This window comes from Mustela nivalis, assembly GCF_964662115.1.
Source record: "Mustela nivalis genome assembly, chromosome: X".
In the NCBI taxonomy this organism is placed as follows: domain Eukaryota; kingdom Metazoa; phylum Chordata; class Mammalia; order Carnivora; family Mustelidae; genus Mustela; species Mustela nivalis.
The window spans coordinates 83576579-83648667 of NC_139040.1; the positions used below are offsets into that span (position 1 = coordinate 83576579).

The window sequence follows — 72089 nt, forward strand, 5'->3', positions numbered from 1 at the left end:
TGGTATTGAAACCGCACTCCTTGGTAAGTGAACTTGGTCTTGGGTGGATTTCTTGTTGATCTTCTGGGGGTGGGGCCTGTTGTAGTGATTCTCAAGTGTCTTTGCCCCAGGTGGAATTGCACAGCCCTTAACAGGGGCTGGGCTGAGTAATCCGCTTGGGTATACTTTCAGAAGCTTTTGTTCCCTGAGCGCTTTCTGTAGAGTTGTGGAGGAAGGGAGTACAAATGGGGGCCTCCTGGTCTCCAGCCCGGAGGAGCTGAGAGCCTGGGGCCCCACTCCTCAGTGCGCCCTCAGAGAACAGCGCCCAGTTACTCCCATCTGCCTGACCTCTGGCAGCACTCCGAGCTCACCAAGCCTGCGACCGGTTCAAGGTAAGCCCGAGCTGTGAACTTACTGTCAGCTCTGTCTCTGTAGCTAGTTTTCCGGTTCCAATACCCACAAGCTCTGCGACACTCAGACACCCCCGATCCTTCTCTGACCCTGCGGGACCTGAGGCCACGCTGACCCCACGTGGGCTTCACCCTGGTTTAGCCTCTGGACTGATGTCCCTCAGCGGAACAGACTTTTAAAAGTCCTGATTTTGTGCTCCATTTTCCGCCGCTTGCCGGGAGCCAGCCCCCCCCCCTCCGGGGTCTATCTTCCCGTCGCTTTGGATTCACTTCTCCGCCGGTCCTACCTTTCAGAAAGTGGTTGTTTTTCTGTTTCCAGAATTGCTGTTCTTCTTCTCTTCGATCTGTGGATGGATTTGCAGGTGTTTGCAATCTTTAGATAAGCTATCTAGCTGATCTCCTTTTAGCTGATGTAGTCTCAGCCTGCTACTTCTCCACAATCTTGACTCCTCCCTCTGCTGCTGGAATTATTAAAGGACCAAAATCTACCGTCCCTACCTCCGGGTAGGGCAAAGGGACTGGCTCAAGACATCGTTTCCTCCTGCGAAGCCTGCACAGTGACAAACTTGCAATGAGCAGACGGCTCCCCCAAAACCAGGAACCAGGAAAACTGGCCTGGAATCTTCTGGGAAGTAGAGTTCACCAAGGTAACACCAGCAACATATGGAAATAAGTATCTGCTAGTCTTTATAGACACTTTTTCAGGATGGGTCGAGGCCTTCCCCACTAAAATGGAGACGGCCATGGTCGTGGCCAAGAAGATCCTAGAAGAGATCTTTCCCCGATTTGGGCTGCCTAAGGTAATAGGATCTGATAATGGACCTGCATTTGTGGCCCAGGTAAGTCAGGGATTGGCCAGGGTCTTGGGCTTTAATTGGAAACTGCATTGTGCTTGTAGACCCCAGTGTTCAGAGCAGGTAGAAAGAATGAATAGAACTATAATAGACCTTAACCAAATTAGCTATAGAGACTGGCTTGAAAGATTGGATGGTGCTCCTTCCTTATGCCCTCTTCTGTGCGTGTAATACCCCTTCCCCCTCTAGGAGGAGCCTGACCCCATTTGAAATCCTCTATGGGGGACTCCCTCCTTTAAAACACATGACTGAACATGGACATGGGACATCTGTTACTTCCTCTGCCATGCTGATACCCAGACTTAAGGCTCTGGAGACCATCCAGAAATATATCTGGAAGGGCCTATCAGAGGCCTACCAACCAGGTACTGTTACTCCCCACTCTTATTCTGTAGGTGATTGAGTCTACGTCCGCTGACACCAGGTATGCAACCTTGAGCCTCAATGGAAGGGACCCTACTTGATCCTGCTGACCACGCAAACTGTTGTCAAGGTCAATGGCATTGCGGCCTGGATCCATGCTAGTGAGTCCCTTACTTATTCTCCTCCTGCTTTTGATTATAGGACCCTGTATTTTAAATAAGTTGATAGCCTTTGTGCAAGATAGAATAGGACAGATCAAGTTAATGGTAATAAGGCAACAGTATGAAGCATTACACTCGGATGATCTTCACAATCTCTAAGGTTAGAGATACCCACAAGAAGAACTGGGGAATGAAGAGATCCAGAGCTGAAAAAGTTAAATTGTGTGGAGCTTCTGCTAACTTGCTTTTCTGTAACTGCTCTGCTGTGTCCTTGAATTATGCTTATGGTTAATAAAGAAGAGAACTGTTTTGTCCTAGTTTCACAGCCGCCTGACCCCAGCAGCACCCAGACGAAACGATATGGCTAACTGAAAAATGTAAACTGTGCAGGGCATACCAGGAACTGTAACTGTGTAAAGAGGTCACTGTGATTGTGGCTTTGTGACAAGCCTTTGTCTAAAAAATGCATAAAAACCATATGCTCCCCTTGATCAGGGCTCTCAGCCTCTGCCTGATCTTCGGGTATGTTGCAGAGCCCCAGCATGCCGGAACAATAGGCCCGTGCTGTTGCAGAAAGAGCTGCCTTGGTGTCGTTCCTCTGCGCCTCCCTAGGTTGGGGTCTTCTCGACCCTAACAGAGGGTACAGGGAACTTCTATAAGCTGGCTCCTAGAAAGTGATGTAACATTGAAGCACAAAATTGGAGCCCTTAGAAAACTGCTTAAGAGAAATCCCTTTCAGAAATGAACTCAGGGGATGAAAAGGGCAGAATTATAGGTGAATCACTCTGGTCTAATGTCACAGGAGACAGAAAGAACAGGGTTGACTGATCTGATAGAATGCCCAAGCAGTGGAGTGGTGAAACAGGTGATGATCATCCAGGCCACAAGGGACTCTCAGCTTGGGTCACCCTAAAGTGCAATCAGGATGGTTGGGTGGTGACTATGCCTGAGCACACTGAAAAGGACTGGAATATGTGCACCATTTACCATCCCCTTGAAGTGGCAAAATGACTGCACCGAAGACCAGGTAACAACTCTCAGGAAAGGACAGTAGAGTGGCACCCAGCCATGAACAGGGAGCTGTGGAGCAGGGTGAATGCACGACCCTACAACCATCTGCAGTTGAAAGGACACAAAAGGCAATGACACTTGCAGGTCCCTAGGACTGGCCCCAGGAGGACTGCAGTGGGCTCACACCCCAAAAGTCAGCTGAGTTTGGAACACAGTTCAAATAGTTAAATAGTTAAAAACTGTTTCAAACAGTTGAAAGCAGTTTGTCCCAGAGGTTTTATTGAAGAGGGGGGCCTCAATCTCTCAGATCTGGGCCAAAGATCCAGGCTTGGCAATTTTTCTCTGATTCTCTGAGGAGGCATACAAAACATCCAGGGAACAAACGCCACACAAAGTGCCAGTTTCCACTGAGCCCATCCTTTTGACAAGGGAGGGACAACCCCACCCAGGAAAATACACCTGAGAAGCAGCACATCAGGCCCCTCTCCCAGAAGAGAGACTAGAAAAACAGGTGGACCACAAGCTTATGGATTCCACAAGACTGTGAAACTCCAGCACCTGGTGTAAATAGTATATTGAGCTCCAGGTATTTTCTCATGACTCAAAATCTTTCAGTCTAAAATTTGCCATTCCTTTATTTTTACTTTTTTTTCCATTTCAACAAGATTATTATTTTACCAATTTATGTGTTTAAGTCACCTTCTAACTTTTATATTTTATGTCTACCTTTTACAGAGATATAAGCTTCATTTTACTCCTTTTGTCACTCTATCCAATTATATACAATTCATTATATATATATGTTTTGCTTTTTTTTCAAATTTAAGATACATTGTCTTCTCATACAGAGATCAAAATTCAATCAGTAATGAAAGGATCACAATCCTTTGTCACCCCCACAACATTATAGTCTCTCTTCTCCCCTTTTATTTTTTATTTCTTTGTTTCATTTTGGTTTTGTTTCTTTTTCTATGGTGGCTTCCAATCACTTTGGATTTTTCTGGGGTATATTTCGCTTCAGTCATGATTGATATTGTGGACTCTGCTCATTCACTCACCCATCCTTATCTGGGTAAAATGATTAGAAAGAGGAATTCACAGCAGGAGAAAAACAGAGGCAATATTCTCTGCCACAGAGATAATTGATATGGATATAAGTAAGGTATCAGAGGTGGAATTCAGGATAGCAATTATAAAGTTAATACCTAGGCTTGAAATAAGCATAAATGACAATACAGAATCTCTAAGGTGGGAAATGAGATCTAATCAGGCTGAACTTAAAAATAATATGAATGAGATGCAGCCTAAATTGGATACTCTAAAAGCTAGGGTCAATGAGGCAGAAGAGAAAAAAAAAGTGGTTTAGAGGACAGGCTGATGGAAAGGAAGGAAGTTGAGGAAAAGAGAGAAAGACAACAGCCCATGAAGAAAGGATTCCAGCAATTAATGGTACCATAAAATAAAACAATGTCAGAATTATTAGTGTTCTTGAGGGAGTGGAGAAAGAGATCAAGTGCCAGAAGGTATACTTGAGAAAATCATAATTGAGAACTTCCCTAATCTGGGGAATGAAACAAGCATTCATGTCCAAGAGGCAGGGAGGACCTCTCCAAAAATCAATAAAAAGTAGATCAACATTCCAACATTTAATAGTGAAACTTGAAAACCTTACAGCCAAAGCAGCTATCCTGAGAGCAGCTAGAGAGAGGAGGTTCCCCACATATGGAAGAAGGAATATCAGAATAACATCAGACCTAATCACAGAAACCTGACAAGCCAGAAAGGGCCAGCAAGACATATTTGGGGTATTAAATGAGTAAAACATGCAGCCAAGAATACTTCATTCATCAAGGCTGTCATTCAGAATGGAAGAAGAGTTAAAGAGCTTCCAGGACAGACTGAAACTGAAAGAATATGTGACTACCAAGGCAGCTCTGAAAGAAATAATAAGGGGGATATTGAAAGTGAAGAGAAACCCCAAAAGTAACATAGTCTAGAAAGAAATGGAGAAAATCAACAGAAACAAAGACATTAAGGCAATACAATGGAACTAAATTTGTATCTTTCCATAGTTATTCTGAATGTAAATGGGAAAAATGCACCACCCAAAAGACACAGGGAATCAGATTGGAAAAAAAAAAAAGCAATACCCAAGGAGGAGAAAAGATGGAGGAGAAGTAGAAGGAGCTGTTTCAACCAGTCCCATAAAGTGAGCTGATTACCTACCAAAGAACTCTGATTACCCATGAAATCAGCCAGAGATTAGAATTATACACTTCTGGATTTCTATGGGAGAAGAAGACTCCAGTGGGCAGGTAAAGTGGAGTGGGAACATCAGACTGATATCAGAAGATAAACAAAAGGGGGAGGGAGCCACCAGAAATAACCCATTGGAAAGTAATATCCCAATCCAAGAGTGTCCTATGATCGGGGACCAGCATTAACTTGGAGTCTGGTTGAAAGCACTCAAAAAGAGCAAAAGATCTTAGGGGGAAATTGGTGTAATTGGCCTGTTAGGAACAGAGACTTAAGCCCATGGACCCGGGATGGCCAAAGCTGGTGCGGAACCAGAGAGTGCAGCGAAGAAACCAGGTCTTGGTCCTTGAGCCACCAGCGTGCCTGAGAGCATCAGCATGGTGACGCCCATGAGGGAATCTGGTGTGGACAACAGCCAGCGCTCTCTAGAACCACAGCCTTTTGTGGTTGCACCTGCACCTGCAAAGCATTACCAGGGTCTGAGTCATGCTCGACAACCTCCCCTGAGAAAGTCCATGCAGGCGCTAGCTGGTGCTCTCTAGGACTGGGAGATTCTGACCACCCTTGGCCTCTCCCAGAAAGCCAGCCAAACAAAACAAAACAAAACAAAACAAAACCACCACTACTTCATAGATACATTTTTATTTTTAACTCATTTGGACTATTCTTATTCTTTTCAGTTTTAATAGAACTTTTTAACCAGTTTACGATAACAATGAGATGTTCAGTACACCAAATTCCAAATTAACTTTAACCAGGATTTTTTGATACATATACCTCTGTTTTTGTTTTGTTTTTCTATTTTTTTAACTTTTTAATTTAATTTAATTTTTTTTAATATTCATATAGAGATAAGCTTCAAAGTAATCCCTTTCCCAAATCATTGTTACCCCTATATGTAAGCCAGGCTTTTTGTTTTGTTTTGTTTTCTTTTTTTTTCATGTCTTTTATTAATTTGTTTTCAGTGTAACAGAATTGTTTATATACCACACCCAGTGCTCCATGCAATACGTGCCCTCCATAATACCCACAATCAGACTCCTCCAATGCCCCACCCCTGACACCTTCAAAACCCTCATATTGTTTTTCAGAGTCCATAGTCTTTCATGGTTCATCTCACCTTCCAATTTCCCCCAACTCCCTTCTCCTCTCCATCTCCCCATGCCCTCCGTGTTATTTGTTATGCTCCACAAATAAGTGAAACAATATGATAATTGACTCTCTCTGCTTTACTTATTTCACTCAGCATAATCTCTTCCAGTCCCGTCCATGTTGCTACAAAAGTTGGGTATTCGTCCTTTCTGATGGAGGCATAATACTCCATAGTACATATGGACCACATCTTCCTTATCCATTCATCCGTTGAAGGGCATCTTGGTTCTTTCCACAGTTTGGCGACCGTGGCCATTGCTGCTATAAACATTGGGATACAGATGGCCCTTCTTTTCACGACATCTGTATCTTTGGGAGTGCAATTGCAGGAGTCAATTGCAGGGTCATAGGGAAGTTCTATTTTTAATTTCTTGAGGAATCTCCACACTGCTCTCCAAAGAGGCTGCACCAACTTGCATTCCCACCAACAGTGTAAGAGGGTTCCCCTTTCTCTACATCCTCTCCAACACACGTTGTTTCCTGTTTTGTTAATTTTTGCCATTCTAACTGGTGTTAGGTAATATCTCAATGTGGTTTTAATTTGAATCTCCCTGAGGGCTAATGATGATGAACATTTTTTCATGTGTTTGATAGCCATTTGTATGTCTTGATTGGAGAAGTGTCTGTTCATATCTTCTTCCCATTTTTTTTTTTTTATGTTTGCCTGTTTCGTGTGTGTTGAGTTTGAGGAGTTCATTATAGATCCTGGATATCAACCTTTTGTCTGTACTGTCATTTGCAAATATTTTCTCCCATCCCATGGGTTGCCTCTTTGTTCTTTTGACTGTTTACTTTGCTGTGCAGAAGATTTTGATTTTGATGAAGTCCCAAAAGTTTATTTTCGCTTTTGTTTCCTTTGCCTTTGGAGACATATCTTGAAAGAAGTTGCTGTGGCTGATATCGAAGAGATTACTGCCTGTGTTCTCTTCTAGGATTCTGATGGATTCCTGTCTCACGTTGAGGTCTTTTATCCATTTTTTGTTTATCTTTGGTGTATGGTGTAAGAGAATGGTCGAGTTTCATTCTTCCACATATAGCTGTCCAGTTTTCCCAGCACCAGTTATTGAAGAGACTGTCTTTTTTCCACTGTATATTTTTTCCTGCTTTGTCGAAGATTAATTGACCGTAGAGTTGAGGATCCATATCTGGGCTCTCTACTCTGTTCCACTGGTCTATGTGTCTGTTTTTATGCCAGTACCATGTTGTCTTAGTGATCACAGCTTTGTAATAAAGCTTGAAATCAGGTAACGTGATGTCCCCAGCTTTATTTTTGTTTTTCAACATTTCATTAGCGATTTGGGGTCTCTTCTGATTCCATACAATTTTTTGGATTACTTGCTCCAGCTCTTTGAAGAATACCGGTGGAATTTTGATCGGAATGGCATTAAAAGTATAGATTGCTCTAGGCAGTATAGACCTTTTAACAATGTTTATTCTTCCGATCCAAGAGCATGGAATGGTCTTCCAACTTTTTGTGTCTTCTTCTATTTCTTTGATGAGTGTTCTGTAGTTCCTCGAGTACAGATCCTTTACCTCTTTGGTTAGGTTTATTCCCAGGTATCTTATGGTTCTTGGTGCTATAGTAAATGGAATCGATTCTCTAATTTCCCTTTCTGTATTTTCATTATTATTTTATAAGAAATCCACTGATTTCTGCACATTGACTTTTTATCCTGCCACGTTGCTGAATTGCTGTATGAGTTCTAGTAGTTTGGGCGTGGAGTCTTTTGGGTTTTCCATATAAAGAATCATGTCATCTGTGGAGAGAGAGATTGACTTCTTCATTACCAATTTGGATACCTTTTATTTCTCTTTGTTGTCTGATTGCTTTTGCTAGGACTTCTAATACTATGTTGAACAAGAGTGGTGAAAGTGGGCATCCTTATCTTGTTCCTGATCTCAACGGGAAGGATGCAAACTTTTTCCCATTGACGATGATATTTGTTGTGGGTCTTTCATAGATAGATTTGATGAGGTTCAGGAATGTTCCCTCTATCCCTATACTTTGAAGCATTTTAAGCAGGAGCGGATGCTGGATTTTGTCAAATGCTTTTTCTGCATCAATTGAGAGGACCCTGTGGTTCTTCTCTCTTCTCATATTAATTTGTTGTATCACATTGATTGATTTGCGAATGTTGAACCATCCTTGTAGCCCAGGGATGAATCCCACCTGATCATGGTGGATAATCTTTTTAATGTGCTGTTGGATCCTGTTGGCTAGGATCTTGTTGACAATCTTAGCATCCATATTCATCAGTGATATTGGTCTAAAATTCTCCTTTTTGGTAGGGTCTTTGCCTGGTTTGGGGATCAGGGTAATGCTGGCTTCATAGAAAGAGTCTGGAAGTTTTCCTTCTGCTTCAATTTTTTGAAACAGCTTCAGGAGAATAGGTGTTATTTCTTCTTTGAATATTTGGTAGAATTACCCAGGGAATCCGTCAGGTCCTGGGCTCTTGTTTTTTGGGAGGTTTTTGATCACTGTTTCAATCTCGTTATTAGATATCGGCCTATTCAGGTTGTCAATTTCTTCCTGGTTCAATTTTGGTAGTTTATATTTTTCCAGGAATGCATCCATTTCATCTAGGTTGCTAAGCTTATTGGCATATAACTGTTGATAATAACTTCTGATGATTGTTTCTACTTCCTTGGTGTTACTTGTGATCTCTCCCTTTTCATTCATAATTTTATGAATTTGGGCTTTCTCTCTTTTCTTTTGGATTAGTGTGGCCAATGGTTTATCAATCTTATTGATTCTTTCAAAAAACCAGCTTCTAGTTTCATTGATACGTTCTACTGGATCTCTGGCTTCTACCTATTGATCTCAGCTCTAATCTTGATGATTTCCCTTCTTATGTATGGACTTGGTTTGATTTGTTGTTGATTCTCCAGTTCTTTAAGGTGTAGAGACAGCTGGTGTATTCTGGATTTTTCAATTTTTTTGAGGGAGGCTTGGATGGCTATGTATTTCCCCCTTAGGACAGCCTTTGCTGTATCCCATAAGTTTTGGACCGAAGTGTCTTCATTCTCATTGGTTTCCATGAATTGTTTCAGTTCTTCTTTGATTTCCTGGTTGAGCCAAGCATTCTTAATCAAGGTGGTCTTTAGCTTCCAGGTGTTTGAGTTCCTTCTGAACTTTTCCTTGTGATTGAGCTCCAGTTTCAAAGCATTGTGATCTGAGAATATGCAGGGAATAATCTCAGTCTTTTGGTATCAGTTGAGTCCTGATTTGTGACCCAGTGTGTGGTCTATTCTGGAGAAGGTTCCGTGTGCACTTGAGAAGAATGAGTATTCTGTTGTTTTATGGTGGAATGTTCTGTATATATCTATGAGGTCCATCTGGTCCAATGTGGCATTCAATGCTCTTGTTTCTTTATTGATTTTCTGCTTTGATGATCTGTCTATTTCTGAGAGAGGTGTGTTAAGATCTCCTACGATTAGTGTATTCATATCAATATGACTCTTTATCTCTATTAACAGTTTTCTTATGTAATTGGTTGCTCCCATATTGGGAGCATAGATATTTACAATTTTTAGATCATCTTGATGGATAGTCCCTTTAAGGATTATGTAGTGTCCTTCTGTATCTCTGACTACAGTCTTTAGTTTGAAGTCTAATTTATCTGATATGAGAATTGCTACCCCAGCCTTCTTTTGAGGCCCATTGGCATGAAAGATGCTTCTCCATCCCTCACTTTCAGTCTGGGTGTATCTTTAGGTTCAAAATGGGTCTCGTGTAGACAACATATGGATGGGTCCTGTCGTTTTATCCAATCTGCAACCCTGTGCCATTTTATGGGTGCATTTAGGCCAGTCACATTGAGAGTGATTATTGATAGATAGGTTTTTATTGACATTGAGTTACCTTTGAAGTCTTTCTTTCTATAGACTGTCTCTGTATTTCTGTTCAATGCTATTCTTGGGATTTTTCCTCTTTTATAGAACCCCCCTTAATATTTCCTGCAGTGTCGGCTTGGTGGTTGCATAGTCTTTTAAGCCTTCCCAATCTTGAAAACTTTATCTCTCCATCCATTTTGACTGTCAGTCTTGCTGGATAAAGTATTCTTGGCTGCATGTTCTTCCCATTTAGTGCCATGAATATATCTTGCCAGCCTCTTCTGGCTTGCCAGGTCTCTGTAGACAGGTCTGACGTTATTCTGATGGGCCTCCCTCTGTAAATAAGGAGCCTCTTTGCCCTGGTGGCTTTCAAGAGATTATACCTACAATTATAATTCCTCAATTTGACTATTGGTGTCGTGATGTTTTTTTGGAATGTATAATCTTGGGTGGAGACCGTTCAGCCGCTAGTACATGAACGCTGGTTCCATTCGTGAGATTGGGAAAATTTTCATGAAAGACTTGCTCCACTATATCTTCTAGACTTCTTTCTTTCTCCTCCCCTTCAGGGATTCCAATAATTCTGACGTTGGAACGCTTCATGGCATCATTTATTTCCCTGATTCTGTTTTCATGGTTTTTTTTTTTTTTTTTTTAAAGATTTTATTTATTTATTTGACAGAGAGAAATCACAAGTAGATGGAGAGGCAGGCAGAGAGAGAGAGGGAAGCAGGCTCTCCGCTGAGCAGAGAGCCCGATGCGGGACTCGATCCCAGGACTCTGAGATCATGACCTGAGCCAAAGGCAGCGGCTTAACCCACTGAGCCACCCAGGCGCCCCAATAATGTTTTCATGGTTTTAAGCTGTTTGTTCCAGGCTTCCTCCTGATCCTTCCTCTCTCTGTTTGTCTTCCAGATCACTAATTCTATCTTCTGTCTCAGTTACCCTAGCTTTGAGAGAGTTTAGATTAGACTGGAACTCAATGAGAGCATTGTGAACCTCCTCCCTGGTAGCTTTAAGCTCCGCCCTAACATTGTGAACATCCTGTCTGGTCACTTTCAATTCATCCCTAATCAATTCTGTTTGGCCATCCATGGCTTTCTCCAACCTAGCTATTGCCTGGTTAATTGTTAGCCTGAATTCTCTTTCCGACATATTGTCTATGTTGATAGCTGTTAGCTCTGTTGCAGAAGTTCCATCCTCTGTATTTTTCTTCTGTTGGCCACTCCTCCTCCTAGTCATTTTTGTGGGAGATGACTGAACAGATGTAGCTGGATGTATCAACTGTGGTGCAGTCAAGGTGCACCCTGGAACACTTCTGAGCAATCAGGATTCCCCACCCAAACGAGAGACAAAGAAAAGAAGAAGAAGAAAAAAAGAGAGAGAGAGACAGGAAAGAAAGAGAATATGAAAAAGAAGGTTCAGCCCAGATGAGCCCCAAGGTAAGATTTATAAAGTAGACAAACAAAAAGAGATAAAAAGACTGATACAAGTATATGACAAGAGAAAAAAATATATATATATATGCAAATAAAGAAAGAACCTCGTCTAAAAGAACCCCAAGTGTAAAATTTATATGCTATCAGGACAAACACAAAAAACACAGAAACACTCTTGGAAGAAGATGGGAGAGTTCTTATAAATTCTCAGTGTATGCGAGGAACGTTGTTTTGATTCTTCCTGGATGTATCTTGATATCTTTGTTAAAGGACTCAACTTTCCTAAGATAAAGGGGATTAAAAATTGGTTTACCTATAGGGGTAGTATTGATTGGAGAAAGGGGATTACTTTGAAGTTTAACTCTATATAAATATTAGAGGATAAAAATAAAAATGAATAAACTAAACCAAAATTTTAAAAAAGGAATTCAAAAAATAAAAATGCAAAAGAAAAACATAGGTGTATGTATCAAAAAGTTCAGGTTAGTAAGGTATTATGGAATTTGATGTACTGTACAGCTCGCTGTGATGGTAAATAGGTTAAAAAAAATTACCTACATGTAAAAAAAAAAAAGAACTGGAATATTGGGAACGTGTGAACAATACAAGTTTTCCTATGAAGTAGTGGTTGTTCTCTTGTAGTCCTTTTTCTCTCTCTCTTTCTCTCTCTCTCTCTCTTTTTTTTTTTCTTTCTTGGTTTGTTTTCTGGGGGAGGGGCCTGCCACGTGGGTTGTCAGTCAATGATGTTTCCCGGAGTTAAGTCCTCCCGCCCCCCTCAAGGGGGTGGGCTCTGAGGAAACTGGTTTTATTCAGGCTTTTGTTCTCTGGCAGTTTTTATGCTTGTTCACTTTTTTTTTTTTCTCTCACCTTGACCACCTTTGATGGTTTTTGTAGTTTTAGAGGAAAACAAACCGCACCCTGATCTCCCTCTCAGAGAGAAGCCTCAGTCTGGGTGCAGAGCCTAAATAAGTTCCCCCTTGGCCGCTGGCAGAGCAGGTTCCAAGTTGCAGACCCTGGGGGCGCAGGATCTTTTGCTTCAAGGCAGTGTCAGCTGTCTGGGAGCTCCCAACCGACAGAGAGGTTCCAAGCAGCGATCGCACACTGAGATTTTGCCACTGGCCCGGGCTGGGAGTGCCCAGCTTGCGCGCACCTCTTTCAGAGGCGGCTATGGGTCACGCACCTCTGTCAGGGGAGAGTTTGGGGCGTGCAGTTTAGGCTTTGAAACAACGGAGCGGTCAAAGAGCGCCTTTGTAACTCAGCGGAGCATGAGGGACGTGGGCGCGTATCTCAGGCTTTGTAGCAGGGCTCGTGCATTCTGCCCATAGGTGTGGCTTCCATCCCCTCACAGGAGCTAGAAGCCATGCATTCTCGGGTGCGCTGGCAGCTTAGGGACCAAGAGCTGGTTTCTCCGCTGCACTCTCTCTGCCTCAGCATCGGGGAGGCTGTCCTGGCAGCGGGGACTTAAGCCCCTGTCCCTAGCCACCCCGATTCCCACAATTTCCCCTGAAATCTTTTGCTCTTTTGGAGTGCTTTCAACCAGTCTCCAAGTTAATGCTGGTCCCCAGATGCAGGGCACTCTCGCTCGTATTGGGGTATTACTTTCCAACCGGTCGCCTCTGGTGGCTCCCTCCCCCTTTTGTTTATCTTCCGATATCAGTCCGCCTTCCCACTCCGCTTTACCTGCCCACTGGTGTCTTCTGCCCCTGTAGAGATCCAGACATGTATAATTCTGATCTCAGGCTGATTTCATGGGTGATCGGAGTTCTTTGGTAGGTAATCAGCTCACTTTGGGGTACCGGCTGAAAAGGTGCCTCCTCCTACTCCCCCACCATCTTTTCCCCCCCTTATGAATATTTTTTTAAATAATAAACTAAACTAAAACAATATTTAAAAAATTTAAAAAATAGCAAAGCAAAAGGAAAACACAGGTATATGTATCAAAAAATTCAGGTTATAAGGGTATTACAGAATTTGATGTAGTGGACATCTCACTGTGATGGTAAATAGGTTAAAAAGTTATATATATATATAAATGAACAAGAATTGTGGGGAAGAATTAAAAATTAATGTATCTATGAAGTAGTAGTGGTTGTCCTCTTGTCTTTTTTTTTTTTTTTTTTTTGGTTGGCTTTCTGGGGGAGGGGCCTGCTGCATGAGTTTTTCAGGCAATGTCTCTAGAGTTATGTCCTCCTGCCCCCATCAAGGGGGTGGGCTCTGAGGAAACCGGTTTTTTAAGCTTTTGATCTCTGGAGTATTTTTGTTTGTTTGTTCATATGTTTTCTCTCCCCTTGGCAGCTTTTGATGGCTTTTGGAGGTTAGAGGAAAGCAAACTTCATCCAGACCTCCCTCTCAGAGAGAAGTCTCAGTCTGTTGCCCTCTGAGTGCTCCAGAGCACATAAATTCCCCCTCGGCCACTGGCAGAGCACATTCCCAGTCATGGTCTCTGGGGTCACAGGAACTCCTGCTTGTACCCAAAACCACGCTGCAGCTTTCTGGGCAGCTCCAGACCGCCAGAGAGGTCCCAAGCAGCTATAGCGCACTGAGTTTTTCCCACTGGCCCAGGCTTGGAGTGCTCAGATTCTCCAGGTCCGAGAGAGCTGTGGCTGCCGCCTGCACACACCTGTCAGGGAGGCGTGTAGGCTGTGACTCAGACTCTGATAACGCGGTGCGCATGGAAAGTGCAAAAGGCTGTGGTTCTGCCTGCTGGCACCTGCAAGCACCTCTCTCGGGGGAGGGTGTGGGGCGCGACTTGGACGCTACTCACTGGGCTTGCACTTGGAGAATGCAAAGGTTGTTGTTCTGCCTGGCGAGGCTCTCTCACCCTCAAGGGAGCCGCCACCTAGAGGCTCTCAGGAGCACTGGCAGCTCAGGGATGAAGACCTGGCTTCTTTGCGGCACTCCCTCTGGCTCAGAGCCAGGGGTGGCTACCCTGGATCTGGGGACTTAAGCCTCTGTCCTTAACCTCCCCAATTCCCACAAATTCCCTCCAAAATCCTTTGCTCTTTTTGAGTGCTTTCAACCAGACTCCAAGTCAATGCTGGTCCCCAGTCACAGGGCAGTCTTGTATTAGGATATTACTTTCCAATGGGTCACTTCTGTTGGCTCCCTCCCCCTTTTGTTTATCTTCCAATATCAGTCTGATGTTCTTACTCTGCTTTACCTGCCCACTGGCATCTTCTGCCCTCGTGGAGATCCAGAAGTGTACAATTCTAATCTTGGACTGATTTCATGGGTGACCAGAGTTCTTTTGTAGGTGATCAGCTCATTTAGGGGACAGGTTAAAATGGTGCCTCCTCCTACTTCCCCACCATCTTGTCCCTCCTCCTTCTTTTTTATTTTAGTTATTATTTATTTATTTGACAGAGAGATCACAAGTAGGCAGAGAGGCAGGCAGAGAGAGAGAGGAGGAGGAGGAGGATGCAGGCTCCACTGAGCACAGAGCCAAATGCAGGGCTCAATCCCAGGACCCTGGGATCATGACCTGAGCCAAAGGCAGAGGCTTTAACCCACTGAGCCACCCAGGCGTCCCTATAAACCAGTTTTAATCCCCCTTTATCTCAGGAAAGTTGAGTCCTTTAACAAAGATATCAAGATACATCCAGGAAGAATCAAAATAACCTTCCTCGCACACACTAAGAATTTATAACCACCCTCCCAACTTTTTCTTCTCTCAGTGTTTCTGTGTATTTGTTTTGGTTCTGGTAGTATATAAATCTTACTTGGGGTTCATTTTGGCTGGGTTATTTTTATTATTTATTTATTTATTTATTTATTTACTTTTTCTTGTCATCTCCTTTTGTCGGTCTTTTTGATTGTCTGTTTTTGTTTCTAGACTTTATAAATTTTACCTTTGGGGCCCATTTGGGATGGGCCTTCTCTTTTATTTTCTCTTTATTTTTTTTCCTGTCTCTCTCTCTCTTTCTTTTTTTATTTCTTTTTGGTGGGGACTGTCGATTGCTCAGAAACTTTCCAGAGTGCACCTTATCTGCACCACGGTTGATACAGTCACCTACACATTCGTTCAGCCATCTCTCAGCAAAATGACTGGGAAGAGGAATACCTAACAGAGGAAAAATTCAGACACTGGGCTGTCTACAACAGAGCTAATGGGTATGGACATAGACAATATGTTAGAAAGGGAATTCAGGCTAACAATTATCCAGGCAATATCTAGGTTGGAGAAAGCCTTTGATGACAAAATGGAATTGATTAGGGCAGAAGGGAAAGCCACCAGGGATGATGTTCACAATGTTCTCAATGAGTTCCAATCTAATCTAAATTCTCTAAAGGCTAGAGTAACTGAGACAGAAGATAGAATTATTGATCAGGAGAACAAACCGATAGAGAAAAAGGATCAGGAGAAAGCCTGAAACAAACAGCTTAGAAGCCATGAAAACAGAATTAGGAAAATAAATGATGCCATGAAACATTACAATGTCGGAATTATTAGAATCCCTGAGAGGGAGGAGAATGAAAGAAGACTAGAAGATATAGTTGAACAAATTCTCCATGATTAATTTCACAGTCTGTTGAATGGAACCAGTGTTCGTGTACTAGAGGCATAATGGTCTCCCCCCAAGATCACAGAATCTGGAAAGACGTCCAGACACCTGATTTTGAAAATGATGAGTCATAATTTTAGACAGGAGCTCTTGAAAGTCGCTAGGGAGAAGAGATTCCTTACTTACAGAGGAAAGCCCATCAGAAAAATGTCAGACCTGTTCACAGAAACCTGGCAAGCCAGAAAGGGCTGGCAACATGTATTTAGGGCACTAAATGAGAAAAACGTGCAGTCAAGAATATGTTATCCAGCAAGACTGACATTCAAATGGATGGAGAGATAAAGATCCTCCAAGACCAGTAAGGTTTAAAAGAGTATGTGACCACCAAGTGGGCACTGCAGGAAATATTAATGGGGATTCCATAAAACTGGAAAAAACCCAAGAATATCATTGAACAGAAATATATGGAGACAATGTATAGAAATAAAGACTTCAGAGGTAACATGATTTCAATTAAAAATGAATCTCTCAATAATCACTCTCAACATGAATGGGCTAAACGTGCCCATAAAATGGCACATGGTTACAGATTGGATATAACGACAGGACCCATCCATATGTTGTCTACAAGAGACCCATTTTAAACCAAAGGTTACATCCAGACTGAAAGGGAAGGGATGTTCTCCATGTTTTCATGCCAATGGGCCTCAAAAGAAGGTGGAGGTAGTGATTCTCATATCAGCTAAATTAGATTTTAAACTAAAGGCTGTAGTCAGAGATACAGAAGGACACTACATAATTCTGAAAGGGACTATCCACCAAGAAGATCTAACAATTGTAAATCTTTATGCCCCCAATATGAGAGAAGCCAATTACATAAGAAAACTGTTAATCAAGATAAATCAAGATAAAACTGTTAATCAAGATAAATCATTTCATATTGCTATGAATACATTAATAATAATATGAATACATTAATACTGCCACTCTCAGTAATAGATCATCCAAGCAGAAAACCAATAAATAAACAGGAGCATTGAATGACACATTGTACCACATGGTCCTCATAGATATATATAGAACATTCCACCCTAAAACAACAGAATACTCATTCTTCTCGGGTGCACATGGAACCTTCTCCAGAATAGACTACATACTGGGTCACAAATCATGAATCAACCAATACAAAAAGATTGAGATTATTCCCTGCATATTCTCAGATCACAAAGCTTTGAAACTGGAGCTCAACCTGAAGGAAAAGTTTGGAAGAAATTCAAACACCTGGAAGCTAAAGACCACCTTGTTTAAGAATGTTTGGATCAAACAGGAGATCAAAGAACTTAAACAATTCATGGAAACCAATGAGAATGAAGACACTTTGGTCCAAAACCTATGGGATACAGCAAAGGCAGTCCTAAGGGAGATATACATAGCCATCCAAGCCTCCCCCGCCATCAAAATTGAAAAATCCAGAATACACCAGCTGTCTCTACACTTTAAAGAATTGCAGAATCTACAGCAAATTAAGCCAACTCTACACACAAGAAGGGAAATAATCAAGATTAGAGCAGAGATCTATGAGATAGAAACTAGAGATACAGTAGAACCATCAGTGAAGCTAGAAGCTGGTTTTTTGAAGGGATCAATACAATCAATAAAGCATTGACCAAACTAATCCAAAAGAAAAGACAGAAGGCTCAAATTAAAGATATGAATGAAATGGGGGAGGTGACAACTAACACCAAGGAAATAGAAAAAATCCTCAGAAATTATTATAAACAGGTATATGCCAATAAGTTAAGCAACCTAGATGAAATGGATGCATTCCTGGAAAACTATAAACTTCCAAAGTTGCAGTGGGAAGAAATGGACAACCTGAATACACCAATAACTAGTAATGAGATTGAAGCAGTGATCAAAAACCTCCCCCAAAACAAGAGCCCAGGACATAACAGATTCCTCGAGGAATTCTACTAAACTTTTAAAGAAGAAATAACATTGTCAAAAAATGGGCAGAAGGGTTCCCCTTTCTCCACATCCTCTCCAACACACATTGTTTCCTGTCTTGATAATTTTGGCCATTCTAACTGGTGTCAGGTGGTATCTCAATGTGGTTTTAATTTGAATCTCCCTAATGGCTAGTAATGATGGACATTTTTTCATATGTCTAATAGCCCTTTGTGTGTCTTCATTGGAGAATTGTCTGTTCACATCTTCTGCCCATTTTTTGTATTTTCTTCTGTTGGGCATTCCTCCTCCTAGTCATTTGGGTGAGAGATGGCTGAACGGGTGCAGCTGGATGTATTGACTGTGGTGCAGTTAAGGTGCACCCTGGAACGCTTCTGAACAATCAGGGTTCCCCACTCAAATGAGATGAAAAAGAAAAGGAAAAGAAAAAAAGAGAGAGGGAGAGAGACAGGAACGAATGGTGAGATAAAAGAGAAGGTTCAGCCCAAATGGGTCCCAAGGTAAGATTTATGAAGTATACAAACAAACACAGACAAACAAAAAGACTGATAAAAGTATATGACAAGAGAGAAAAATAATATATATTTGCATAATATATATATATAGAGAGAGAACCTGGTCAAAAAGAACCCCGAGTGTAAGATTTATATACTATCAGGACAAACACAAAAACACATAAATACTGGTGGAAGAAAAAGATGGGAGAGTGGTTGTAAATTCTCAGTATGGGTGAGGAAGGTTGTTTTGATTCTTCCTGGGTGTATCTTGATATCTTTGTTAAAGGACTCAACTTTCCTAAGATAATGGGGGATTAGGAATTGGTTTACCTATAGGGGTGGCATTGATTGGGGAAAGGGGATTACCTTGAAGTTTAACTCTATATGAATATTAAAAAATAAAAATTTTAAAAAAGGAATAAACTAAAATTTAAAAAAAAGAAATTTAAAAAATAGAAATGCAAAAGGAAAGCACAGGTGTATGTATCAAAAAGTTCAGGTTAGAAGGTTATTATGGAATTTGATGTACTGGACATCTCACTATGACAGTAAATAGGTTAAAAAATTATCTATATAATAATAAAAAATTATCTATATTTAAAAAATGTGCCAGAATAGTGGGATTGAATTAATAATAAAAATTGTCCTATGAAGTAGTGGTGGCTGTTCTCTTGTCATCTTTTTTTTTTTTTTTTTCCTTTCCTGGTTGGTTTTCTGGGGGAGGGGCCTGCCACGGGGATTTTCAGTCAATGATGTTCTCTGAGTTAAGTCCTCCCGTCCCCCTCAAGAGGGTGGGCTCTGAGGAAACTGTTTTTTTCAGGCTTTTGTTCTCTGGAGGTTTTTATATTGGTTCACTTTTGTTTTTCTCTCTCGCCTTGACCGCTTTTGATGGTTTTTGTAGGTTTAGAGGAAAGCAAACTGCACCCTGACCTCCCTCTCAGAGAGAAGCCTCAATCTGGCTGCAGAGCCCAAATAAATCCCCCCTTGGCCGCTGGCAGAGCAGGTTCCCAGTCATGGTCCCTGGGGACTCGGCATTTTTTGCTTGTACCCAAAACCAAGGCAGCAAAGGCTGTCTGGGCAGCTCCAGACTGCCAGAGAAGTTCCAAGCAGCAATCGTACACTGAGATTTTCCCACTGGCCCGGGCTGAGGGATATATATAGTCAAAGCATGGTGATCCACTTGTTCCTTAGTGTATTTTGGTCTGTGTGTAAGAAGACACTAAAGAATACCAATCAAAATCAATATATATATATATACATACATATATATATTTATATATGCCTGGTCTTTCCGGTCCGAGAGCACCCAGCTGGTGCCTGTGTGCACCTCTCTCAGGGGAGGGCGCAGGGCACGACTCGGACTCTGATGGCATGGTAGGGCACTTGCGTGGGGACTGCAAAAAGGCTGTGCTTCTGTCGGCTGGCAAGGCTCCCAGCCCCTCACGGGAGCCGGGCGCCACACACTCTCAGGTGCACTGGCTGTTCAGGGACCAAGACCTGGTTTCTCTGCTGCACTCTCTCTGGCTCTGTGCCAGGGGTGGCTGTCCTGGGTCTGGGGACTTAAGCCCCTGACCCTAACACCCAGATTCCCGCAATTTGCCCTCGGTGATCCTTTGCTCTTTTTGAGTTCTTACTACCAGACTCCCGAGTTAATGCTGGTCCCCAGGCCCAGGGCACTCTCGTATTGGGATATTACTTTCCAATGGGTCACCTCTGGTGGCTCCCTCCCCCTTTTGTTTATCTTCCGATATCAGTCCCACGTTCCCACTCCGCTTTACCTGCCCACTGGCGTCTTCTGCTCTGGTAGAGATCCAGATGTGTATAATTCTGATCTCAGGCTGATTTTGTGAGTGATCAGAGTTCTTTGAAAGGTAATCAGCTCACTTTAGGGTACAGGTTGAAAGGGCGCCTCCTCCTACTTCCCCACCATCTTGTCTCCCCCTGTCCATTTTTTGATATTATTATCTGTTTTGTGTGTCTTGAGTTTGAGAAGTTCTTTATCAATTCTGTATATCAACCTTTTGTCTGTACTGTCATTTGCAAGTATCTTCTCCCATTCCGTGGGTTGCCTGTTTGTTTTGTTGAGTGTTTCCTTTGCTATGCAGAAGGTTTTGATCTTGATGAGGTCCCAAAAGTTCATTTTTGCTTTGTTTCTGTTGGTGGGAATGCAAGTTGGTGCAGCCACTTTGGAGAACAGTGTGGAGTTTCCTCAAGAAATTAAAAATAGAGCTTCCCTATGACCCTGTAATTGCACTACTGGGTATTTACCCCAACGATACAGATGTAGTGAAAAGAAAGGCCATCTGTACCCCAGTGTTCATAGCAGCAATGGCCCCAATTGCCAAACTGTGGAAAGAACCAAGATGCCCTTCAACAGACAAATGGATAAGGAAGATGTGGTCCATGTACACTATGGAGTATTATGCCTTCATCAGAAAGGATGAATACCCAACTTTTGTAGCAACATGGATGGGACTGGAAGAAATTATGCTGAGTGAATTAAGTCAACTAGAGAGAGTCAATTATCATATGGTTTCACTTATTTGTGGAGCATAACAAATAGCATGGTGGACATGAGGAGTTAGGAGAAGGGAGTTGGGGGAAATTGGAAGGGGAAATGAACCAGGAGAGACTATGGACTCTGAAAAACAATCTGAGGGGTTTTAAGTGGTGGGGGGGGGGTGGGAGGTTGGGGGAACCTCCATCAGAAAGGATGAATACCCAACTTTTGTAGCAACATGGACGGGACTGGAAGAGATTATGCTGAGTGAAATAAGTCAACCAGAGAGAGTCAATTATCATATGGTTTCACTTATTTGTGGAGCATAAGAAATAACATGGAGGACATGGTGAATTAGAGAGGAGAAGGGAGTTGGGGGAAATTGGAAGGTGAGATGAACCATGAGAGACTATGGACTCTGAAAAACAATCTGAGCAGTTTGAACTAGCGGGGGGGGGGTGTGTGGAAGGTTGGGGTACAAGGTGGTGGGTACTATAGAGGGCATGGATTGCAAGGAACACTGGTGTGGTGCAAAAATAATGAATACTGTTATGCTGAAAATAAAAAATAAAATAAATTAAAAAAGAAATAAAAAATAGAGCTTCCCTATGACCCTGCAATTGCACTATTGGGTATTTACACCAAAGATACAGGTGTAGTGAAATGATGGGTCATCTGCACCCCAATGTTCATAGCAGCAATGGCCACGGTTGCCAAACTGTGGAAAGAACCAAGATGCCCTTCAACAGATGAATGGATAAGGAAGATATGGTCCATATACACTATGGAGTATTGCACCTCCACCAGAAAGGATGAATACCCAACTTTTGTAGCAGCATGGACGGACTGGAAGAGATTATGTTGAGTGAAATAAGTCAAGCAGAGAGAGCCAATTATCATATGGTTTCACTTATTTGTGGAGCATAAGAAATAACATGGAGGACATGGGGAAATGGAGAGAAGAAGGGAGCTGGGGGAAACTGGAGAGGAAGATGAACCATGAGAGAGTATGGACTCTGAAAAACACCCTGAAGATTTTGAAGGGGCAGGGGGTGAAAGGTTGGGGAAGTCTGGTGGTGGGTATTGTGAAGGGTATGTATTGCATGGAACACTGGGTGTTGTAGATTTAAACAATGAATTCTGGTACACTGAAAAAAAATTTTCTAAAAAGGCAAGACCTATCTATACACTGTGTATAAGAGACTTATTATAAAGACACTTCCAGACTGAAAGAGGGGAGTGGAGAACAATTTATCACCCCTATATACCTCAAAAGAAAGCTGGGGTTGGAATCCTCATATCAGACTAGTCAGATTTTAAGGCAAAGACTGTAGTAAGAGATGTGGACAGACACTCCATCATCTTCAAAGGGTCTATTCAACAAGAAAATCTAACAATGGTAAATATCTATGCCACCAACATGGGAGCAACAATTTACATAAATCAACTAATAAGCAAAATAAAGAATCCTACAGAACACTTATGGAAGAAATTCAGGAAGACACAAAGAGGTAGAAAAACCGTCCATGTCTGGTTTTGGGATCAAGGTGATGTTGGCTTCATAAAAAGAGTTTGGAAGTTTTCCTTCCATTTCTATTTTTTGGAACAGTTTCAGAGAATAGGTAACTCTAAAAATAGAGTTACCCTACAGCCCAAAAATTGCACTACTAGGTATTTACCCCAAGGTACAGATGTGGACTGAAGGGGCACATGCACTCCAATTTTCATAGCAGCAATGTCCACAATAGCCAAACTGTGGAAGGAGCCAAGACGCCCTTCAACAGATAAATGGATAAAGAAGATGTGGTCCATATATACAATGGAATATTATTCAGCCATCAGGAAGGACAAAGACCCACCATTCACACTGACATGGGTGGAAAGGATTATGCTAAGTGAAATAAGTCAGTGAGAGAAAGACAATTATCATATGATTTCACTCATATGTGAAATATCAGGAATAGTGCTAAGGATCATAGGGAATAAGGAGGAAAAACTTCAAAGAAATCATAGAGGGAGAAAATCCATGAGACACTCTTGACTCTGGGAAACAAACTGAGGGTTGTGGAAAGGGATGTACGTGAGTGGAAGGAATAAGTGTGTGATGGGCATTAAGGAAGGTATGTGTTGTTATGAGCAGTGGGTGTTATAAGCAACTACTAAATCATAGTACATTACATGAAACACTAATGATGTATTACATGTTGGCTAATTGAATTTAAAGAAAAAATGAAAAAAGTAAGAGGTTGTGTATATATACAATGCAATATTATTCAATAATCAAAAAAAAAAAGAAATATTGCCACTTGCAACAATGTGCATGGAGCTAGAGAGTTTTATGCTACTTGAAATAAGTCCATCAGAGCAAGTCAAATGCCATATTAGTTCATTATCTGTGGAATTTAAGAAACAAAGCAGATGAGCACAGCAGGGAAAAGAGAGAGGTAAACCATCAAACAGACTCTTAACAATAGAGAACCAACTGAGAGTTACTGGAGGGGAGGTACAAGAGGGAATGGGTTAAATAGGTGATGTACATTAAGAAGTACAGTTTTTATGATGAGCATTGAGTGTATGTATGTAGGCAAGTGATGAATCACTAAATTTATACCTGAAACTAATATTACACTGTAAATTAACTAACTGGAATTTATTTTTATTAACTAACAGGAATTTAAATAAAACTTGAAAAAAACAATTAATTGACAAATAATGTAATGATGTTTCTAGACTCTCAATTGTGCCCCATTCACTTATATGTATATTCTTAAGCCAGTGCCACACAGTCTTGATTAGTGTAACTTTGCAGTAAGATTTGAACATGGGAATATATTTTCTCCAAATTTGTCATTATCTTTCAATATCATCTTGGCTATTCTGAGTCCCTTACATTTTTTAAAATGAATTTTAAGATTACCTTTCAATTTCTTAAAGAATCCAGCTGAGATTTTAATAGAGACTGTATTCAACTTTTAAGTCATCTGAGGAAGTCTGTTTTTTTCCTATATTAGTATACTGACTTCATCTCTCTTTATTATGTGCATGATATATATTTTTCCACCTTTTAACTTAACTAAGTTATGTATTTGAATCTAAATTTTGTCTCTTACACACAACATATGCATCACATTGTGTTTATCAAGTCTGTCAGTATTACTTTTAATTGCAAAGAGTTTAATCCATTTACTTTTAATATAATTATGGAAAAGGTAGACTATCTGCCTGTCTTTCCCTATTTTGTACCATATGTCTCATGTCTTTGTTCTTCCATTGCTGTGTTTTTTTAGTTAAATGATATTTTCTTGTGTACCATTTTAACTTCCTTGTAAATTCTTTTCCTACAAGTTTTATTTTTATTTTCTTAGAGTGTTCCCCAATGATTAGAAATATCATCTTAATATGTAACAATCAAAATATTGTAAATACCAATTGTATTTTAATAGCATATTAGAGTTTTGCTTCTATATCTTCATCTTCCCTCCAAAATTACATTTTTATACATTATGGGACCATCAACATAGGTTTATTCTTATTGTTTTATGCAGTCATATTTTAAATGCAATAGGAATAAACATGAGTTACAAACAAAAATAAATTTATACTGTCTTTAATATTTACCCATGTGAATATAAAACTCCAGAATTTCTATTAGTTTCTTTTTAAAATTTTTATCTGTATTTCTTTAATTTAGGTCTTCAGATAGTTTTCTTTAGCTCTTTGAACATATTTAAAATAATGGATTTACAGTATTTGATGAGTACTGAGTGTTATACGCAAATAACGAATCACTAAACATTATATAAAAATAATGGTGTATGGGGCACCTGCGTGTCTCAGTGGGTTAGGCCCCTACCTTCAGCTCAGGTAATGATATCAGGGTCCTGGGATCGAGCCCCGCATTGGGCTCTCTGCTCAATGGGGAGCCTGCTTCGTCCTCTCTCTCTCTGCCTGCCTCTTGGCCTACTTGTGATCTCTGTCTGCCAAATAAATGAATAACATCTTTTTAAAAAAAGACAGCTGTTAACCTTGTGATTTGCTTGTATATGATCAAATATTTTTCTTTTGCTTTTTTCAAGAGTCTTTGTCTTTATTTTTGGAGGTTTGATTACAATATGTTTAGCCTTTTTGAAAACTTATTATACATGAGTTTCATTGATCCCTTGGATGTACAGATTAATGTTTTTATCAAAACTGGGACAATTTCAGCTATTATTTTTTTTAAAATAGTCTTTCATTTAAAAAAAAATTTCTTTCCTTTCCTTTCTTTTTGCTTCTGAGACTCCAATTATGTGTACCCTTGATGGTGTCGCACAGACCTCTTTATTCTTCATTCTTTTTTCTTCCTGTTCCTCAGATTGGACAACCCCGATGATCTGTCTCCAAGTTTATTCTCTCTTATGCCAGTTCAAATCTTCCATTGAGCACCACTAATAAATTTTTCATTTCAGTTATGTAACTTTTCAACTCCAGGATTTTTATTTGGTTCTTTATTAAACTTTCATTTTCTTTATCAATACTCTATTTAGTGAAACATTGTTCTAATACATTTTTTTGATTCCTTGAACATACTTAAAATAGCTTATTTTGACTCTGCCTAATAAACCCAAAGTTCTTCCTCATGGACAATTTCTATTGAACACTTTTTTTCTGCATATAGATCATACTTGGGTTTTTTTTGTTTTTTTTTTTTGTTCTATTTTTCAATTTTTTTGCATGTATAATAATAATTTTTTTGTCCAAAAAGAATGGCCTTTTAACTAATATAATGTGGCAACTCTGGAAATGAGATTTTCCTTCTTTCCCCGGGTTTGTTGTTGTTGTTTTTAACTGACTTTCCTCAACGAACTTCTTTGACATACCTGGCCATTGAAGACTCTGCATGGCTTGCTTAATGGTCAGCTAATTATTGGATAGAAAGTTCCTTAAATGCCTGATACTATTTTGTTTTCCAGCTGTTGCCAAGGATCTCAGTGTATATGGAGGGGGCCATCAACACTAGGCAGGCAGTTTTCAATTCTTCCTTATTTTAATGTTCTTGTGAAAAGCCTTAAAGTCAGCCAAAAGTGAGAGATTAAGGCATTTTAATGTCTTTCCACTCAAATAAAGAATATAGCATAAATAAATGAAACATAAAACAAACAAAATAAAGGAAATCAACAGAACAAAAAGGTTGTTCCTTGAAAAGTTCAAGAAAATTAGCAAAACTTTACCTTAAGTGACTAAGAAAAAGAAAAAGAGAAAACTCAAATTACTAAAATTAAGAATAAAAGAAAGGATATGAATGCCAATTTTATAGAAATAAAAAAAAGAATTATAAGGCAATACTATGTACAATTATAAGCCAAAAAATTAGATGACCTAAATGAAATGGACAAATTTCCATGAAGACACACAGTACTGAAAGTTACTCAAGAAAAAATATCCAGTGGAAAAAAGACAGTCTCTTCAATAAATGGTGCTGGGAAAATTGGAGAACTATGTATAGAAGACTGAAACTTTACCATTCTCTTACACCATACATAAAGATAAGCTCGAAATGGATAAAAGACCTCAATGTGAGGCAGGAATCTATCAAAACCCTAAAGGAGACATAGGCCGTAACCTCTTTGACATTGGCCACAGCAACTTCTTTCAAGACATGTCTCCAAAGGCAAAGGAAACAAAAGCAAAAATGAACTTTTGGGACTTCATCAAGATCAAAAGCTTCTGCACAGCAAAGGAAATAGTCAATAAAACAAAGAGGCAACCCACAGAATGGAAGAAGATATTTCCAGTGACACTACAGACAAAGGGTTGATATTCAAGATCTATAAAGAACTCCTCAAACTCAAACATGGAGGACATTAGGAGAAGGAAAGGAAAAGCGAATTGGGGGAAATTGGAGGGGAGACGAACCATGAGAGACTGTGAACTCTGAGAAACAAACTGAGGGTTTTGGAGGGGAGGGTGCATAGGTTTAGGTGAGCCTGATGGAGAGTTCTAAGGAGGGCACATATAGCATGGAGCATTGGGAGTGTTGCATAAACAATGAATCTTGGAACACTGAAAAAGTAAAATAAAACTTAAAAAATAGAAAATCTTAATAGACATTTAAAGAAATTGAATTAATAACCTAAAATCTTATAACAAAGAAAACCTAGAATGATACAACTTTCTTAGTGAGTTCTACCAAAAGTTTGAAGAAGGATTAACATCAGTCCTTCAAAAACTCTTCCAATATTACTAGGATATAAAACTTAGATAAAGATATCTCAAGAAAATACAAATACAGATGAATTTCTCTTATGAAAATAAACACAAAAATCCTCATCAAAATACTAGCAAGCAAAATCTAGCAGCCCATGAAAAGGTTTAGACATCATGACAAAAGTGGGATTTATTCTAGAAATGAGGTTAGTCTAACATACAAAAATCAGTTGATGCAATACACTATATAATGAAGGACAAAAGCTATCAAATGATCATCTCAATAGACACAGAAAATATTGACAACATCATATTCAATGGCCTGCCAAGGAAACAGAGAACTGGGACTAAGAAAAGGTTGGAGCCATAAGACAGAAGGCTTTGAATGCCAGCCTGAGAAAGTTAGTCTTGATTTTGTAGACAATAGTGACTTCACAAGATGCATAGCCTGAGCAGTTGGGTGATTTTAAAAGACCATTCTGGTGGCTTCAGCAGAGAATGGAGGTGTAGAGCTCAGTGGAGTTTAGGGATGAAGTCCTGATGAAGACCATGACAGCTGAGATGTATAGGAAGGAATGGATTCAAGAGACAATAAAGAGATAGAATCAAAAGAATTTGGTAACTGATTAAATGTAGATTCTGAGCAAGAGTAAATAATCAATGACAACTCCATTTAGGAGCCTGGCTGGCTGGTAATGCCATTAGCTAAAAGGCTGATTTTTTCTGGCTTCAGGAAATGGAAAAAGGCAGTATAGAATCCTCTGCATATCAAACTTTTGAGACAGGAATGCTATTATTCTTTTGACAGGCAAATTTATTTTCTCAAGGCAAAATTCCTTCTACCTTTCCTCATTGATTTTATTTCCAACTGTTATAATCATTTTCTTTTGCTCTTTTCTGGATATGCTCTAATTTCTCCCACCTTCAGAATGCAATTCCTGAGGCAGCAAACAAAAAGGTTACCCCAGAAAACTTTGTAGGAAAAAGGAGATGGCATGGGGACCAGACACTCTAGTGTCAAAAAGTCCAAGTTCTGCACCCATTTTCATTGTGAATGTTATCAATACATCAAGGGAATAAGAAAAACAAAAAGGAGTGTGAAGTTTTAATAATCAGGACAGTAGCATAAGGAGTATACACGCGTGCATGCGCGCGCGCACACACACACACACACACACACACACACACACCCAACCTCACTGTTAGATTGGGAACTCCTTTATACCTGCTACACACTGGCTGCTCCCAGTACAGGCCTGCCCCAAGCCATTTTTTCAACTTCCAGGTGAGCAGAGTCCCTCTTTAGCCTAACCTACAACTAAGCCCAGCCCCAGAGATGCTGTTTAAAAAATATCCCAAAAATGCTTGGCTTTAAAGCTCGGCTACCCTGAAAGCATCCCTGAAAATGGGGGCCCCTGAGAAAAGAATTTGATGCGTCCTCTTTTTATACCTTGTATGCAGATAAATCTCACTTACAAACACAAAATGCTGCTGGAAACTCATAAAAGCCCACCCAGGCACCAAGAACCAGCCACTCTTATCTCCTTTCCACTCATTTGTTTGAACCCACTGTTCCTTGCTTTCCTTCTCACTTTGCACTTGAGCGTCTCATAGCACTTTAAGGCTCCTTACATGGATAATGTATGTATGTATTTATTTATTTATTTATTTATTTATTTATTTATTTATTTTCAGCGTAACAGTATTCATTGTTTTTGCGCCACACCCAGTGTTCCATGCAATAGGTGCCCTCCTTAATACCCACCACCTGGCTCCCCCAACCTCCCACCCCCCTCCCCTTCAAAACCCTCAGGGTATTTTTCAGAGTCCATAGTCTCTCATGGTTCACCTCCTCTTCCAATTTCCCTCAACTCCCTTCTCCTCTCCATCTCCCCATGTCCTCCATGGTATTTGTTATGCTCCACAAACAAGTGAAACCATATGAAAATTGACTCTCTCTGCTTGACTTATTTCACTCAACATAATCTCTTCCAGTCCCGTCCATGTTGCTACAAAAGTTGGGTATTCATCCTTTCTGATGGATAATGGTTTTTCTTCTGATTATGCATCTCAGACCTTAACCTGCTTGTCCAGGTACAGGCTACTACAAGTATCCTGTTTCCAGGTGTTTCCAATTTCTGATAAAAGAAATACCCATTCTCTTAGAAGTTTCCATTCCCACCTCTTCTTGGGGTGAAACATTTGACCACAATCCTGGTTGCTGACAGCTTTGGCTCTTCTGGAATCCTTGTATGCAGTCACTAACAGGCAGTCACATAGCTCAATAGGAAAAGCATGATGGGGCCATATTCTTACTTCCCCAGTTGCTGAGGTGTCTATACAGGGAGACCAAGTTGACTGGATTCTCTCCACTTCAGGGTCTACACCTACTAAGAATACAAAGTGAGATTGCCTATGTACTAGGGATACAAGGCACAATGACAGCTAAGATTGTCCATCATGTGCATGGGCCAGACACTTGACAGAGAGGCTTTATACATATAATTGCTAATTCTTAAAAGGTACAAATTATTTTTCCCCATTTTACAGGAGAAGATACTGAGGCTTAGAGACCATCTCACTTATCCAAGGTCACAAGCTGGTAGGTCAGGAGCCAAGAATCGAGCCCAGATCTGTTTGACTTCAAAATTCATTATACTACTCAGCCTCTAACAGATTTCCAAGAGTACTGACAAAAGTCCTGTTAACTTGTCCAAAGTGTTCACATATGACAAGTTAAAATGAATGGAATTACCTGTTCTATGGTGATTTTTTAATCTCTGTTAAAGATTTTATTCCTAAAATATTGTCAGTGTTAAGAAGATATTAGAGGACATCAAGGAAGGCAATTAGCTCCTCGCCCCTCTGCCTAGGTTAGGCCAGCCACCCTTGAGAGACTGTGTCTTGTCTGGGACCCAAACTTGAAAAGGGCCACAAACACTGGTGGGTATCCAGGAGGGAGTGAGAAGGCTTGGGAGGGGGCTGAGATCCAGAACACATGAGGAAAGTTGGAAGGACCTGGAATTGTTTAGCCTGGAATGAGTGGACTCCAGGTGACATAAGACAGGTCATGTCATTATCTGCTTCCATATAATTCAGGACAAGAGCCAAAGTCTTTATAGTAGTCCACAAGGCCCTTTCCCATCTCCCCAACTCCAGCATTACCTCTGTGACCTCATCTTCCATGATGCTCTCGTCACTAATTCCATTTTATACACACTGGACTCCTGGTTTTTCCTGGTATACGTTATCTGCTCTTGCCTCAGGACTTAATTTACTCCTCTCTCAAATGTGACCTTCTCAGTGCATCCTCTCTTGACCACTGTTTTAAATTATAACCTCCTGTCTCTCCCCCTCTATTTCTTACCACTGTACCTGTCACCATCTGACATACTATATGTTTTGTTTATTTATTTGGTTTTTTGTCTGCCCACCCTCATGAAAAATGAGTATGTCCCATGAGGACTGGGGTTTTTATCTTTCTTGTTCACTGCTGCACACTCAACACCTAGAATAGAACCTATAATACAATAGATACTCAATGTTTGTTGAACCAAAAGCACCATCTTTGCCGTCAGATCTGGAATGGTTGTTAAAGAACAAAGAGTGAACAGCAGAAAGGATCCACGTGGTTCCAAGGTACTAAGCAGATCAATAGCAGCTTAAGGAACACCTTAGTGGATGGCTACAAACTGGACCACTTTCTAACACCATACATAAAAATAAACTCAAAATGGATTAAAAACCTAAACACTTAAACATGAGACCTGAAAACACAAAAATCTTAGATGAGAATATAAGCAGTAATTTCTCTAACATTGACCATAACAACCTTTCTCTAGATACATCTCTTAAGGCAAAGGAAACAAAAGCAAAACTGAACTATTGGGACTATGTCAAAATAAAAAAAAATCTTTTGCACAGAGAAGGAAATCATCAACAAGACAAAAGGCAATCTACTGAATGGGACAGGATATTTACAAATGATATATCCAAAAAGGGGTTAATACTCTGAAAATATAAAGAACTTTAACAACTCAAAACCCAAAAAAAATCCAATTAAAAAATGGGCAGAGGACATGAGTAGATTTTTTTTTCCAAAGACACATGATGGCTAACAGAAACATGAAAAGATGCTCAACATCACTCATTATCAGGGAACTGCAAACAAAACCACAATTAGATATCGCCTCAACTGTCATAATGGCTTAAACCAACAACACAAGAAATAAGTGTTGGTGAGGATATGGAGATAAAGGAACTCTCGTGCACTGTTGGTGGGAATATAAATTGGTACAGCTGCTGTTGAAACAGTATAGATGTTCCTCAAATTTTAAAAATAGAAAAACCATATGATCCAGTAATTGCATTACTAGATAGTTACTAAAAGAAAATGAAAACACTAATTTGAAAAGTTTCATGCACCTCCATATTTATTGCAGTATTATTTACAATAGCCAAGATAAGGAAGTAACCTATGTGTCACTGGAAGATAAATGGATAAAGATGCAGTATATATATACAATGGGATATTATGCAACCTTAAAAAAAGGTGATGAGTTCTTGCCATTTGTGACAACATGGATGGACCTAGAGGGTATTAGGTTAAGTGAAATAAGTCAGACTAAGACAAATACCATATGACTTTACTTACATGTGGAATCTAAAAAATAAATAAATAAACAAACCAAAAAAACCCCAAATTAGTTTAAAAATACAAAAACAGAATCAGACCTGTAAATATAGAGAACAATGATGATGTTCCAACAATGATGGTTGCAAGAGGGAAAAGGGGTAAGAGAATGAATGGGTGAAACGGGTGAAGAGTGGGAGATAAGGCTTCCAGTTTGGAATAAATGAGGTATGGGAATAAAAGTTTCAGCATAGGGAATATAGTCAGTGATATTGGGATAGTGTTGTCTGGCAACACTTGTGAACATAGCATAACATACAAAGATGTTGAATTGCTATGTGTGCATGTGAAACTAATATAACATTGTGGGTCAACTATAATCAAATAAAGAAAAAATTGTTTAAAAAAGAAGGCATTTCTTGGGCATTAAAAATGCCCCAGGAATCTATGCTAGTGAAGGTGAGCGGGAAAAGGATAGATGGTATAGGAAGAATTTAAGCATCAAAATGGGAAGGGTAAGAAAAGGACTATAGCTTAAGATTCTATGTTCTCCAGCCTCCTCATTTACAATAAACTGAGGCTCTGAGAAATCACCATCAGAAATTTCCATCAGTTGCCGACAGAGCAGGGACTAATATCAAAGTGTCCTGAATTTTAGAACAGTGAAATTTTTTTTTTTTTCAATAAAGCTGTATTTTTGTGGCAGGGTGTTTTCTAGAAATATTCACATTTGTTTGTGTCTGTTGTGCTTCTATGTCCTTCCCTATTCCCCTGCACCTTGGAGGTAACCAGGCCCTTGACAGATCTCTTGCAAAAGGATTTCACAGTGCAGAAAGCAGAACCAACCTGAAGTGACCAAATCTATCATTCTCTTACAAAAGCCTGAAAATCCCATTGATTACATACTGTCATAAAGGAAAAGGAAGGGGAACCAGAAAACCCAAAGAGAAAGAAATATGATAGATCCCTATCTCTCTCAGCCTCACCTAAAAAGGAGGAGTACCTGGGCCTGGAGTAGTAGGAACTTAAGCACTGCTTGAGTGCAGATCCTTAAGGATGGGGAGGAGATGGTTCTAAGGTACCTAGAGGGAGGTAGAATTTAAGTCTCTAGGGCTCTCAGCTTTCCCTTTCCCACTGATAGCATGGAAAATGAGGGTGTTAGTGGTGATTGAAATAGGTTAGAGATTAGTTTCCCTTGGCCTAATTTCTGTGTGCCACAAGTGTCCCCTGAATTCCAGTGCCACCCTTGAAGGGGTGACTGACATGAAATTTTTTGCTTCCCCATTAGGATGGGGGAGTTTGAAGTCATAATTAAGTCACAAAACAAAGGACTATTTATTACCTACCCACATCTGAGTTTGTGGACAGAAATAGATGCCCATTCCATTTTTGTTTTCTTGAAGAACATAACATTAATTTTAATCCAGCATTTGTGGCCAGGCAGAGCATCCACTTCCTGTTAGCAATTGGTGCTGCACAGGAGCCCTTGGGAAACCTCATCAGATGTTCCCTGTTCTGGGAGAACAAATGTGCTCAAGCATCCAGAAAGAGAAAGTAGAAAAGCAGGAAAGAAACTGAAAAAGCAGAGGACAGCAGCCTTCAAGAGTCCATCAGACAGCAGTTATTCTCCCAGAGAATGAGACTATTTCCCACTGCGGCTACTAAGTGATTTACAATTAAGTACCTCTTCATGAGGCAGTGGTCCAGTTGATGGTCTGAGTGGTGGGAGGCTCTTTCTCCAGGCATTTAAGTGCTCATGTTTATTGACTCACTCTGCTATTCATCATAATTCCCAGGCCACTTATTAGCAGGATTAAGTGGGCCTACCTGGCTGGGAAAAATTCCCAGAGATCCAAGGCTGGGGGTGGGAGTGGGGAGAGTCCCTCCCAGGACTAAGGGCCTCTGATCTGGGCTTGGGGTGGGAGAGTGGGCTGGGCCCAGTGGAAGAAGGAGGCATCCAGAGTTTCCTTTTAGCTTTAGGATACTCTCCCACTTTGCACAGGCTGCTGGATTCACCCTTAGCACCTCTAATGTGCAACTAACCAGAAGCTTGATTACACGTATGATAGAAAAATGCAGGAGATTTGGAGTCCACTTATCTGTCTGTGTGAACTTTGGTAAGGGTCTTAACCCTTCTGAGGTTCAGTTTTCTCATCTTAAAATGTACATAAAATGTACATAAGGTAAGGATTACACAAGATAATGCGGCTAAAGTGTCTAGTGCCTTCATATACCAAGGATATTATTCATTCAGGCCTTGAGGATTATTAGCAGTAATCCTTCTCTTCCACCACATCTTTCACCCCTACCTGACCATTCTCTTTCTCACTTTGACTTACAATGTTCTGTATGACCATGAGAAAGTCATTTCACTTTTCCATTACTCCTTTTCCACCTCTGTAAAGTGGAAATGAGATCATCTGCTCTACCCACCTGCTTCAGGAACATTGAAAAAATTAAATTAAATTAAATTAAATTTTTTAAATACATGGAAAAAAGAAAAAAAAAGATAATGGGGATGAAAAGAAGTTGCAGACTAGAAAGTGTTACCCTCAGGTCACTTGATTTTATTGGCCAGGTCTGGATTTCAGAAGCCATGCAGCCCAGCTAAAGTGTAAGAATTACCTAGAGAAAGATCATGGCCAGTAAGGCCCATAGCCCAGTAAGGTTGGGGGCAGTGGGGAGCTAGCAGTTTACCCACAACATCCTCCAAAAGATTTGTACAAAGGTATCTTATCTGTCATGTTTACTTCTGCTCTAAACAGATCCTGGGAACAAAGAGAGCCTGTTTACCATGCACACCCCAGTCCTTAAGCAGATCAGAGAACAGGATTGGAGCTGACCAAGATGGTTTCCCTGGTGATCTAAGGAAGGTCTTAGGAGGTTCCCTCCACTAACATCCCCTTTCAGTATTGCAGTGGGTCACAATGAAGGCAGCCATCAGTCACAGCAGAACAGGAGGAGCTCTTACCACTTATCTTGTCCAGCAGGTACAAAGCACCAGTCATATGGGATCCACATCGCAGAAAAGATCTTCAACCCAGGCCATCTGAGTCAGAAAAGGGTGGGGAGTGCTGGATTTAGGCAGTTGAAAAAGTTCCCTGGTTTACGCTGCAGTAGACCAGTCTTCTACTTGCATATGGAAACTAGTCTTATGCCCATGCCACCCATACGTTATTGATGGGGAAAGTGAAACTCAGAAGAACAGATTTTCCCAAGCCCAATTGGTTAATGAGGGCTGCAAACTGAGGCAGATATTTAGGCATCCCATACCATACAACCCCTTGAATTCCCAATGGATGTAACGACCTTCCTAGAAGGTCTTGCTACAAACACTCTCTGAACAATCTTGACCCTCTTCCTTCCAGGAGCAGTCCCTGGTGGACAATTCAATATGTATGAATTATTAACTCCCCTCCCAGGATCTTCTCTCTTTTCTCTCATTAAATTGCTTTTATTTTGGCTTTGCTTGATTCATGAGGTGCTGGGGTTACCAAACTGCTAATCTCGGAAGGAACCCAGAGTGTTTTCCTATATGTCTGTGGCAGTACTCTCTACAGCCTATAGCAGTTTCAAGCAGCTACTATTTCAGGCTTTCCGGATTGGCCATTGCAATTGGGAAGAACTCAAGGGAGCCCACTGGCAGGTGTTAAGTCCTGGCTTATCAAGAGCCAAGGGTAAAATACATGTTTCCTACTCAACCCCACAGATGAATAGGTGGAGCAGACAGCTACCCAGGAAGCGTCTCCAGCATAAACCTGGGTGAAGAACACCATTCCTGCAGCTTGCCTGAAGAGTACATTAGTACTTTCCTTTAGATGGAGCTGTCTGTAGGAGATCCACACCTCTCCCTCCTGGCTGGTGGGGATGCCAGCACACTTGCATGAACTGAGGCTAATTTTAGAAGTGCTAACCAGCCCCTGGAAGTTCTCAAAATGCGAAAAGTGTGTTGGAGAGTTTACCAACACAGCATCAGACAGATGTAGGGCATGACTTGGATGAAGAACTGAAGTTTCCTCTACTTTACTTTCAGCTCTGGGTTCTGTTTCCCCAGTGAGTGACCCCCAGCCCCTGCCAACCTCCTTGCTTTCTCCCTTTCGCTTCAAGGGCAAACCCAACAACCATGGGTCACAGGCATGCTGCTGTGGAACAAGCCACAAGAATGCACTTTTGTGACGATGGAGGAGTCCTAGAACCCAGTTTATTAGCATTCAGCAAAAGAAATATACGTTGTAACAAATAGGCAATGCATCAAGATATCCAGGTGTCAATGAGAGCTAGGATTTGAGAGATCATAATCCAGACAATTATGTAATGTCTCAGGGAGCAGGAAGGAGAAGCTAGGGCACATCCAGGACCATGCTCCCCATTTTACACTGGGAGAGAAAAACTCTTACACCTGGGGTGACTATATACTGCAGTTACCAATTTCTTCTGTCTTCCAGCCATTGTATTTAATATGAGCTAAATATGCATTCCTGGTTTCATCTCCACCCCACCCCCATATATAGCAGGGAAAATAAGCACCAATAATAAGAATAATAATTAAAGCCCCGTCTCTCAGCAGGCCCAAGCCTCACACATATACATGCCATGTGGATTTTCTTCTTTGGAGTGACTGTAGGATAGGAAAGTGGGAATCGGGCCAGGAAGACATTAACCCTGATAGTCACTGTTCCCCCTAATACCATTCATATGTGAACTTGAGCAGGACAAGGCAGGAGAAATGGGTAGGGAGAGAGGAACTCCCAAAGCAGCAAAAGGGGTCAAGGAGTTCTCCAACATCTCTTCTGGGCAAATGTCAACTGAGTTCTTAGAAAGTCCCATGAAAGGGTTTCCCCAATGAGATGGCCAATTCATGGTGGTTGAAGCATCACTGCTATCTGCCTCCTCAGCTTCTCAGGGAAAGGGGGCATGATAGAAACTCCACTGGGTGGAGAATGTCCCCATAATGATCCTTTGGAGAAACTTGGCATGACAAATAGCACATGGGGAATCATTTCAAAATGAAAGCACAAAATATAAAAAGGACACGGGGAGAGAGAGAAGGGAGAGGGGATGAATGGGTACTTTCAGACAGTCTACACATGGGGAAGGGGCAGGGCCCAAAAGAAAAAATAAAGCCATAAACATGTTATCTACCAGGTTCTCCATGCCTGAGACACCTGGCATTTGTCATAGTACCTGGGCATCTTTTGCTGTCCCTATCGTGAAGGGAGGGGATGGACAGTAAGATACATTGGTGTGAGGAGAGGGGAAAGAGTGAGGACCCTAGGCGGTTGAGATGCTAGCCCTCTGCACAAGCAGCAGCAATTTTTGTGTCATCTTTGTTTTGTTTAAAACTGTAAACAGCACCACTTAAAAATAAAATATATCAGAAAAGAACAATTGATAAACATTGTTTTCCATGAATATAAAATTCAAACAATATAAAAATAGATAATTGATATATATGTGTATATGTATGTGTGTGTGCATATATATATATATATAGCTTAGATGTAACATACACATGGGTAAACTTGAAGTCTCCCTGCTAAATCCCCCCATGCCTCCCTCTTGCAACTGGGCCCAGGGGCCGAGGGTGGGTGGGGTGGTGGCACTGGCAAGGGTGGGAAAGTTGCTGGCAACAGGAGAGGAACACATCCTGGGTGTAGGAAGCTACTTCCCTGCTTGGTATAGCATTGAGGAAGAAGAGAAAATAGTGTTTACCAAAGCCTTTAGCCCATGAGGCTTATGAACAGGTGTCCAAGTTGAGTGCCCCAAGGCAGGGCTTCCTTGAAGGTGCTAAAGCACTGAGAAACTGGTAGCCCTGAAAGAAGCCTGCTAGTTGGCCTTCTCTATCCATAGTCACTTGTTCTCCCACGGACTGGTTTCCTCTGAGAATTCTCAAGAACAGAGCTGTCTGGCACTAGATAAGCCTGCTGGGTAGCAAGATAACAGCAGACACCTCCTCTCCAATCATATCTTCCTTTGAAATCACATCCACAAGCATTATCCCAGTACCTTGCAATGCAGATATGGTGTTCATCTGGTCACAGCCTAAGATATGTGGGCTTGACATCAACACCTTTAGTAGTCTGAGGCCTATCTGGTGCTAACCAAGCAAGCCCTGGCTATGTTTGGGGAGAGGACTCGAGATTAGTTGGCTCTCCCAGTGTCAGCCTGTGCTGCCATCAACACATGTCCCCAGCTAGATCTTCCCTTCTCTTTCAGGTTGCAAATAGTATTTGGCCATCAATTGCTTGGATATAGAGTGAGACTCAAAGGAGCCTGCTTCTGTAGCCATGCATCTTGACCATCTCTCTTTTGGTGTCCTTGGGCTGGCAAGGACATTGAAAGAACTTGCAGACAGCAATGTTGTCCAAACCATGAAATGTTGCTCAGTTCTAGGCCCTGCTCTGTATTTGACTTTCCAAAGCCCAGAAAAATGTGTCAGGATGATCAATGACTATTCCGCTCAAGGTCAGCACCTCTCTTATGGCCCTCTTTTCACTGAGAGCAACCCTCTGCCCTTGGCCAAAGTCTGACCATCTACTTTTTCTCTTCTCAGACAGGCTGGAGGCCAGCAGGCTCTGGAGGTTGGTGATGGCTCTCCTACCTGCTGTGGCTGGCACAGTCCACATGCAGATAGGAGTTTGAACTGCCCTGAAGGACAAGCAGAGAGAGAGGAGGCAAGTAGTGGGGTTTCCCCTGTTGTAAAGGCATTTGGTGTTTACTTCCTGCCAAACAGCCAGGCCTATATCAGCCCCACCCTCCCATGGCAGCTTTGATAAGAGGCCAGATGGTTGGAATTTGGGCACTTCTCTCCTGGAATGCTGTGCTTGGGGTAAGGAGGACCTTCCTCATGCTCTCTTTCTCCAACTCCATGACTTATGTATTCTTCACAATGCAGATGGAGTTAGCCTGGAGATTTAGTTTGGGTCCTTTGAACAGTGTTAGTGCCACGCAAACTCATGTGTTACTTCCAGGGGTGAAGTTTTTATCAAATAGGTTTGCTCTTTGTGGGGAGGAGCACTGACAACCCCAATCTGAGAAATGGTGATAAAAACCAGCACAAATATATTCCCTGGGCAAGAGGATGTTTGCCATAAAATTTGCCCCCTTGACTCAGGGAGTCAACAGCCTCTGTTCCCAAGAGCCCTGCTGACCTCTTCTCATAACAGACATGGAGATAAGTGAGATAAGGGACAGGGGCAGGGAGGCAAGGATTATAATTTGGGTCAATGCATCCAGGCAAAAAAATGTTCCATTTTCTATTTCCAATAAAGAAATTAAAAGGAACCCTCTCTTACTGGTGATTAATGAAAGGCTGAGCCAGGTTAGATTAGCCTGTTGCAATGTCTTCCTGACAGCAACTGTTCTTCACCAGTATTTCCAAGCTAGTTTAACATGAAACCTGTGAATGGAGAAGTGAGTACACTATTCACTCCATAAAGGACTGCAGCTGCCATGCAAATCAGAATCTTGCATCTTGGCAGTGAGGGCAGATGCTTCCTCTAAAGAAGGCTGGTCCTTTGAGGATGCTAAGGACTTGGTTAATTAGAAGATGAAAGCTCTTTAGAGAACCAGAACATCAGTCTAGATGCCTTTGGTATCCTGTCTCTTGGGAGTGCTAGCCTGGTGCCTCTGGAGCCTCTTTACAGCATCCAAAGGAAGGGGTGGGCAAGGATTAAGGAACTTTTTGCTTCTGGGGGAGAAACTATTTTCTCTTCTAAAAAACTGGGTTACCTTGAGCTTTGCAATATCTAAAAATCTCTCTTGCCAGCAGGGACAAATGGACCTCCCTTTCCTATCCTTTCCTGCAAACTGCAAAAATCCTGACCCCTATAGCCAAGGCTAATTTAGGCTGCTTCTCTTCCTGTTTCTCAAATAAAAGAATATGTTCCTTGTGATGATATTATGAACGTTTCCTTTGGAGTAAAAGAAAAATTCAAAAGTGTCCATAACTTAGACATCACAAGCTTAAGAGAGGAAGAAGGGAACAAATTCTATCATTCCACAACTCAAGTTTTATGGCAGTATCTACTCTAGAACTCTATTTTGTTTTCTGTTTGCAACTGAATGAATTTGATCATTCCATTAAGGGGACAGCATTTTTGTCTTTAACCCAAGTTACGGCAGACCAAATTAAAAGGCCCCCATCTGGTTACAATGCCAAAGTCCACAGAAATAGGCAGTGAGACACATGCTACTTGATCCTCTCTAAGGACAGCTAGCTGGGGTGAATAGATTATAATCATCTGACGTAATGGAACAGCTATGCCAAGACTGAAGGCAGTGGGGGTGGAGAGGATCCGTACCATTACCTCACCTTGTTAACAGCAAACAAGCCCCCTGTCCTCAAGTGAGAAGCAGTACAGACCTGGCTGCTCATCAGTGGCTCATTATTCACTGTATGTAGGGGCATGGCAGGGGTACTAAGGGTTCACCCTGTGTCAAGGATGTGTGATATATATATATATATATATATATATATATATATATATATATATATATATATATATTGCACTAACTGGGCAACTGGAATAGGCACAGAAGTACAGCATCCCAAATCCTGCATGAGTAACAAGAAACCCCAAAAGGACAAGCTGAATCAACAGAGCAGCAGCAGCCTTCTGGGGCAGATGTACTCAAGCCTAACATAACCACAGATTGGCAGAAGAGGGAAGTGGGAAAACAAAGGCAAAAACTCACAGGAGCTTTCCTTGGCCAAAAGGATTTTCAAGTTAAATAGCAACCCCCATCCCCCCTCCCCTCTGCCCAACCCCTGATCCCCATTCACATGCTCACGCTCCATGCCCCCACTCCAGAACAGATGACGACTACTCATCTAGCTTTCCATTCACAGCAGTGGAGGAGTAACTGGTGGGAAGGGGGAGAGAGGCACCTTGCTCAGCCATCTCCTTTGACAGGTCAAGGCTGGAAGCCCTGTAGTGAATGGTTTGAGGCTGTTGGGGCTCAGGTTGGACCCTGGGCAGCTTAGGGATGCCATAAGTGACGCCCACAGGCTTGGACTGGGACAGAGGACTGGAGCTGAATCCTCCAGAACTAGAGGAGCAACTGGGCTCATCGACAGGCAGCAACATATCTTGAGGCCTGGCCCTCACATTCTGAGAGGCCTGTGGCTGCAGGTTATAACAAGGGACCATGGGCAAGGGTAGGTGTGTAGGCCGAGATAGCTGAGGCTTGAATATCCCAGGTGCCCTTGGCTCTAGCTCTGGTACTGACAGCAACATTGACATGGCCACAGGAGGTATGCAACAGGCTGCCTGTTGGCAGGCATATGGAGACTGGCCAGAAGACCCATCCAACTGATTGGGACTTATCCAGGCAGGGCCTGGTCCCACTGGGAGAGCACAGGAAGCCCAGGCAGGCCAGTCATAGGCCCCTGGTGGTTCAGTATAAAGGGACAAAGGACTGTCTCTGCCCCATTCTTCTTCCTCCTCTTCATTTGAATCTTCCTGCTGAGCATGAAGCTCATCAGACACTGTGTACCCTTGGGCAAGGTGGGAATTGGAGAGCTCCAGTTCCAAGGTTTCCGCAGTATCCAGGGAGCGACTCCTTCTGTTGAGGGCCATAGCAGCCGGTGGAGGCCGAGGGTGCATGCCAGGCAGTCCCAAGTAGCGAGGGAGACTGCTCACACCCCAGGGCAGACCTTGGTAGAATCGGCTATGGTAGTTACTGAATGTGTGTTTCTGGTAGTAGCCTAGCTCAAAAGCTTCCAAGGAGGCTGCAAGGTCATCATTGTGGAACTCAGGATTCTCTTCACACTTGCCTTCCCCATCCCGTTCCACATCAGCAATATCAAAAGTAACCATAGGGGGAAGTTCAGGGAGGTTTTGAGTGAAGGATGAGTCAGAGTCAGAGCTGCAGGACATGCTAGAGAAGATGTTCCCACTGCTGGTGAACTCCACAAGGGCCTGTGAGAAACTCACAGTGGCATTCCCTTCCTTTTCAACTTCTTCTTCGTCTGGCTCCTCAGGGGGTGAATAAGTAGGGTAGGCCCTCCTGGGCGAGCCTCCAAAGCTTGCTTCTTGCATATCTGGCTCAAACATAGCATCACTTTGGAAGAGCTGCATCAGACAGGTACTTTGATCTTTCTTGGAGCAGATTCCTTCAAAACGCTTCTCCAGAGGACGGAAGTCCCTCCAGTCTGGTTCACTGCTTGCAGTGGCAGGAAAAGCTGAGGTGGTTCTCCGATGGGAAGTCTGAGAGGCCCCTGAAACCCCTGCTACCAGGCCCATCACTGATGGGCCTAAAGGCCTCATCTGATATTCCATGATGGGCTTCTCTTGCCAGGCCTGAACCTCTTGGACTTGAGACTCTTGAGCATGGGCCTCTCGGGCCTGGGCTTCCCTGGCATAGGCCTCTCGGTCTTGGGCCTCTCTGACATGAACTTCTCGGGCATGGGTCTCCCTGGTATGAGTTTCTTGGGTATAGGCCTCCCTGGTGTGAGCCTCTCGGGCACGTGCCTCCTGTGCCTCTCGGGCCTCAAGCTGCTCTCGCCGAAGCTCCCAATACAACAACTGTTTCTGGATGGTCACTAGCCGTTCTTCCTCTGTCTCCATTGCCCCAGGTGGCCGAGAGGAAGAAAAGGGCTCAAAGTTCAAGAAGGGGTCAAATATCTCAGAGCTGTGACCATGAAGGTCATAAAGACAGTCATCTACAGGCGGGGAGATCTCAAGACTATCATCTGGCTCATAGAACTCATACAGGGCATCTCCACTGTAGCTGTCTCGGGGCAGACAATCCCTGCGGACAAGCCCCAAGGCCTCACCTGAATCATCCTCAAATCCAGGTGTTGTGGAGTCATAATAACCTTCATCACTATTTGGGGCAGACTCTTGCTGGTCACTCTGAGGAGTCAAAAGGTCCCCAGGGGCTAAGCCAGGATAAGATCGAATTGAGTCTAGAAGCATGTAGTCATGGTGGCCTGGGGATGTGATGGGATGGTAGCCCAAATTCAGATTGGACCTTGAGTATACCTGGGCACTTGTCCACAGATATTCTAAGTCATAATCTTCTTCCTCCTTGGCACCCTCTTCTTCCTCCTCTAATTCCAGCTCTTCCTCCTCTTCCTCCTCCTCTTCCTCATCATCATCATCTGGCAAGGCCATTTCCTCCCCACCTCCTTGGTAGGTCACCAGGCAGGAACTTCTCTTGGTCCCATCTCGATTTGCCCTCTGGCCTCCAGAGGCCATGCTGTCTGTCATACTGTCCATGTCCTGCTCTGCTATAATGTCACCACAACCTGTCAGTGAGTCAAAACTTTTCAGGGATGTGACATCCCCAAACAAGAGGCTTAGCTGGTCCCCAACATGGCCATTTGGTGGATTTATCTCTTCTGCCTCCACCTTCTCCCCTGTTTCTGAACTGTGGTACTCCTCTAGGCCACTGGATTCAGAGGCAGGCTTGGGCTGCAGAAGTGCTGAGGCATAGGCCTCCTTTGGTTTTTCTGGATCTTTATAGGTTGTCTTCTCAGTGACTGCTGGAGAAGGCTCTGGTACTAAAGTAACTTTTGGCCCAGTAGAATTTTGGGGTTTGGCATTTTCCTTTCTGGGGGCTTGGAGGATATCCTCAGTATGGGCCAGAATGGCTGAGTTCACATGTTCCTGAGGCCTGGCTCTGGCCCCTTGAGGCCCTTTGGAACCTAGCTCACTTTGTTCAGCCCCAGAGACCTTGCTTTTCCGGTGACGGCGGATACTGCTGAAAAAACCTTTCAGTCCTTTCTTTGGCTTGGGCACAGAAGGAGCCTTCTCAGCCCCAGCTTTCTCTGTGGCTCCAGATGCAGATGTCTTGCATCTGGAGCCGGTCTCCAAAACCCCATGGGCACTCTGGGAACTGGGAAGTTGGCAGGGTGATTCAGGCAAGGGTAAGGCAAAGCTGGTTCCTTCACTGACAATATCTTCAGGGCCACAAGCTGCTTCATTCAGGCCATCGTGGGTCTTGCTCTTGCTAAGATCCTTCTTGGAGAAGCTTCTGCCAGAACCTTTGCTTCGCCCTCCTCCAAAGAAACTAGGTAGGGTACAGATGCCCTTCTTGCCACCAAAAAGTTTCATGGCAGTTTTCCTCAGCCTACTTGGACCAGATGATGGTGGCTCTGATACTGTCCCTTCTGTTATCTCAGCTGCCTTGTTCTTGGCTCCTTTCTCTGCCCTTTGGTCCTGGGGGTCCATAGAGGCTACTGCTTCCTTGGCCTGAGAAGCTTCATCCTTTCCAGTCTCCATGGTGATGGGGACAACTCAGGTATGTTCAGCTGGAAAAGCAGCCTTCTGGCTTCCAAACAGTGTTACATCATCAGTCAGGAAGCATCCCGGTTGGATCTAGAGGAGATAAAATAGAGGAAAAAAATAGAGTATACTGGTAAGCAAGCAGCCAGGCTGGGTTTGTTTTCACAGGTGTCTGTTATTTCAGACTTGAGAGGAACCAGAACCAGAAAGAAAGTAAAAGAAAATGTAGGAAAAACTTAATGCATTCCATATGGTTGGCTTGCTGGGTCAGCCTCCTCTGGCCCCAAGGCAACAAAACCCTACATTAAAACAACAGATAGCCATCACTCCAGCCCCTCATTGGGTTCATTCCGGGGGATCTGCAGATGTGGGAAATACTCACTTGTGCTACTGACTGCAGGAGGAATTATCAAAGGGTTAAGGTAGGGGGAGGCTGGAAAGGCAACAGGGAGGTCAGCTCTGATGACAGAATTTTTTAAGATCATTTGGCAAAATAGCCCATTGAGTCCTCACTGGTCTCTGCAGGACCCAAGCCTCAATTTCACATTAGTCTGGGTTCTCACTGACATTTTTCCTGGGGCTAGAAAGAAAAAGTATACCTGAAATTTCACCTCTTCTCCATAGGCTCCCTAGATTGCCTACATGCATAGGCTCAGACCTTCAGAAACCCAGAATAGGAACCTCACAGATTCATATTCCAGAGCTGCAATCCAGGATCTGCTTAAAAGCACATGGTGGTTTTGAGACAAGGGACTCTCTAGGCTTCAGTATCTTTGGTCCAAGAGGCCTAGCAATACTTGCTCCTCATAATGGTTACGTGAGGGGTAGGTATAGGTCAGATTCTATTGACTGTTCTGCTGGGGAAAATTTTTAATGTGGCTCTTAGCAACTGTAACCCCATGTTCCACTTTAGAATTGTGAGGAAAACTATTTCTTCTCTACTGCCTTCATTATTTTGGCCCCCATCTAGCTCCCTATTTAGAAAGGGAACTCCTTGAAGGCATAACTCCACATGATTCATGTTCCTAGCCTAGAAGTTAGGCTCTCAACAGCTATTAAATAAATAAACCTGGTATAAGGCACACCCTTCTGGTCTCTCAATTCTCCAAACATCCAAATGCCACAGGGATGGAATAAAAATGACTATTCACCATCCACCCCAACACATGTCCTCCACCCCAAGTCTGATATATTCATTCTAGTGACTCCAGCTGGTTGACAGATGGATCAATGACCAGCCTGCTAAAACCTGATGACCTATCTCTGGAAAGTTCCTCACCACAGTGTCCCCTCTCTGTAGGATAGCCACTATTAGACAGGGAGCTAGGGTAAAGAAAGGAGGCAAAACAACTGCTAGGAACCAGAAAGAGACAGGCAAGCCCTGCTGGTATCCCGGGAGTAGTTTGTCAGCATATCAACCTTATAATTGTTTGCAACAGTGATAAAGACTCACATATTCACCTGCAGTGGAAGATTATGGACCAGCACTGGGGATAGAGAGACTGGCAGCTTAACTAGTCCCTGACCTAATTGGAGGAACCTTCCTGGAACCCCTGATCCTGTCCTGCAAACATTAATTTTGTGCCTTGCACCTTGCTTGGCTTGACAGTTGAACTATCAGTGTGACCAGCCTTCCATCAAGAGTACTCTGCATAACTGAGTATTAAACTTGGAGCAAGATAATGGCTGGTTATCCAGAAAATAAAAGAGAAAAGATATCACCTGATCCCTTCTCTGTAGAGATAAGTAATGTCATTTGCTCAGGTTAGGGTTTGTTTTTTTTTTTTTTTCCTGGATGACATATTTTTACATGATATTGTTCCAGCTCAGCTCCCTCTCCCCCACAAGAGTTATCTCTACAGTAAACACTGCCACCATCACCTCAAAATATACAATCCTGCACACACACACAACAATTCAGAGTCCTCTCCTCAGGGATAGGATGGGAAGCGGGGCCCTATCATCTTATCTGATAGATAATTAATTAATTAATAATAATAAATAAATAAATACAGAGATGTTTTTATTTCAACCCTGAAAATATTGACAGTGTTGTCATTTATGGTGCTAGACATGGGAGAGATGGGACAGCAGTAGTGGAGTTGTTTATGAAATTGTATTCCCCTCTGTGGAATTTATGAAACTCAACCTCTCCTAAACATTTGGTAAGTAATAGACATTGAGCTTAGTTTTGCAAGGTAGGCCAAGAAGGGAGAACCCCTAGCTAGAGCTTTTGTGGGGAGTACCTATATGTAGGATACAACATAATACAGGTCTTAAAGAAGATTCCCCCATCTTAAGATGCATGGTGGAATATTGTTCTTTATACCTAGCTATCATATCCCAGGATAAATCTGAAAAGCAGAAAGATAGCCCCCAGGCTCAGAAAAGCTACCTTGAGGAGAAGGCATTCAATCTAGGCCTTGTCAAACGGGAGTTAGTAGAAATGGCAATAATTTAGGGGAAGGGATGAATGAGACTAGTAAGTATGGCTGGGCATCAGGAAGACTAAGGGCCAAGAGAAAAACCTCACAGGCATAAACATCCTTGTGGACAGAAGGCTGAATTTCCCTGCTGGGTTTGGGGATGGAGTTCCCAGGAATGGAGGGATTAGGCAAACTGAATCTTAAAGAGGGCTGCTTTCCAGAAACTTGATGCCCTGACTAGAAGGCAGTTCCTATGGGCCTTCTCTTAACCTTGCTCCTGCGCTCCACTGGGGTAAAAGCCAGACCACTACTTTCTACATTGTCCCCCTCCCTGCCACATTAATCTTCAGTGTGTTGTGGAAGGAGCCGCAACACATGTTAGGGTTCCAGGCCATGCTAGGGGACCCTAAACAGGCCAAGGCACCCTTCTTAGGCTTGAGAACTTATGGAGATCACTAGAGTGGTATAAGAATTACATGACATAATGAACACTAAACACACTTTGTAAACAGTAAAGTGCAGTACAAATGAGAAAGATTAACATTACTGTTATTATTATCATCTTCCAAGTCAGATCCCAGTTTCTTAGAAAGTAGTAGACCACATGTAAAAGGCCACTTATTTGGGAAAGGCATTCACTGTGAGGAGCCTGAGGGACCAGCTGCCTTAGCCATTCTGAGGAAGAGCCAGGTGTGGGGAATTTTAAAAACAGGAGCATGGATTTATATAAAGTCCTCTGCTAAGGGTAGTTTTAAAAGTGTGTGTGTGGGGGGGGGTGCCTGGGTGGCTCGGTGGGTTAAGGCCTCTGCCTTCGGTTTGGGTCATGATCCCAGGGTCCTGGGATCAAGCCCTGCATAGGGCTCTCGGCTCAGCAGGGAGCCTGCTTCTCCTTCTCTCTCTGCCTGCTTCTTTGGCTATTTGTGACCTCCATCTGTCAAATAAATAAATCTATAAAAAAAAAAAAAAGTCTGTGTGTGGTGAGAGTGGGTGAACTAGGCAGGCATATCTCTGGACTGGGATTCTCTCCCTACAACTTCAGGCCTTCCTCCTAAGTACAACCAGGGTGTCATCTTTGATGGCAAGGACCAGCCTTGAAGTTGCTGTCTCCCATTTCCCTACCTTGTCCTTCCCAGGGCATGTACCTCCCTATCAGCCACCCATAATGTCTACTATGTCTCCCCAAGACAGCAGAACAGGAGGTGGCAAGGATCACCCATAGCTGGTATCTCCCTAGCCCAGCCCTATCTAGCTACCTCTGGCCCAGATCCCTTCTCCACTCCTTGCTACCCTACCTGGTCCCATTGCTGTCCTTCCCTAATGGGCTATGTGCCTTTATTTGGGACCACAGAATCAACTGGCCAGTAGAGTGAAGTGGGGCAGAAGGCAAAGAGGACTGCAAGGGACAGACTCTGTAACCCTTTCAGGTTGGAGCTGACTCCTGCCAAGAAAGTGGTCCTGCCAAATGCAGGGCCCCTCAACCCTTGGGTTTCTCAACCTGTGTGGCTAAGTTTCTGGTGGACTGGTGGGTAAGGGAACACTCTAAGGGTACTCTGTGGTCCCTGCTGTTTATTGCAGTTGCTTCTTTCATGGCAGGGAGTGGTATATGGTCATCTCTGCTCCCAGGACCAGCCTCAGGTCATGCTGGGACCAGTGGAAGGCTGGCTGCTAGGGCAGAACTTGTTTTTCCTCCCTTCCTCTCAAAACACAAGCAGGAGACCAGACACAAACTTGCCCCAGAAATCCTTCTTAGTGAGGAGGAAACAGCTGCAGCCTGAGACTTACATATTTTGCTCCCAGCACAGCTTCCTGGGGCCAGTTCAGCCAACTTAGAGTTAAAGGAAGAAGTCTGTGGATTCATATAGTAGCTCCAGAGGCATGACCTTAACCAGCATACTTCCCTAGACCTCCACCAAGCAGCTTTCCTGGGGGCAAGACTACTCTGCGCCCATCTTGTGCTTGCATATGGGGGCATGGTAACTAAGGAAGCAGTGCTAAGGATAGGAAGTCCTCCCCACAACAAGAGTCAGCCAGTTCTGCACTATAATCAGCTCTGCCTACATGGGGGAAATCCAGCAAGTTCCTTCAGTTTCCTCAACTGGAAAACGAGGCTATTCAGAGTGTCTCTTAAAACCATTGTAAGGAACAAAACCAATATATATATATATATATATATATATATATATATATATATATATATATACCAAATAAAATTCAGTATATAGCAGAGGCTCAAAAACATAGCAACCAATTTTTAAAAATATTTTCTTCAAATTATAGTTGGACAATTTCCAGCAGCAAAACTCCTTGTTTTTTGTTAAGTCACCAAAACTCCTTGGGCCTCAGTTGCCCCAAGTGGTAAATGAGGGTGACCATGTAGTTATCTCACAGGAGGCTTTAGCTGTTCTTTTAGCCAACCTTTGATGTTCAGGGACTTAAAATGTTGCCTCCAGTCAGCTAGTGGTTAACAGCTCTGGATTATTCGGGAATTTCAGCTAGCCAGGTTCTATAGGCCAGAAAGGTAAACAATTCAAATTCAGTTAAAGGTACCAACATCAAAAGAAATGCAAATCAACAGACACCCTTCACCCAATGGGGCACTTACCAGGTTACAAAGCACAGCCCACTCCTTCACCTCCCATTTGCCATTCCCATCAATCCACTAATCAGTCCTATTAGGAGATGCAAACTCCTTGTCATCTTGTCACAGAACAGGAAACTATCTAGACTCCGGGAGAAGTCTTGAGTAAATCCACACACTGGGATGTGACAGAGCTACACCAACCCCCAGGCTGCTGGAGTTCCCCTTCCAATACCATTTTGCTTCACAGGGCTAACTCCCAATTGAAGGAGGAAGACTGAAAGCAAGGACTGTACAGGTTCCCCTCCTACCTGAAAGCCATCATCTTCTTCTCCCCTTGCACCCCTGTCCCAGCCAAGCTGAGCTTTCTCTGAAGCACTTCCAGTCCTCACTTGGCTGCCACTGTTTTGGCCCCACCTAGCACATTCCAGAAAGCATGCTGACTTCAGAATACAAGGGCTGCCAACCCAGACTATGGCTGCTCCCCTCATCAGCAATTCTATCACCACCATTCCCAAATTGTGAATCACATTCCTTTACTTCCCTTTTCCTTGGGAGATAATTTTGAGGTGCCAAAAAAGGTTCAAACAGAAACTTGCCACTGGGGACAAAGATGCAGAATATGATGCTATTATTTAAAGGAAATGACTTATGAAATGATCTGGTACTGGAATCAATCATTTCTAAAGCCCACAGCCAAGGTCCACTCTCAAGACCATTTGTTCAGGACCTGAAAGGGCTGCCTGGCTTGGCATCCTTTTGTGAAGCTATACAGACTTCTGGCAGAGGTATACCCAAGCTAACCCTGCAACCACATCTCCCCTAACTTGCAGCCTTACCATTAAGGAGCACCTCCTCTCAAGGCAGTATCCCATAACCTCTAGATGCAGCACGGACCCCAAAATGGGCCTCCTTTCCTTGGATCCCATTCCCCACCACCATCTCCTCAAATGAGTTAACATACTCAGCCTAGGGGCTATCTGTTCATTTCTCTCAAATGGGTCCTTTTTCATCTTATAGTCGTACAGATAGCATGGAGCAGGAGCTTAAACAACACTGGTTCAATTGAATTCCAAATTCAGCTGGAGTTTGTCAGCCCAGAACTAAAATACCAGCTTCATCCCTTACAAGTGGTGGGGTTTGAAAAAAAGGCCTAACCTCTCTGAGACTCAAATACCTTATCTAGAAAATGAAGAAAATGCTACCTATCATGCAGAATCACTAAGAATTAGAGATGATAAATGGAAAGGATAAATTGCTCCCTAGTTATTGAGCAGATGTTCAATAAAAGACCCTTGTGATAGGGCCTCTTGCAGTCAACTTCACCACTCTAGCTCCTCAGCTGCCAGTCCATGTCCTCTGAAGAGGACATAAGCCTCTTAGCTGAGCTCCTTTTGGTCCTTCCCTGCCACAACACTCGAATCCCATCTCTTCCCTCCCCTTCTTCCATCTCCTCCCACACCCTTGCCAGATTCATTTTTATTATCTTGATTATAGTGCATCACTCCTCTACTTACCAAATTATTCCACACCACCTACAGAATCAGGGTCAAACCCCTGAGACGTCAAAGGGTCAAACCCCTTTCCCTGGGCTTCAGACTCACTCTCCCTGCATGTCCCTTACAGGTTTCCTAGCCTCACTTCTCTACCCTTTAGACCCGAATACATAGGGACTTCTCCAGTGTAGGAGGTATGGTGACCCGGGCATCACTTCCTCCTAGAAATTGGCTTTCCTGGTAAGCCTTTTTGATGCCCCACTTTCTCCTGAGGATGCTAAGGTTCCCTGCCCAGCTTACCTGGAATGATGATAGGTAAGGGGCTTCTGGGAGCTAACCCATCTCTTCCATACTCCCCTCTCAGGCTCCAAAACTTCCTTAGAGAAGAATATATCTTAGGTGGATGTCATACCTGCTTAGTAAGACTTCTACTATGTCAATATTAAACCAGCAAGGGTGACATCAAAGACAGGCACCCCCTCCGGACCCCCCAGTTCAGATGAAGAATAAGAGGATCTAACTCCAGGGAGACAGAGATGACAAGGCAGCTAAGGAAAGCCTGAAGAGGAATAGCTGGGCTAAATGAACAATGGAGTCCCTGAACTTTCCCATGTATCCACTTCCCTATATATACCATACCCTATATAAGAGGCCAGGTAAGGAAAATGAGGCTTGGGAGGGGATCAGAATCAGGGTATCAGTGTACTTGGTGGAAGAAATCTTGAAAGGAAGGGCAAGAGCTTTATGCTCCTGTGTAACCTTGAGCAAATCCTTTCCCTGTTAAGGGCCTCAGTTTCCCCATTTAGTTTCCCCATTTAGAAGCTTCCCCATTTAGAAATGGGACACTGAATTAGGGGTCTGCTTGCCCCAGGCTGTGTGAGAAGCTGGGAGAAGAGTAGTCCTGTGCCCAGTTTTCTAGTGGCTGCAGAAAGAAGAGACATGATGGGGCCGTGTGATTTTGGGGGTCCTAGGCTTCAGTGGGAGGCCTGAATGCCTTAATGATTGGGCTCAGTATACCACTGCCCTACAGCCCAGCCTCACTCCTCATGCCTCCATCCACAGAACACTGCCCAACACTTTATTTTTTTCAAAATGCACTAGGCCTGGCCTGCAAATATTTCCTATATGTCCAGAGGGGAGGGAGAACAGAACTGGCCCAGCCCTCTCTCCCCTGAGCAGCAGGGAGGGCTGATGAGTCCTGCCTGCAGAAGCTGGATTAGTATCTGCTTGGGGAAAAAACAAACAAAAACTGTAGGAGATGAAAGCACTGAAGGCTCTGCAATAAGAACTGCAGATCAAAAGGTCCAAAATGCCCCTGCAGCACCAGTATGCCTACCTCTGCTGCCACCAAGGCCTCTCATATTATTTTCTTCATTGTCCATAATTATCCCCTAACCCCAAAAGAGGAGGTATGGAGAAGCAATGCACCCTCACTCAGCGGGCACCTCCTCAGTTGGTTTTGGTTTCCTTAACTTTCTTCCTGGAGATACACTTACACATACACAGGTTTGAAAAATAAGACCAAGGAGAGAAGAACAAGACCAAGGCAATTATTTAATTCAGAGAACAGTAGTTGGGAGTGGGGAGAGACAGTTTAATGCCCATGAAATCTTCAGGGGTTTGTTAAGCAGGAACAATGATAGCCAGCTGCCCCCAACCTCACCCCCCCAACAAACACACATACACACACACACACACACTCATGCATGCACACACACATGCAAGCATACAAGGTTTATATACAGCATGAGAGGCTCAGCTTAGCCCTGAGAAAGAACTTCCTGGCAGTGTGAGATGTGTGGCCAAGGAATGAGTGACACAGGGAGGAAATGCCTCCTCTGGAGGCTTTATCTTTATCACCTAGTTTATCTGCCTGGATTGAATTAAGGCAGGGGAACTGATGAAATAACACTGGGCATGCCCTCTTCTAGCCTCAAGTAGCCAATCTGAAAGTGAGAGGTCTGGAAGCCCCCTTTCCCTCTTTGTTTCTACAAGCAAGCCAGTGACCTGTCAGGCTTGCTGTTTTTATTTCCTTATTCCCCTGCACCAGCAGAGCCGGGCTGCCCCCACACCTCATACACACACTTTCAGCCACTGTAAATGTAACAGTTTTTGAGGAATTGTTAACCCTTCCACTATATTAAGAGAGAATGTTTGGACTTCCAACTTCTTCCAACTACCTCCCCTCCTTCAAAAACTTTCAGCCTCCAACAGGCTGCAGATTAAGACCAAGAAGCAAAATAGACATGAAAGGGAAAGTAGAGTTCTACAGATGGGGGCCCCAACCTAAACCCAGCACCTCTCTCTTGAGGAATGGAAGAGGTGAGGAAGGTTAGAGATTGGTTAGTAAGATTTATATTGAACAGGGGTCATTGGAGACAGTGGGATACAGTTCAAGAGCTCTTGCACAGGAGGCAGCAGCCCATCCCCAAATGCTGTGTGACCGTAAGGAAGTCCCTGTTGCTTTCCAAGACTGTTTTTCCATCTTGTAAGCACAGGAGCCCAAACTGGTGCTCCCTGAAGGCCTGTCCAGTTGGAAGAATGGGGATCAGCAGAGGCCTGGGGAATACTTAGCCTCCACCACATTGGTATGTGGTCTCTAGGCACCCTCCTTCAATTTCACTCCCACAAAATGCTTAAAAGAAGTAAACATGGTACAACTTCCCTCCACACATAGCTGCCCCTCAGTTCTATGTCCAGATCCAAAGGTGACTTATTACAGTTCCACCTTATAGCATGCTTTCCAATCGTGAAGACCCCTTTCTAAAATCCCATATTATCATGGCATATTTCTACCCACACATAGAAGTATCAAAACCTCCCAGTTTTCCATTCTTCAATGGCTCCTTCTCCCATTCTCCCAAGATCAGATGCCCATTCCACAGTCTAGCATTTGAGAATCCCTACCACTGGGCACCAACCTCCTCTCTACCTTAAATCCAACAATCTCAACCAGAAAAGACTAAGTCACATCTCTCAGCCTGGCTGCCAACAACCCCCTCGCATTCCTAATTTTGCTTATGCCACTACTATGCCTAGCCAAACCCCTCTACTTTCTGGAAGTTTCCAGGGTAATCACCCTGCATATACAGATTTCTCCTCTCTCTCCATAGTAGTTTGTCTTGAGGCTCATGAATTAGCAACGAAAGATATGTGTAGTCTGAGGCCTGGGTAGTACAGATCTTGAGCTTGTTGTTAAAGGGAGACATGATTTATTTATTTTTTTCTTGTGGTTGCAACCCATCACCCTTCTCCATTCTCACTGGGCATACTCAGTAAATATCTGAGCATTGAGTATCATTTCTCTAAGCATTTTTATATGGATCAGGACAAGTACAACTTGGAGAGATAAAGGTCTTCTTGAAAGCTCCACAAAGACAGCAAGTCTTTCCAGAGCATTCATGAACTGCTATGCATTGCTAGGCTTTGAGGGGGTTGTGGCTGAGTTCAAGGTTTCATTTACCCCTTGGAGGGGTTATGAAAGAATCTAGATATCCATGATATCAGGGAGACAAAGTAGAGGCAGGGAAACTTATAGTTTGCCTCCTATTATAATTTAAGCCCCCAAATAGCCAAGGGATGCAGGCAAGCCTGTAGGAGTTCTGAGCAAGAAGAGGTCATTATGGGTTGAAAGAGACAGGCAGAAAAGACACTCAGGAGAAGGTGGGCCCAGAGTTGGGACCTGAGAGCGAAAAAGATTTTGCACAGTGTAGGTAAGTGGATTTGGGTGTGAGGAGGGGAGTTATACAGAAAAGATATAATAGGTGGCTGTTGGTTTGAGGCAGGGCAGAGAGCAGGTCCAGCCCTGTGCTGGAGATACCCAGCTGCAAACAGAGGGTTGGTTTCCTTTGGTGCCTGGTCAGAGTGGCAAGAAGTGACTATAGTGTATTATCTGTAGTCCTGGCTGGTGTCACAAAGGTCCTCTAACAAGTAAGGGATTTACTCCTCTCAAACACCCCGCTTTTGCAGCCCACAGGGTTCTCCACCCTCAGAGGCTGGTCAAAGGTCCAAGAAGAGCTTGCCAGGCCCCTTGGTCACTCCCTCTCTCCTGTTCTTTGGAAAAGCCTAGAGTTTATTGCCAGAAGCAAACTATGGTGCAGTGACTGCAGTGATGCTTATCTCTTTTCTGTATAACTCCCCTCCTCACACCCAAATCCACTTACCTACACTGTGCAAAATCTTTTTCGCTCTCAGGTCCCAACTCTGGGCCCACCTTCTCCTGAGTGTCTTTTCTGCCTGTCTCTTTCAACCCATAATGACCTCTTCTTGCTCAGAACTCCTACAGGCTTGCCTGCATCCCTTGGCTATTTGGGGGCTTAAATTATAATAGGAGGCAAACTATAAGTTTCCCTGCCTCTACTTTGTTTCCCTGATATCATGGATATCTAGATTCTTTCATAACCCCTCCAGCTGCACTGGGTAGGGGGGAAAGGGCTCTGCTAAATGTCCTCAGGTAGGGCAGGGAGTCCAATAGCACAGTGTCCTCCACCTAGCCCATGCCCATGACTATGCGGCAGGCTGGCAGAGCCACAGAGGGAAATGTTTGTGTGTAGAAGGAGGCTCCCCTTGACCCTGTGGGCTGTGACAAGATGAGACTGACCAATCAAGGCCAGCTCTGCAGGGCCAGTCCAGTTGCTACCTGGGCACCTGGACTGTGGATCGCATGGAGGGCACAGCCCCTCTTCACCAGGGAGCCTGAGCAAAGTCCTGCAGTCAGGTGGTCACCAGTGTCAGAGATGTCTGCAGTAGACAATGACAGCGGCTCAGCAAGCTGTGTATTTTAAGTAACTGCGAAGTTGGAGGGTTTGGCTGTCTCTGTAGCTCTCTCACACAGACCCAGAGGATGCGTTCTCTACTACAATAATTGCTCCCTTGGCCTCTGGCACAGAAATTGCCCCCCCCCAACGTGATGCTTATCTCTATTTTTAAATGGGAGGCGGGAGAGAAAAAAGCGGCCAGAGCTCTGCAAGGGGAGATGAGGCGAGGTGAGTGGGGACAAAGCGGCCTTGCAGATCTAACCCAAGTACTAGATTGAGCTGCAGTTCTAAACTAAGGTCCAGCAAGAACTCGGTTGCCAGCCCGCCTATCCGCGGGGGCGGGCGCCAGATGTGCCTGGAGGCCCAGGAGCAGGGGGTGCGGCTGGTTGGGGCCCACAAGGCCGAGGATCCTAAGTGGGCAGCCGACAGGCCCAACTCAGCTCCCTAAGAGAGGAGGCAGACAGTGTGGCTAGCCCAATCCATGTCAAAGCTAGTATCCATTGGGCCCAGGCCAGCGCGCGGGCTCCATCCGCAGAGGGGAGAAAGAGGCAGGGGATGCACAGGGGAGGGAAGGGGAGGTAGCTGGGCCGCTGGCGTGAGCAATACCCACGTAACACCGCTGTTCCAGCTAATGTGCTACAACAAAGCTGTGGAGCTCCCGGCCTACAAATACGCCGCTGCGGGTGTTGGCTGGTGGCTTCCCTCCCTGGTCAGTGCGGTAGCACGTGCGGGCCCCATCCCCGCCTCCCCCGAGAGCCTAGAGGCATGGCCCAGGCTAGCCTGCTTGCCTGCCCGCTCTCTGTACCCCCTCTAGCCGCGGTCGCCCGCGCCCAGGGGACTCTGCTTTGCCCCTCACCAGCCAGTCCTCAACGCGGGTTCCCAGGGGGAACGGAGAGTGGCCTGGATGTCCACTGGCCCAGCCCCTGAAGCCCCTCTTCAGGCGGCCAGAGCGGAGCACGCGGGATTGCATGGGACGGCCGGCAGGCAGAGGCTCCCGGCTGCGCACAACGCTTACCCCGCCGGGTCGGGTTTCCAGCCCGGTTATTGTCTGCTACGCCGCCCTGGCCAGGGCTCAAGCCTAGGCTGCTGAGGCTGAGATCGCCGCCACCGATGCTCCCGCCGCCGCCGCCGCCGCCGCCGCCACGGCTCCAGTCACCTCCTGCACTGGGTCCCCTTCCCCAGGCTCGGGGCAGCTCCCCCATATCCCCTCCCCATGGACTCCACGGCCACTGGGTGGGGCGTCGGCGCCCTGATTGGCAGGCGTTTTGTCCAATCGCAACGGTGGGAAGGCGTGTCCCCCTCCGCCCACTGTTTTCCTTGGTGCATTGCCCTTTAAATGCAAATAAGCGTGGGCGTGGTGTTTGCTGGGGGGCGGAGAGGGTGAAGAACCCCTGGCCCGGACTCCCCATTCCCACCCCCACACTGGGCGGTTTGTGGCTGGGCGACCCAGTGAGCTCGCTGGGCCGGTCCCGCCCGGATGGGGCTCGCAGGAGCCCTGGAGTTCGGTTTCGGTTTTACATGCACACTCCATTTCCGTGGACGCTGTGCAATCGTGCTGAGGCGCCCTGGCCGGCACCCGGCAGTTTATTCCAGAGCTACAGGCGGGCAAGGAGAGGCGGGGCAGAGAGGCTGGGGAACCTGGGGGACTGCAAAGCCCCCTGGCGCCTCGCTGGGCCAACCTTAGTTGTAGAGATAGGACTCCCCGGCGCGTGCCGCCAGGTTGTTCAGCCGGATTACTTACCTGCCAGGAAAGCCGATTGCAGCCGTACATGCCCCAGCTTTGGCCTCTCAGGCGCACCACGGCCCTTAGGGACAATTGAGGTCAGTTTGCACCCATTACCCAAGGGCTTGCTGTTGCTCAGAGAAGGGAAAGCGTTTCCCTGAGGTCACCTAACCTGCCAGCGACGGGGGTGGATTTGGAATTCAGAACCCCAGGCTACTGCCCTAGGCTGCTCTCATTTTTCTCTGGAGAGACCTGTTCCTGTAGTTTGACACTCACCCAAATTTCACACCTTTCATGGAACAAGAGGGGATCTCCAAGGTCTCTAGAGGACCCCTCAAACTTCTCATGGTAAGCCAAGCTTTGTGCAGTTCCCTGTCCCTGAGAAGTCTAGAAATTGAGAGAAAATTCTTATCTGGGCCCTTACTGGAGGTCAAGGCTGAAGATGGAGTGAGGAGGACTGTACCAGCATTGCTGGCTTCTGTGTTTGGGATGTGGCAGGTGACCAGCCCCAGCTTGGGTCTTAACTAGTCTGAGGACAGTAAGTGACTGCCAAGGACTAACTAGTGAGTTGAGGCAATAAATAATCCAGTTCTACCACTAGCTCAAGAATATCCAGAAGGCGCTACCCCTAAAACTCAGAATATCAAAAAGGGTGGGGGGATTTAAGTTGAGAGGAAAGATTAGAGAACAATGCCTGCTATTTTTGCATTTCAGAAGGAGTATTCACTCTTGCTCTACAGGGTGCTATCTGCCTTTGAAAAGATCCTGCAGCTAGACCGGACAGAGGAGGACTGTTGCTTCTGCTTGTGTGTGGAGCACAGGAACTGACATGGCTTGCCCCTGCTGGGCTCTGGCTCTAGCTCTACCTCAGATTTGCTGTATGAATTTGGCTAATCCATTTTCCTCTCTGGGACAGTCTATCACCTAATCTCTGCAAACAGGGTATAAGGTATAAGCTCCTTGATCTTTCCCAACTCTTATCATTGAGATCAGTTATTTCTCTAATATTCCATGATGTTCTATGACCTTCCATGACATTCTATACATCTCCAACAAAAAAGAGCAACTTGAACATCAGACCTCCTATTCTGGTCCTGGGTCTAGGTAAATGGCAAGTAGTAAGGAGCCACTGGCTCATTGTGTGACTTTTTTGGGCAACTACTTTCTCCTCCCTAGCCTTCATTTCCCCCATCTGGATGGCTGAACCATAATACTTCCTTGCTTTCCTGCTTTGCAAATGTAAAGTCCTGATTCTCATTTGTTGGACCTGTTTTGTTGGACCTGATTTGGAAGTGACCTTTTTCAGGTGCCTCTTCCGTATGCTTCTGCAACTGCCTTGTGCCTCTGGTTGCCTGCCATTTGTTCGTGTTTCACCTAGAGCCCTGATTCTCTGAAGTAGGCCAAATATTACAATTTGAAGAAGACAGCTTCCAAATCCCAGAGCCCAGAGAAAAACAGGGCCAGAGCAGTCTCCACTACCTCTCTCCATAGGGAGAGAGGAACTGTGCAAAACAGTCAAGTGGTGGAATTGAATAATGGTGAGACAAGGAGGTACTCCTGTGCTACTCCTGTCACAGGAGCTAGTTCTCTATGTCGTCTTCCCAGCAGCCAAACATTCCACTGTATCAGTTAGCCTTGGGATGGACAGATATTGAACACTGGCCTGGGTCCAAAAGATACAGGGTTTTAGAAAAACAAAAGTAGTATCTGACATGCTAATGAAGTTCTCCAGCTATGTGCCCTTCTTGGTCCTGATATTTCTAAGTCTCAGGGTGAGATTGTGTATGTGTACATTAAGGAAGAAAGGGGGTGGGGTCGTACAAATCCTGATTTGTATGGTCTACTCTTCTCCGGGACAGTGTATGGAAACTACAAGTGTGGGCATAAACTTGTACCTCAAAATGCCTTCTCAAAGAGGAAGTCTTCCAGGCCCCCCTTCCACATGCTGACTGACACATGGTCAACTTGTTTGATCACTATAGAGGCTAGTCGTCAGAAAGCAAGAATACTTTCTTAAGTTTCTTCACTAACAAAACGGAGATAATACCTCCGCTGCTTGGTGATATGTGGTGGCAGTGAAAAGCTTATGACAACAGATGTGCAGGCTGTATGGAGGCAATTTCATAAACTTAGGTAGACAGCCTAGTCCACATAAATACGGTGCTTCTAAATGCTCCATGGGTACCTCCTCTCTGCCAGGCCTGGTGATAGGCATTGGGAAGAGGGGGTACATTGGTAACATTCTGGGAGAATGGGCACTCAGTGGATGGAATTCCTAGAGGAACTGAAAGCTAGACAGGAAGTCTGACAAAAGTGATCTGGAGCACTGTAGATGAAGAGCTTCCTTCCCCCCAAGGTGGGAAGGGGCATCAGAGAAAAGTTCCCTGGAGGGATGACCTTAATGATTATGTCAAGTCAGAAAAGTAGGGAAAAGATTCTTGCCCAGTCCAAAGCCCATCAGTGTAAGAGGGTATAGTAGGTTGGGCAAGAGCTATGATTCTGGACACCTGGGGGCTGGTGCATATGGATATAGGGGGAGAGAAAGTGTTTGTATGGGGGAGAGAAAAAACTGAAAATTAGGGCTAAAAAAGATAGGTCTGGGGCCAAAGTGTGTAAGACCATGATTGTCTAGCTAAAAGACTGAGGCTCAGCTAGCTAAGTTTGTCATTCTCAGAGAAGCAAGCATAATAATGTAGTGACTTTGCTACCAGACCACCTGAGCTAAGATGCTAGCTCCATCACTTAGGAGTGTGACCTCAGCAAGTTATTCTACCTCTCTGCATCTCAGTTTTCTCTTCTGCAAAATGGGAATAATAATAGTACCCATGTCACAGAACTGGGGTAAGAATTAAGTATTTCATTTAAGTATTTCTCACAGTGCCTGATAAATCCAAAGCCCTAAATAAATGCTAGTTACTGTTGCTGTTATTATTATTGTTAGTCTCCTGATCCAATGTATAGATCTTCATAGTTATAGAACTTATATGACTTTGAAACCATTTTTTGATATAAACACACATAGTCTCTGATCTCTTATACACAAATTTCTTTTCTTTTATTTTATTTATTTGAGAGAGAGAGAGAGAGCTTGTGAGCAAGGGAGGGAGGGGCAGAAGGAGAGGGAGAAGCAGACTCTCCGCTGAGCACAGAGCCCAACACAGGGCCTGATCCCATGATGCCTAACTGACTGAGACATGTAGGTGCCCCCACAAGTTTCTCTTGATTGTACAGAGCCAGACCAAATTTCCCAGGGCAGAGGCTCTCTGGGCATCTTTTTATCTTTAGCACCTAACAGAGAGTTTAGCGCAAACTTAATGCTTACCTTAAGTTTGTTGAACATAGTCAAATGAGGCATCTTCAGGTCTAATATTAAACTTAGTTGCCAGCATCCACCAGAATGATGTTACCACTCTCTGAGCACTGCTGTGTCAGGCTCTGTATTTAGTGCCATACCCATAATGGTGAACTAGACACAGATTCTGGCCTTAGGGAAGCCAATGTCATGGAGGAGGTACATAACCCATCAGACCAATGCCCTGCAGTTTCTCACTTAGGCAAGGCACTGGTTGGTGTTGCCATCCACTGAACTGAGAAATACAGGAACAAGATTAAGGAAAATGCAACAACATGAATGGAACTAGACTGTATTATGCTAAGTGAAATAAGTCAGTCGGAAAATGTAATGATTCTATTTAGGACTTTCTATATTTGACTTGTCTTAAATCCCACCTCCAGGGCTTTGTACTTGCTGTTCCCTCTGCCTACAGTGTTTGTCCTATGGAAACTAACATAGTTTGGGTCTCATTTCCTTCATATGTCTGCTCAAATGACATCTTATTAGTGAGACCTTCCCTGGACACTTAAATATAAAATAGCAATCCCCATTTCTACCCCTTTACTCTCCAATTCCTTAACTGACCTTTTTCTTACCCATAACATATATCACTTCCTGGCATATGCGTTTTTATTGTTATTTATTTTTGTCAATTTTTATTTTTTATTCTTTCTGAGTAGGAAAAAGGGCTAAGCTCTGAAGCAGGCACTGTATTAATAAGAAATTCATTCTTTTCTTTTTTCTAATTGAAATACAGTTGAAATACAATATCATATTAATCTCAAGTACATAACATAGTAATTTGACATTTATATACACAGCATCACAATAAATGATCATTATAATAAATCTAGTTACTGTCTGTCACCATATGAAGTTATTAAAATATTATTGACTATATCCCTTATGCTGTAAATCATCCCCATGACTTATTTTTTTGTAAATGAAAGTTTATACCTCTTAATCCCCTTTACCTATTTCACTCATCCCCTAACCCTCCACCCTTTGGCAACCACCAGTTTTTCTCTATATTTATGAGTCTGTTTCTGTTGTGTTTTGTTTATTCATGTGTTTTGTTTCTTTTTAGATTTTATATATAAGTGAAATCATATGATATTTGTCTTTGTCTGCCTTACTTTACTTAGCATAATACTCTATAGGTTCATCCATGTTTTAAGATGGATGCATTGAACACTGCATTGAACACTGAGTAATGTATAGAATTGTTGAATCATTATATTGTACACTTGAAACTAATATAGCACTGTATATTAACTATACTTTAATACAAAATCAACTTTAAAAAAGAATAAAAGGAATGGAATTTATTATCAATTTTTAATTGTCTCCTTCTCATTATGATAATTAAGTCTCCATTAAGGCTGACAATGAACAAAATATGTAAGTAAAATATGTAGTATATAATATTATGGAGAAAAATAGAGCAAGAAAGGAGTACAGGAAGTATTGGTGGGATGATGCTATTTTAAAAAGGGCAATTGGGATAGGCCTTACCAAAAAGGTGACATTCAAGCAAAAATCTGAGGAAACTTAGGGAGCAAACTATAAGAATATCTAGAGAAAGAGCATTCCAGGCAAAACAAACAGCAACTAAAAAGACCCTCAGGTGGAAACATACTATAATGTTAGAAGAACAAGGCAACCAGTGCAGTTAGAGCAGAGAAAGTGTGGAGGAAAAGTGGTAGGAGAGGGGTCAGAAAAGACATGAAAAACAAACATATCATAAACAGAAACATCATAAGCAGATGGGTTTATGAGTCATTTTAAAGACTTCAGACTTTGCAGAATTTTTTGCTGAGGAGTGGCGTGGTCTTAGTGAAATGTCCAGGGAGCTGTACTAGCAAGGGAGGAAGAAGTGAAGTGAAGAAGGAAGCTCCTACAATGATATAGGTGAGAGGCAATGGTAACCCCGACCAGGGTGGAGGCAGTGAAATGATAAGAGGTTAAATTTTGGATGTATTTGGAAGATAGAACTGGACTGACTTGGTGATGGCACCTTAGATGAAGGGTGTAAGAGAAAGAGAGGAGTAAGGAACAGGAGCCCATAAAGTCCTGAGAAGGAGGGATTGACAAGTTGAAACCAGAGCCAGAAGAGCTGGGTCTCTCAGAAGCCAAGGAAGACATGGGGATTTTATGGAAAATTGTATTACTTAGAGTGTAAGTCCAGCAATATAGAGGTAGAAAAGATGATCTTGTATGTTTATCTGTGAAGTCACTGATGATGTGGGCAAGGCCATTGTGGAGCAGGGGTGAGGGTGTACACCACACTACAGTGAAGTGTCAAGAGAATGGTCTTTAAGGAAAGGGAGAATTTATACAACATTCTTGTTCCAGAAGTTTGACTTCTATTGAAATGGTGACTAAAAGGGAGTTCAGATTTGTTTTTTTACAAGATGGAAAGACATGAGTTTACTTATATGATTAGGGGGGAACCAATCAAGTTGAAGAGACAGGAGACAGGATAATCGATGGGTGGGATGGGATCCAGAGCCCCTAGAGATGAGTTGGCCTTGATAGGGAGGAGGGACCAAGATAAGAGGGAAGGATGGGTGGATGTAGTAGAGTCTATTGTAATGGCAAGTCGAAGATGTCATGCCTAATGGCCTCTAGGTTCTCCAGGAACTGGGAGATAAAGTCCCCCAAGTGAGAGGAAAAGCAGTAGTTTCAAGGAAGCTTGTTAATATTGGACAAGGTTTGAAATAGTTACAGCAGAGAATGGGCAAGTTGTTAAAGCCTAGCTGGTTTATAATCCAGGAATATACTGTGATCTTACTCAGTTTCATGAGATCCTGCTTCCTATCTGTGTGACCTTGAGCAAGTTACTTTACTATGCCTCAGTTTCTTCATCTATAAAGTGAACATGAGTAAAATAAGGTCATTGAATTAAATGAGTTAATCCATGCTTAGCAATTGCTGAGCACATTGCTTTGCGCATAGTAAGTGTTCAATGTATATTAACTCTCTAAATTTCCATGATGATTACTTAAATTTTATTTCTCTGTGGTGTTCATCAACCTAGGCTTAGAATAGGACACGATGGCTTGACCCAAAGTTAGTCTGGTACTAGGTAAGAGATTGAAGTGATTGAATGAATACAGAATCAAAGATGGACAGGGAATGATATGAAGACAGGGGAGTGGGAAAATGGAAAAAAGCAGGAAATCATGGGGTTAACTGAAACTCAGATACTGGCATATATTAGGTCTGAGTAAATCTTTATTGAGTGAAAGGATGGGAAAGCCTGTAGGGTCAAACCATAGGGTTCCATCAATGTCACTTCTGGAAAAACAGGCAATTCTGACTGGAAATGAGGGTCTGCATTTCCAGGTGAGGCCAAGGGAGTAGGGGTAAAATGGAGGTTATATGGTGTTAGAAGAGTCAAGGAGGTGAAGAAACTGCACCACTGGAAAAGACCCTGACATCAGCCCAGTCTCTGCTTTTCTACTGGGAGTTGGCAGCCTGTGCTAGGAGGAAACTGATGAAGTAGGAGCTATCAAATAGACTAGTGTCTGGAAGCTATTGTCTTTTGTAACTATTGACAGACAGAGCTTAGAGGGTGCGAGGATGAAGCAGATGGTCATTTATCTTGAAACCTGGTCAAGAAGATTGCTTGACAGTGCAAGAGCAGGATTTCCCCAGGCAGCTCAGGAACTATTTTAGAAGTAAATGAAGTGAGGCGCACAAATAAATGAAATGAGTGCACAAATAATGTGTAGGCAGTCAAATGTTCTGTGTTTACAAGAGGATGGTTACATTAATGCTGCCAAAGAAATCCAGGATATATGTATGGTCAATTAATTTGACAAAAGAGCCAGGTTATAAAATGGGGAAAGAACAGTTTCTTTAATAAATGGTGTTGGGTAAACTGGACAGCTACATACAAAAGAGTGAAACTAGACTAATATCTTACACTATACACAAAAATTATCTCAATATGGATTAAGAACTTGAATATAACACCTAAATCCATAAAAACCCTAGAAGAAAATGTCAGCAGTAAACTCCTTGACATGTCTTGGCAATGACGCTTTTGGATTTGACACAAAAGCAAAGTCAACAAAAACAAAAATAAATTAGTGGGACTAAACCAAACTAAAAAGCTTCTGCACATCAAAGGAAGATACCAACAAAATGAAAAGTCAACCTCCTGAATGGGAGAAAATATTTGTATGTCATATATCTGATAAAGGGTTAATACCCAAAATATATAAAGAACTCATACAACTCTTTATCTGTAATGGCATTTGCAAATATCTTCTCCCATTCCGTGGGTTGTCTCTTAGTTTTGTTGACTGTTTCCTTTGCTGTGCAGAAGGTTTTGATCTTGATGAAGTCCCAAAAGTTCATTTTCGTTTTTGTTTCTTTTGCCTTTGGAGACATATTTTGAAAGAAGTTGGTGTGGCCTATGTCAAAAAGGCTATTGCCTATGTTCTCCTCTAGGATTTTAATAGATTCCTATCTCACATTGAGGTCACTCACCCACTTTGAATTTATCTTTGTGTATGGTGTAAGGCAGTGGTCCAGTTTCATTCTTCTGCATGTGGCTGTCAAAATTTTCCACCATCATTTATTGAAGAGACTGTCTTTTTTCCGCTGGATATTTTTTCCTGCTTTGTCAAAGATTAGTTGACCATAAAGTTGAGGGTGCATTTCTAGAGTCTCTATTATGTTCCATTGGTTCATGAGTCTGTTTTTGTGCCAATACCATGCTGTCTTGGTGATCAGACCCTTGTAATACAGCTTGACATCAGGCAACATGATGCCCCTGCTTCTTTTCTCTTTTTAATCATTCCGTTGTGGGTCTTTCATTCTGGGTCTTTTCTGGTTCCATAAAAATTTCAGGATTGTTTGTTCCAACTCTTTGAAAAATGCCAATGGTATTTTAATAGGGATGGTATTGAAAGTGTAAATTACTATGTACAGGATAGACATTTTAACAATGTTTATTCTTCCAATCCATGAGCAAATGATATTACAGATAAAGGGCTGATACCCAAGATCTATAAAGAACTTCTCAAACTCAACACTCAAAAAACAAATAACCCAGTCAAAAATGGGCAGAAGACATGAACAGACATTCTCCAAAGAAAACATACAAATGGCTAATAGACATGAGAAAGTGTTCAACTTCATTAGCTATCAGGAAACTACAACTCAAAAGTACAACATCAGTTAGAATGGCAAAAATTAACAAGAAAGGAAACAACAAATATTTATGAGGATGTGGTAAAAGGGGAACACTCTTGTACTGTTGGTGGGAATGCAAGCTGGTATAGTCACTCTGGAAAACAGTATGGAGATTCCTCAAGATGTTAAAAATAGAGCTACCCTATGACCCAGCAATTGCACTAGTAGGTATTTATCCCAAAGATACAGATGTAGTGAAGAGAAGGGACACATGCACTGAAATGTTCATAGCAGCAATGTCCACAACAGCCAAATTGTGGAAGGAGCCAAGATGCTCTTCAACAGATGAATGGATAAAGAAGATGTGGTCCATATATACAATGGAATATTATTCAGCCATCAGAAAGGATGAATATCCACCATTTGCATCTACATGTATGGACCTGGAGGGGATTATGCTAAGTGAAGTAAGTCAGACAGAGAAAGACAATTATTATATGGTTTCAATCAAATGTGGAACATAAGCATTAGCACAAAGAACTGCATGGGGAGGAAGGAAATCTGAAGGAGGAGAAATCAGAGAGGGAGATGAACTATGAGAGACTATGTTCCCTGGGAAATGAACTGAGGGTCTCAGAAGAGGGTGTGGTGGGGTGCAGAGGTAACAAGGTGATTGGTATGAAGGAGGGTCTATGTTGTGGTGTGCACTGGGTATTATACATAACTAATGAATCATTGAACACTACGTCAAAAACTAATGATATAGTGTACAGTGACTAAGTGGATAAAATAAAATAAAATAAATAAAAATACTTCTTTCACTTAAAAAAAGAACTCATACAACTCAATAACAAAAACAAAACAATCATTAAAAACTGAGCAGTCTCATATGGTTTGTCTCCCTCTTCTATTTCTTCCCCTTCAGTTTTCCTTCCCTTACCATATGAGATTCTTGACTTTGGGAAACAAAGTGAGGGTTGCAGAAAGGGAGGTGGGTGGGGGATGGGGTAACTTGGTGAGGGCAATCAAGAGGATATGTGATTTGATGAGCACTGGGTGTTATACACAACTAATGAATCATTGAAAACTACTTCAAAAACTAATTATGTACTATATGATGGCTAATTGAATATAATAAAAAAGTCACACAAGGAAAAAAATTTAAAAAGAAAACATGCAGATGGCCAAGAGGTACATGAAAAGGTGCACAACATCATTAATCATCAGGGAAATGAAAATCAAAACAAAACTATACCTTGACTAATTGAATTTAAATTTTTAAAAATGAGCTATCACCTCACACCTAGTTAGAATGGCTATTATCAAAAAGGAAAGACAGAAAAATTGTTGGCAAAGATGTAGAGAAAACGGACCCCTTGTGCACTGTTGGTGAGTAAATACTGTGGCCACTATGGAAAATGGTATGGAGTTTCCTCAAAAAATTAAAACTACAACTACGTATGATGCAGAAATTGCAGTTCTGAGCATCCAAAGAGAAAGAAATCACCAAAACTGAAAAGATATATGCACCCCCATGTTTACTGCAGCATTATTTACAATAGCCAAAACATGGAAGCAGGCTAAGTGTTCATCGATGAATGAATGAAGAAAATGTGATTCAACTATAAAAAACAATGAAATCTTGCTATTTGAAGCAACATGGATGGACTTGAAGGAAATATGCTAAGTAAAATAAGTCAGTCAGAAAAAGACAAATATGATCTCCCTTATATGTAGAAACTAATTTTCTTAATGAGCTTATAGGTACAGAGGAAAGATTGGTCATTGCCAGAAGTGGGAGGTAGGAGTTGGTTGAAATGGGTGAAGAGATCAAAAGGTACAAACTTCCAGTTATAAAATAAATAATTCATAGGGGATATAATGTACAGCATAGTGGCTATAGTTAATAATACTCTATTTAATATTTGGAAGTTGCTAAGAGAGTAGATCTTAGAAGTTCTCATCACTAGAAAAGATTTTGTAACTATGTATGGTTATGGATGTTAACTAGACATTGTGGTGATCATTTCATAACATATACAAATATTAAAGCAATGTTGTACATCTGAAGCTAATAAAATGTTCTGTGTTGATTATATCTCAATTTAAAAATATAATGATGCCAGATTTTCCCTGGGAAATCAGAAAACATGTTTTCCATACATCATAAATCATTCCTATAATGATTCCATAAATCATTCCTATGACTGTGCATATCTCATTCTAAGAATTGAAATCTTTAAGTCCAAAATACCAGAGTATCCATGGCCCTCTCCAGTCTAGTCCCCAGCCTAACTCTTGTTAGAATACATTGAACTTGAACCAAACTAAACTGGTTAGCCAAACACTGGCCTTTTTCCTGCTTCTGTGTCTTTGCTCACAGAGTTCCCTCCACTCATACCTTTTATTTCCCTCTGCTGATTAAAACTCTTTCCACCGGGGCGCCTGGGTGGCTCAGTGGTTTGGGCTGCTGCCTTTGGCTCGGGTCATGATCTCAGGGTCCTGGGATCGAGCCCCGCATCGGGCTCCCTGCTCCGCAGGAAGCCTGCTTCCCTCTCTCTCTCTCTCTGCCTGCCTCTCTGCCTACTTGTGATCTCCATCTTTCAAATAAATAAATAAAATCTTTAAAAAAAAAAAAAAAACTCTTTCCACCATTCAAGGTCAAGATCAAATATAACCTCTTCCATCAAACCTTCTCTGTTAGCAACTGAAGGGGATCTCTCTGGTGTCTGAAGTCTGGTGGGCCATTTTGTACTTTGGATCTAGTCTTTGAGGTCCACCTTTCTGAATAAAGCAAAAGAATTTTCACATTGCCAGAGAGAACACAAACTCTAGGTGAATCGGTGCAAATGCAGAGCTGAGCCAGCCCCAGATTCATGACAATGCCAGGAAGGAAGGGAGGAAAAGAGGGAAATAAGGAGGAAAGGATGGTGAGAGGTAGCCTAAGTCACCTGAAAGGGTTAAGATATGGCTTCCTGGAAACTGGTAGTTGTTGTTAGGGAAGTGGGAGTGTGGTGGTGGTAGGGAGACTGGGTTATCACTGGGGGCCAATGCCAATAAGAACTAAAGGCCAAGGGGGAGATTTCACTCCAGGAACAGATATACCACCTCTGCCTTTTCCAACTCTTCATGCCTCCTAGTGAAAGTTGCCTCAGAAGATTTCTCATCAGACTTTGAAATGACCCATTCCAGCCCCTGTCCTATTGTCCAAATGGGAATGGTCAGGCCTGGGGAGGGGAGTAAAATAAGGAACCAGGCCTTGAAGTTGTCTCTCCTCACCAGCAACACGGCCAACTGGAAAAATAACTAGGGGTAGTCTGGAGAGCTGGGACAATTATGGGAACTTGACTTTGTCAGTCTGCTCATCTGAGTTCCAGCCCTTCCTTTCTGCCTAGAATTTGGTGTGTTCTTACATCCTTCTCAAATGTCATTCCTTTTGAAAGGCCTAGAGTATCTACATGCTTTCATGGGTCAGCCAGAGAACCCATGCCCCAGATGCCACAGGAGAGGTCTCCCTGGCCAGGCCCCATTTGAAAGATGTACTTTCCCAGGGGCCTATAGCAGATGGAACTGCTGAAATTGACTCCTAATCCTCAAGAGCCCTAAAGGGATGGGAGACAGAGAAAAGCATGGGAGTCCAGGACAGTTCATTCCTCAGGAGATCAGATTGAAAGAAATGTAGAAAAGAGCTATGTCTGTCTTCCCTGAATTTGCCTGTCTGTGTTTACAGCTAAGTCCTTCAGTTATTTTGCTCCTTGTGGATAAACAGTTGCATACCCTCCAAAGCAAAGATTAAAAATCTGGAAGCTGAGTGGAACAGGACTATGGAGATAGATATCCAATTTTCTTACCTCCCTTCCTAAAGTTTCTCAGGCACTAGGAGCTAGGGAGAGTGGGGGAGGTAAGGAGGCAAGTCAGCTCAAGAACTTATCCTCTGCCTCCATTTTCTCATAATAGGAGATCATGATGTATAGGGACTGTCAAGGCAGCTCCTAGGAAGAGCTCTAAGCATCTAAAGATTATCTGGGGTCTCCTTCTCCACTCTGTCATCTTGTGTCTCTTTCACTATTTGTCCATATCCCCACCCACAGCTGTGCAGAAGAACTACAAGAAGGTACTGTTAGATGCCTAGATCTGAATTTGGGTGGTTATTTATCCTGGTCCAGGATCTTGTCCACATCATGTGGAGACTGACCACTGTAGGAAGCATTTTCCAGGTCCTCTCATCAATAATCAGGCTGGGTTCAATGAGGAACTGGGTGAGATATTAGAAAAATGAAGAAACCCTGGTATTTAGCCTCTGCTTTTGTGCCTCTGGTGGTATCTCTGGAGTGTCTCTTCTGTGGCTCCCAATGCATACACTTCCAATTCTTCTATGTGATCCCGGCTTCTGGCTCAGAACATACCACTTTTTCCCACTGCCCCTCCATTCCTCACCTTCCCTTGCTCAGCCCTATGCAGCAAGTGGGCTCATCCCTGTGAGCTGTTTCCTAGGCTCTCATATTCATTGACTTCTATTTTCCCCCAATGAGAGTGACATTGGAGATAGACTGATGGGCAGCAATGAAGAAAAGGGGAAGGTATTTTTTTTGCCTTCTTCTGGTTTGACCAGCATCTTTCTTCTGTGGTTCTAGCACCCAGGGACAAGTCTATGATTCTGCTTTCCATGAGGGGACCCCTGTCCCGGGACTCTGACCATACCTCCTCCATCATCCCTTCAGTGTAGGGATAGTGTTGGCATCCTGCTGTAACTAATTTCTGGGTTACCTTCCTGTCCTGCTTGGATTCTGAACCTATCCTCTATGTAACATATTTCTTACCTGCATTAAATCCTTTGCTATAGATATTTAGTAGTTTGTTTTCCCAGTTATATCTTTCTTTAATTTTTTATTTCTTTTCAGTGTCCCAGAATTCATTGTTTATGCACTACAATTATATCTTGACTATAAACTGGACTAGTGGGTATGCAGTCTATGATTCAAGGTGAATGAATGAAGGATCCTTAGTTACTGGACTCAGAGGAATAGGGGGTTGGGTGACAGCCCCAGAAAGTGTGCCTTGTAGCAGTCAGAGAAGTGAATAGAGGTACAAGGCTGAGCAAGCAGATGCTACACTTGCATCCACTTGAATTCTTTAGTACCTTGCTTCTTAGGACAACACAGCTCTAAATTTTCTTGAGAATCTTGAAGGAGGTGTGAGTCATTGGGTTACTTTTTTTTTTCCCTTTCCATAGCCAGGACTACTATGCATTTCAAATGCCAGATAATACCATCCTTCCCCTTGGCCAAGTAGACTGCTTTCCCCAGTGAACCTCCCTCCCCACCCCATACACATAGCAGTCATAACAGCCACCAGGATTTATTTTGATGAGGATTTTATTGTGGAGGATAATACAGGAGAGCAGCTCTAGGTGAATAGGTGTAGCTGTAGTGTCCTCCAGCTACCTGGATCCCCAGGTGGTTTTTGTAGGCATTGTGGGTTTATGGTAAGGCTGCAAGATTACAGTTGGTGTTTGAGGTAACTAATCAACACAGGGGGAATATCCAACTGGTCAAGGGCTTGTGGTTGGCTGGCCTGGAGCAGAGCTCTGCGGATAACTAAACGGGCTTGTGATAGTAGTGACCGAGGAGTGGCTACGACAAGAAGAAACAAGTCATAAGAAGAAATTCTCAGTGTTATTCTCCCATCTAAGCCTGCATCCACCCTGCCCTGGCTCCTGCAGCTCTAATTGCTTTCTCCCTTCTATGAACCGTACCTCCCCCTCACACCATCCTCAATGCATGGTGCCAATAGGAACACATACGTGTTCAAGGCCACAAAACAGTCATTGGCAGAGCCAGAACCAGAAATTCTGTTAATGCTACTCCCACCTTATCTTAGTGATCCCTTCCTTAATAAAGAATCATCTTCTCCAATGGAGAAGGAGGAAGATGGTAGTTTCTCCAACTCAATCATAGAAGGATTGGCTTCGGGGGTGATTTGTGGCCCTTGGACCTCAAAGCCAGAAGGTCCATATACCTGAGATGCTTGAAACTCACCTCGGGCCTGCAACAGCAATGCACTGCCTTTATAATCTTGCAAGTTCAGGTCCAGCGAGAGAGATGGAAGGTACATATTAGCGCCAAAATCGATTAACAGCTGGATGTATTCTGGTTCACAGTTATGGTGGAGACAGATTTCCAGGAGGGTGCGGGGCCGTGGGACACGAGCCAATAGGCTCTGGTCAGTACAGTTGTAATTGGGGTCTGCCCCATGAAGCAAAAGCAGACGAAAACAGTCAAGATGCCCATAGACTGCAGCCAAATAGAGGGGACCAGAACATGAAGCTATGTTTGATGCCCAGACTGGTAGTTTAGCCTTGACATTGACCTCTGCACCATGGCCCAGGAGTTCCTGAAGGATGGCAGCAGCACCATCACGGGCAGCTGTGAGTACAGGAGAACAGTTGTTGTAGATGCTACCACCAGGACAGGCACCAGCTTCCAAAAGCACACGTACACAGTCCAGGTGGCCATGACTCACAGCAGTGAAAAGTGGTGTCTGTGCCTTGACATCCAAACTGTCAACATCAGCACCATGTGCCAGAAGGACCTGCAAACACCTGAGGTGGCCATAAGAAGCAGCCAAGCGCAAGGGTGTCCCAGGAACA

The 72089-nt window shown here is 43.1% G+C and overlaps 2 protein-coding genes across 5 annotated transcripts in view; both read right to left on the reverse strand.

Annotated features, from left to right (window-relative positions):
- Positions 1-35913: 35913 nt before the first annotated feature.
- AMER1 (APC membrane recruitment protein 1) lies at positions 35914-56466 on the reverse strand. 2 transcript variants are annotated; one of them, XM_082717206.1, is made up of 2 exons: positions 56251-56466; positions 35914-44071 (listed from the first exon to the last, which is right to left on the reverse strand). In XM_082717206.1, the coding sequence occupies exon 2, from the start codon at positions 43973-43975 to the stop codon at positions 40571-40573; it is 3405 nt and encodes a 1134-aa protein (XP_082573332.1). In that variant the 5' UTR covers positions 43976-44071; positions 56251-56466; the 3' UTR covers positions 35914-40570. The 2 variants fall into 2 exon arrangements, with proteins under 2 accessions (XP_082573332.1, XP_082573333.1); XM_082717207.1 differs by having other exon boundaries at positions 56092-56460.
- Positions 56467-70816: 14350 nt separating this feature from the next.
- The window catches only part of ASB12 (ankyrin repeat and SOCS box containing 12), a 6645-nt gene continuing 5372 nt past the window's right edge, over positions 70817-72089 (reverse strand). For all 3 annotated transcript variants that reach the window (XM_082717215.1, XM_082717216.1, XM_082717214.1), the window contains 2 exons: positions 71479-72089; positions 70817-71073 (listed from right to left, as the gene is read on the reverse strand). The exon at positions 71479-72089 is cut by the window's right edge. In XM_082717215.1, the coding sequence (XP_082573341.1) occupies positions 70940-71073; positions 71479-72089 (745 nt within the window). In that variant the 3' untranslated portion in view covers positions 70817-70939. The remainder of the gene's footprint in view (positions 71074-71478) is intronic.

Bases quoted from the DNA above. Each gene is read 5' to 3' on its own strand.
- AMER1 (XM_082717206.1), bottom strand. From the start codon at position 43,975: ATGGAGACTGGAAAGGATGAAGCTTCTCAGGCCAAGGAAGCAGTAGCC.